The sequence below is a fragment of the Triticum dicoccoides genome, chromosome 1A (genome assembly GCF_002162155.2).
Source record: "Triticum dicoccoides isolate Atlit2015 ecotype Zavitan chromosome 1A, WEW_v2.0, whole genome shotgun sequence".
Lineage (NCBI taxonomy): Eukaryota > Viridiplantae > Streptophyta > Magnoliopsida > Poales > Poaceae > Triticum > Triticum dicoccoides.
This window is the reverse complement of record NC_041380.1, coordinates 168,154,591-168,226,679: the sequence shown is the minus strand read 5'-3', so window position 1 is coordinate 168,226,679 and position 72,089 is coordinate 168,154,591.

The window sequence follows — 72,089 nt, the reverse complement described above, 5'->3', positions numbered from 1 at the left end:
GTAGCATGCACGTATGGTGAACCGTTATGTGATGAATTCGGAGCATGATTTATTTATTGATTGTCTTCCTTATGAGTGGCGATCGGGGATGAGCGATGGTCTTTTCCTACCAATCTATCCCCCTAGGAGCATGCGCGTAGTACTTTGTTTCGATAACTAATAGATTTTTGCAATAAGTATGTGAGTTCTTTATGACTAATGTTGAGTCCATGGATTATATGCACTCTCACCCTTCCACCATTGCTAGCCTCTCTAGTACCGCACAACTTTCGCCGGTACCATAAACTCACCATATATCTTCCTCAAAACAACCACCATACCTACCTATTATGGCATTTCCATAGCCATTCCGAGATATATTGCCATGCAACTTTCCACCGTTCCGTTATTATGACATGCTTCATCATTGTCATATTGCTTTGCATGATCATGTAGTTGACATCGTATTTGTGGCAAAGCCACCGTTCATAATTCTTCCATACATGTCACTCTTGAGTCATTGCACATCCATGTACACCGCCGGAGGCATTCATATAGAGTCATATTTTGTTCTAAGTATCGAGTTGTAATTCTTGAGTTGTAAGAAAATAAAAGTGTGATGATCATCATTATTAGAGCATTGTCCCAGTGAGGAAAGGATGATGGAGACTATGATTCCCTGACAAGTCGGGATGAGACTCCGGACGAAAAAAAAGAGGCCAAAGAAGCCCAAATAAAAAAAGAGGCCATAAAAAAAGAGAAGGCCCAAATAAAAAAATAAAAAGAGAGAGAAAAAGAGAGAAGGGACAATGCTACTATCCTTTTACCACACTTGTGCTTCAAAGTAGCACCATAATCTTCATGATAGAGAGTCTCCTATGTTGTCACTTTAATATACTAGTGGGAATCTTTCATTATAGAATTTGGCTTGTATATTCCAACAATGGGCCTCCTCAAGTGCCCTAGGTCTTCGTGAGCAAGCAAGTTGGATGCACACCCACTTAGTTTCTTTTGTTGAGCTTTCATGCATTTATAGCTCTAGTGCATCCGTTGCATGGCAATCCCTACTCACTCACATTGGTATCTATTAATGGGCATCTCCATAGCCCATTGATACGCCTAGTTGATGTGAGACTATCTTCTCCCTTTTTGTCTTCTCTGCAACCACCATTCTATTCCACCTATAGTGTTATGTCCATGGCTCACGCTCATGTATTGCGTGAAGATTGAAAAAGTTTGAGAACATCAAAAGTATGAAACAATTGCTTGGCTTGTCATCGGGGTTGTGCATGATTTAAATATTTTGTGTGGTGAAGATGGAGCATAGCCAGACTATATGATTTTGTAGGGATAACTTTCTTTGGCCGTGTTATTTTGAAGAGGACATAATTGCTTAGTTAGTATGCTTGAAGTATTATTATTTTTATGTCAATATTAAACTTTTGTCTTGAATCTTATGGATCTGAATATTCTTGCTACAATAAAGAGAAATACGTGATGAATATGTTAGGGAGCATTCCACATCAAAAATTCTATTTTTATCATTTACCTACTCGAGGACGAGCAGGAATTAAGCTTGGGGATGATCATACGTCTCCAACGTATCTATAATTTTTGATTGTTCCATGCTATTATATTATCAACCTTGGATGTTTTATATGCATTTATATGCTATTTTATATGATTTTTAGGACTAACCTATTAACCCAGAGCCCAGTGCCAGTTTTTGTTTTTTCCTTGTTTTAGAGTATCGCAGAAAAGGAAAATCAAACGGAGTCCAATTGACGTGAAACTTCACGGAACTTATTTTTGGAACGGAAGCAATCCAGAAGAATTGGGGTCTACGTAAGGGAAGCAACAAGGAAGGCACGAGGTAGGGGGGCGCACCCACCCCCTGGGCACGCCCTCCACCCTCGTGGGCCCCTCGTGGCTCCCCTGATGTACTTCTTCTGCCTATATATATATCCATATACCCTAAAACTATCGGGGAGCACAATAGATCGGGAGTTCCGCCGCCAGAAGCCTCCGTAGCCACCGAAAACCAATCTATACCCGTTCTGGCACCCTACCGGAGGGGGAATCCCTCTCCGGTGGCTATCTTCATCATCCCGGTGCTCTCCATGACGAGGAGGGAGTAGTTATCCCTCGGGGCTGAGGGTACGTACCAGTAGCTATGTGTTTGATCTCTCTCTCTCTCTCTCTCTCTCTCTCTCTCTCTCTCTCTCTCTCTCTCGTGTTCTTGAGGTGGTACGATCTTGATGTATCGCGAGCTTTGCTATTATAGTTGGATCTTATGATGTTTCTCCCCCTCTACTCTCTTGTAATGGATTGAGTTTCCCCTTTGAATTTATCTTATTGGATTGAGTCTTTAAAGTTTGAGAACACTTGATGTATGTCTTGCCGTGCGTATCTGTGGTGACAATGGGATATCACGTGATTCACTTGATGTATGTTTTGGTGATCAACTTGCGGGTTCCGCCCATGAACCTATGCATAGGGGTTGGCACACGTTTTCATTGTGATTCTCTGGTAGAAACTTTGGGGCACTCTGTGAGGTTCTATGTGTTGGTTGAATAGATGAATCTGAGATTGTGTGATGCATATCGTATAATCATACCCACGAATACTTGAGGTGACATTGGAGTATCTAGCTGACATTAGGGTTTTGGTTGATTTGTGTCTTAAGGTGTTATTCTAGTACGAACTCTAGGGCTGTTTGTAACACTTATAGGAATAGCCCAACTGATTGATTGGAAAGAATAACTTTGAGGTGGTTTCGTACCCTACAATAATCTCTTCGTTCGTCCTCTGCTATTAGTGACTTTGGAGTGACTCTTTGTTGCATGTTGAGGGATAGTTATGTGATCCAATTATGTTATTATTGTTGAGAGAACTTGCACTAGTGAAAGTATGAACCCTAGGCCTTGTTTCCTAGCATTGCAATACCGTTTGTGCTCACTTTTATCATTAGTTACCTTGCTGTTTTTATATTTTCAGATTACAAAAAACCGTTATCTACTATCCATATACCACTTGTATCACCATCTCTTCGCCAAACTAGTGCACCTATACAATTTACCATTGTATTGGGTGTGTTGGGGACACAAGAGACTCTTTGTTATTTGGTTGCAGGGTTGCTTGAGAGAGACCATTTTCATCCTACGCCTCCTACGGATTGATAAACCTTAGGTCATCCACTTGAGGGAAATTTTCTACTGTCCTACAAACCTCTACACTTGGAGGCCCAACAACGTCTACAAGAAGAAGGTTGTGTAGTAGACATCATACAATATCATCTATCTCTGCAGTTGATAGATGCATACATATCCATGTGGATCACTAGATTCACATAGAGATGGTTCCCGATGGAATCTCACTTCTGAATCGAAATACAAAACACAACATACATTGTGTAAAATCAATAAGTCACCATATGGCTTATTATTGTCGGTACATTTGGTACAACTGACGTAGTGAGTTCCTTACACACAAGGATTACTCCTGCACTGATGATTACCTATACATGTTAAGCATGTGATCATCTAAATAACGGAATTTGAGATGAAGGATTTGGGTAATACCTCTAGAACCTTCGCTCATACATTATGGTACACCATGTTGTCTATATCCAGATTATATTGGAGAAATTTATTGTGGACAAGCCTTATCCATCCATAATTTGCATGGTTATTCGTTCTCTAGACGTAGAGAAAGATTCATCTAGACCATGAGGAGATGGAAATAAGATGTTGGGACCTAAGGTTCCATATCACAGTGCATGCATTGGATCCACCAAACACAATTGGTTGAGACTCAAGAATATATTTTGATACACTACAAAAAATACACTTTCGTGATGATACGTGTTTGTCATAGTAGGTCATGTTTTCTGTCATGCATGTACATCCATGACGATTTTATGACAGAATCAAGATAGTCATACCTGTGCTATCGTAGAAGTGTTCCATGACATTACCAAAATTATCATCACGGAAGTGTCCACTTCCATGACGATAAAGCGCGCGTCATAGAAGTGCTTTCGTCAAGGGTGACCAACACATGGCATCGACCGTAATGGCTCACTGTTAAGCTATCGGGGTCCAGTTTTGGATTTGATAACCCGTTAACAGCCCGGACCAATGGGGATTTTCCACGTGTAAAATTCTCATTGGCCGACGGAACCACGTGTCAGCTCCTCGTTGGGACAGATGTCATCCACTCATTAGAGAGGAGGCACCTATGATACGTCGACACGTGGCATGGCCCAATAGAGGCCCATTCCGGTGAAAAGGCCAGCCCAGCTAAAGGCCCGTCATGTTTTTTCAGACACTAGTGGGCTAGCCCGTTAACAACCTGCCATGTTTTGGGTCAAATTGAGGCCCATATCAGATCAGGCCCGTTCACAACCTGCTAAGTTTTCGGCCAAATTACGGCCCATATCGTATCAGGCCCCTTAACAGGCACTGTACCTTTGGCCCCGTTCTAAGACAGATTTGTATTTCAGCCTATTAAATGCCCGTTTACCAGTTCGGCCCGGTAATAGTTTCGGCCTGTTAGCGGCCTGTGGAGTATCTGGGACATTGTCGGCCCGGTTTAACTTTAGGCCATTTAACGGTCCACGCAGAAACTGGGCTATTTCTTGTCCGAAGTAACTTTAGGCCTCTTAATGGCCCATAGTCTTCGTGGATAAATTTCAGCCAACTGGCCTATCGGCCTGTTAATGGCCCGTGTAACAGTTGGGCCTAATTACAGCTCACATTGAATTCAGCCTGCTTAGAACCCATCCAATAATGGCCTGTGACACTTTTGGGCCTATGGCCGGCGTGGATACCGGCCTGCTTAAAGCCCATAATTTTATTGGGCCAAACATGCCCGAGATATATTTTGGCGTGTTAACTGATCGTCCTATTTGGGCCCAACATGGGCCTTAGGCAATTTCGGCCTATATTGGCCCGTGAATTTTTCGGCTCAATGCTAGCCCAGTCTAGGTTTTAGCCTGTTAAAAGCCCATGGTATTCTCTGGCCCAGGTGGCCAGAACTTTAATCGGCATGTTAAAGGCGGGAAACTACTATAGGTTTAGACCTGCTAATGGCCCAAGATGATTATAGGCCCACGTTTTGGCCCATATGAGTAACGGGCCGGCTTGAAGACCGACAACACTGAGATCCACTGAACCTTCCGCCCTAAATTATAGCATACCGACCAAAGAATAAACCTAGACTATACAATAAAGAAATTACGGCATATTACATCCACTAGGAATCAAAGTTCGCTACCGGTGATAATAAAGCGCAACATGACCGCGGATTACATACACTGGGCATAAAAGGTCGCCACTAGTGCATATAAACGTGCCGACAAAAGAATATACAAAACTAAGAGCACTTCAGAAGGCACTAGGCCTGGTGTAACGCCCTCGATGCGGCTATATCTCCCACGTGCCGAAGCATGACTTAGAGGCATAACTGCATTGAAAGCAATGTCGCAAGTGAGGTAATCTTCACACAACCCATGTAATACATAAGGGAAAATAATACATAGTTGGCTTACAATCGCCACTTCACACAATACATGAATAAAGCATTACATCATCCAAATACAATCAAGGTCCGACTACGGAACCAAAATAAAAGAAGAACCGCAAATGCGACAAGGTCCCAGATCAACCCCAACTGGGCTCCACTACTGATCAACTAAAACGAAACAACACAAAGGACAAGATCTTCATCGAGCTCCTCCTTGAGCTTGGTTGCGTCACCTGCTCGGTAACATCGGTACCTGCAAACTGGTTTTGGAAGTATCTGTGAGTCACTGGGACTCAGCAATCTCACACCCTCGCAATCAAGACTATTTAAGCTTATGGGTAAGGTAAATGTATGATGTGGAGCTGCAGCAAGTGACTAGCATATATGGTGGCTAACATACGCAAAAGAGAGCGAGAAGAGAAGGCAAAGCACGGTCGAGAAACTATGATCAAGAAGTGATCCTAGAACAGCCTACGTCAAACATTGCTCCAACACCATGTTCACTTCCCGGACTCCGCCGGAAAGAGACCATCACGGTAACACACGCGGTTGATGTATTTTAATTAAGGTCAACTTCAGGTTTTCTACAATCAGACATTAACAAATTCCCATCTGCCCATAACCGCGGGCATGGCTTTCGAAATTTCAAATCCCTGCAAGGGTGTCCCAACTTAGCCCATCACAAGCTCTCACGGTCAATGAAGGATATTCCTTCTAGCGGGAAGACCCGATCAGACTCGGAATCCCGGTTACAAGACATTTCGATAATGGTAAAACAAGACCAGCAAAGCCACCCAAATGTGCCGATAAATCCTGATAGGAGCTGCACATATCTCGTTCTCAGGGCACACCGAATTGTCCAAACTTCCAGTAGGCCAGCCCAGAGTTGCCCCTGGTGGCCACCGGCGGCTGACAAGGTGGACCAACACTCAGAGGAGCACTGGCCCGGGGGGGGGGGTTAAAATAATGATGACCCTCTAGAGCGTGACTCCCAAGGGAAAAGAAAAGGCTAGGTGGCGAATGGTAAAACCAAGGTTGGGCCTTGCTGGAGGAGTTTTATTCAAAGCGAACTGTCAAGGGGTTCCCATTATAACACAACCGCGTAAGGAACGCAAAATCCGGGAACATAACACCGATATGACAGAAACTAGGGCGGCAAGAGTGGACCAAAACACCAGGCATAAGGCCGAGCCTTCCACCCTTTACCAAGTATATAGATGCATTAATTAAATAAGAGATATTGTGATATCCTAACAAGTAAACATGTTCCAACAAGGAACAACATCTCCATGTTCCAACAAGGAACAAACTTCAATCTTCACCTGCAACTAACAACGCTATAAGAGGGGCTGAGCAAAGCGGTAACATAGCCAAACAACGGTTTGCTAGGACAAGGTGGGTTAGAGGCTTGGTTCAACAATATGGGAGGCATGATAAGCAAGTGGTAGGTATCGCAGCATAGGCATAGCAAAAGAGAGAGCAACTAGCAAGCAAAGATAGAAGTGATTTCGAGGGTATGGTCATCTTGCCTGAAATCCCGCAAGGAAGAAGAACGAGTCCATGAAGAAGACAAATGGACGTAGTCGAACGGTTCCTCATAGCGCGGCGTTAACGGAACCAACCCGAAGAAGCAACACCGGAAAGAAGCAAACAACATAGTAAACAACCAACACATCAACATGGCATGATGCACAATCGAGTATGATGCATGTCCGGTTTAATGAAGCATGGCATGGCAAGGGATGAAGCATAAAGAAACTATCTATCTAGGCAAGTTTAAATGAGGCCGGAAATAACAAACAACAATTCCGGAAAAACCTCATGTGCATATTTTACGGTTTGGTACTGTTCTGCTCTAAACCATATTTTAGAGTTATTAAACATGCAAAGTAAAGCCATCATGTTAAACTAGGCATTTTTCTACCCCATTTACATATAAAGTTTGTTAAGTTTGGAGCTACGGTTATTTAGTTATGAATTAAAGCATTTTAACATGACATAGAAGCAAATTTAATCAAACAGCATTTTAAACATTTCAAACATGGATGAAAGTTGCATATTATTAAACTAGACAAAATTCTAAGCAACTTTCATATATAATTTATTTAGATCCGGTGCACGGTTGTGAAGTTATTAAATGCATGAAGAATAGGGGCTTTTCTGCAAAACTGTCTTTCTCTGGAAATTAGACAAATTCGCAGCAGGAAAAAAAGACACCTCGGGCCGAAACTGTTGGCCCAACAAGAGGAAAAAAACAGAGGGGCTGCTCACTTTGGGCTGAGGCCCAGTTTGTGGAGGAGGAAGCTGGGCCGCGGGGCTTGCGGCTGGGCCGGTCGCTGCCAGGCTGAGGAGGCTCGCTGGCCTTGGAGGCGCGGGAGGGGTGGCCCAGGCGATCGACGGGGAGGGCACGATCGATCTGGAATCGGTCAACGAAGGGTAGGGACGCTTCACTCTGCTCGTTTCTGAAGAAAAACGGCAGCGACAGGTAAACAGCGGCGCGAGCGTTGCCTCCCGGAGATGGTGGTGGAGCAAGGATGAGGCGGCACTGGAAGCTCGCATGGGCTTCCATGGCGCGGGACGCGGGGTGGCGAAGGAGCAGGAGCCTGACGAGGTCCCGTACGGGCGGCTTCCCGGATCCATCGGAGACGAACGGGTGACGGCGCGCACGGCTGGACGACGACAAGGCACGCTCGGGGAAGGAGCACGGCTGCGACGACGCGGGTCTCAGGGAAGCAGGGGCGCGGGACTTGGCGACGAGGAGCTCCGAGTCGGTGGCCGGGGTCCATGGAGGTTCGCTGCTGCGGCTGTCGATGGCGGATCCCTTGCTCACAGAAAGAGAGAAAAGAAGGGTGATGAGAGATGGAAACAGAAGGAGCCCGGGAAGATGAAGAAGAAGCAGGCATCGGCGCTCATCCTCCTAGCTAATTCGGTCCCTGGCGGTGGCGCTAGACGACGAGGCAAGGAGGAGGAGCACGGGAAGGCTCGGGGCAGGGGCTTGAGGACGGGCGTGCTGCGGGAGGAGGTTACGGGATTGGGTGGATCCAACGGAGGAGGAGGTTGGCCCGATGCTGAAAACGAGGGAGTTGGTCGGGATCGGCTGGGAATGGGTGGATGGATCTGGGAGGATCCCGATGGGGATGGTGAGTGGGTGGCGGCGGAGAGGAGAGGGATTTGGTGGATGGGACAATGTCCCTAGATTTTAGGGTTTGCCCTGTATATATATAGCAAGCCGTTTAGGTTTAGGGGTAAAAGGTCCCTCCGATCTTAATCGGACGTTCCCGGATAAATAGGCTAGGGAGATCAAATAATAAAACGGAGATGTTTTCTAGACGTTTGGGGTTGATCCGGATCCAACGGTGACGACTGCCCGGGTCAGGTTCGGGAAAACTTTTGGACGCGTGCGAGGGGAGGTCCACGGGCTGACGAGAGGGGTTAGGTTGGGCCTGGCGGTAGGTAGTGGACTGTGCAGAAGGGCTCGAGCTGTGAGAAGAGAAGAGAGAGAGGCCCGGCGACTGTTTCCGGAGACCGAAAACATCCGACGTTAGACCGACTATAATGTCGCTATAGTTATCCGTTGGGCTATCAAACGAACTCCAAATGCGATGAAACTTGACAGGCGGTCTATCTACACTATAATAAGACCACACACCAACTTTCAACCCAATCCGAGAACATTTTCCGGCCACTTATAAAATAATAATTCGGACGTGCCGCGGGTGCGTGCAAGTGTGTCTGGGCTCAGAACGGACAACAGACGGAACTGGGGAAACCCGGACGGATGCAAGTTTCGAAAACATGATGATGCAATGCGGATGATGACATGGCAAGATGCAACACGCAAGCGAATGACATGGCAACAATGGGAAATAACTGGAAGACACCTGGCGCAACGGTCTCGGGGCGTTACACCTGGAAAGGTCGGGCCCCGCAAGCAGCCGAACAAGCTGATGAGACCTCAGTTGTGTCAACGATAGATGCTTCATCCCTAGCTGTATGGCACCATAGTGCGCACGGTAGTCGCCTGACATCTTCATTATATCTTTGACTTCAAGTCGGAGCTGAGCTGAAGCAAGCCTTTCCGCTTTAAGTTGAGACTGAAGAAGTCGAACTGATTGAGGCAGCGACTGCATAGAGGTTGTCTCACACCCGCTGGTGAGTAGCTTCAACTCACTGTCTTCATCAAGATAGGACCTTGGGGTCATCTCGCTGTCCTCAAGATGGTTTGGCTCACTATCTTCCCTAAAGTTCTGCCTGACATAAGAGATATGACTCTGGAAGAGAAATAAGGAGACACGTAATAGGTTTCACAATTATATAAGCAAATAAATGGATCTGTTCAGCATAAGGAACATGTTTTACAACTACAATTTAAAACTGGTAGTTGTTGCAAACATCCAATCACACGTAAAAAACAAAGTAAACAACAGTGGAGGAAATGTTGCCTATCCAAATCTATACTAGAACAAAGTTTGAAGGCTTGAGAAGGATGAACTTACATTACATGTTAACACGGGCTGGACAGAGCCCTTCTCCATGTTGATGGAAGGATAATTCAATAAATTCCCCAAAGAAAATTCTTTATAAGCGTTGCCATTATTCTACATTTTGCAAAGAGTAAATATAGATCAAATAATATTGGAAGATAATGAAGCTCAGGTGCAGACTGATGATACATAATCAAATAGCAATTAATTAAGTACAGCGTTACAAGGCAAAAGGTACCGACAAGAGGAATGCAGACATCAACGTGTGCAGTGGCATTGGCTTTATTCAACATTTTGGTAAGAGTAAATGTAGATATGATAATTTGGAGAAAGTGGAGGGCAGGGCAGATAAGATGCAGAGTAATGCTAGACAATCAACTATCTCGTGATGCATGTACAGTAATAGCACCACCGTCCGTTATTACTTGTCGCTCAAATGGATCTAGCACCATTAAGTTCTAAATACATCCAATTGATCAGCAATTAATTCGGGAGTACATGACAATAGGTACTTACATGAGCAATCCAAAACTTCATAACCATTGTGTTAGTTCTACATTTATCTAAGAGTAAATATAGATCTTATAATTTCAAGCAAAGGGAGGATAAAGAAGCGAACATTTACAATGATGCTACATAATCAAACAACAATGAGTGTAAGTATGCTGACAAAGGGCAAGAGGTACTGACAAGAGCAATGCAGAGCCCAGTATTGTCGTGAGATCCTATTATCCTTTGAGCAAGGAGATTCATCTGAAATTAGTTTTCATACAAGAGAGAAGGTGTAAGTGCATCTAGTGCCCCTTAGTGATTTTGGTGCATTGAAGACTTATAGGTTAAGGGACTAATGCGTTTGTGAGTGTACACAGGTCTATAAGTCTATGAGGAGTTTGATATTTACAGGAAAAGTTGGTCCCTAAAAATGAATATCTTCAACTGAAGATTTTGGTATCTCTGAAGACTTTCATGAAGACTTTGAAAGTGAAGAAATTGGTGTGTCCGTGAAGACTTGATATTCATGCGAGGAATATGAAGCTTGAAGACTTTCGTTTTCATAGTTTTGTTTTTCTCTTTCTTGAGTCATAGGAAACACCGTACTGTTAAAGGGGGTCGAGGAAATACTAAGGAAAAATTTCCATGTGATGCTCAACTCAAAATCCTACACCTACCAATCCCTTCGAGTGAAGCCATTGGAAATCTCATATAGTTCAGTCAATTTCTTCAGTGACAGAGATGAAGTTCTGCTGGTCTCTGAGGAATTAGTCCTGACTGAGGAGTTAGGAATTCGCCAGTGCGGATTACCTACACAGTGAGGAACATGATAGCCCTGAGGATTTTACTACTCAAAATTCCGACCGTTGCTGTGCTATGCGCCAGCTGTCCCAAAATATATATCCACCTAACAGTCATATCATTGAAGGGCATTTATGTCTTATCATGTCGGGCTGCTCCCTAGGCTATAAATAGCCGCCCCCTACAACCACTAGCTGGTTGGCTGCTCCGAGAGAAACTGACACTTGTCATTTGAGAGCAACCCATCCTCTGAGGACTTTGAGCGAAAATCATCAAGTGAGGAAAAACCAAAAACCCAAAACCCAAACACCTACAAACCCCAAGTGATTGTGCATCATTGAAGAGATTGATCCTGCGTGGATCTGACGCTTGTTACCTTTGAAGACTATGCTTCTTCCAGACGGTTAGGCGTCATGGTCTAGAGCATCCAAGAGGAATTGTGGATAGCCGAGTGACCAAGTTTGTGAAGGTTTGGAAGTCGTCTGAAGACTTACCACGAGTGATTGGACGAGGTCTGTGTGACCTTAGTTCAAGGAGAATACGGTGAGGACTGGGTGTCCTGAGCTGCGTGTTCAGGACTGGGTGTCCGGGACTGTGTGTCCTCGAGTTTAAATACTCAGCCGCTCCAACCAGACGTACAACTGAGACAACAGTTGGAACTGGTCTACCAAATCATTGTCTTCACCAAGCTTACTGGTTCTATTTCCTCAACTCTTTCATTTCCTCATAACTGTGTTGTGTGTTTGAAGACTTTGACTGAAGACTTTCTCAATTTCCTCAGTTCAATTTCTTCAGTATGTTTGTCTTCATCCTGTGTTATCCTGTGATTACGCTTCCTGTACTCTGTGCCTGTCTTCATTTCATCATGATGACTATGCTTGTATTCTGTTATGTTTACTTTTGAGTACTTATTCTGCTGCTAGTACTTTTTCGCTAAGGAATTTCCTCACCGGCAAATTCCTCAGTGAAGAATTTCATAAAAATCGCCTATTCACCCCCCTCTAGTCGATATAACGCACTTTCAATTGGTATCAGAGCAAGGTACTCCCTTGTTCTGTGTGATTTTGGTTTAACCGCCTGGAGTTTTGGTTATGTCGACCGCAGGTATGATGAAAGTGACATGCCCCATCTTTGACGGTCACGAGTATCCCAAGTGGAAGGCCATGATGAAGAAACGCCTCATGGCGATGAACAGCGAGCTGTGGACCGTCACTGAGATTGGTCTGACCGATCTGTGCAAGATGGCGGAAGCTGATGACATTCGCAAGTACACTCTTCTAAACCTCACGGCGAAGGATGTCATCTGCTCCAGTCTGTCACAAAATTAGTTCAGGAATATCATGCATCTTGATCATGCGAAGCTCATCTGGGACCGTCTCTCTGAGGTCTATGAAGGTCATCGAACCTGTCATGATCCTTGGTTTGAGGACTTCAAGGAATCTCTCAAAACGATGACATTCGAACCAGAATCATCATCTTCTGCATCATGCCTTATGGCAAAAGATGCTGAGGTAACTGAATGCTACCTATCCGAGTCTAGTGATGATGAATCTGGTGATGAATTTGGACCCAGCTATGTCAAACTTGCTTCCCTTGCCACTAAACAACAAAGAGCTTTGGAAAAAGTTCACTATATGCTAAACAAGAGCGATGATATGTTGGGTGAAGAAATGGATCAGTCAAAAGCTTTGGCTGAAAGTCTTCAGAGACTTCATACTAAGTATGACACCCTTCAAGATCAACATAACACTCTCTTATCTGACCATGAGAAGCTTTCTTATGAATTTCTTCAAAGAAAGCAAGATCTTGAGAAGCTAAGAGTGAGTTATGAAGATCTTCAGAAGGAGCGCGATTCATTACTTGCTCAACAAATCAGCGCATCTCAGGAAGAATTTGTTCCTCCATGCTTGAAGTGCATTGAACGTGAATCTGCTAATTCTTCACCTGAATGTTCAAATGCTGCTAATGTTTCAAATTCTTCACATGCCTCTTCTATCACTAAATCCTCATCTGAGGACATTGCTAGTATCACTGACGATGCAGGGCTGAAGGAATTGTACACGACAGGCATGTACAAAAGCCTCAAAGGGCATCAGGCTCTTTGTGATGTGCTTAAAAGGCAGATCCTCAACAGGAACCCTAGGAAAGAGGGTATCGCCTTTGAGAGGAAACTCAATGCCGATGGTACATATTGGAAGCCTGAGCAGTACCCCAAAACTACATGGGTTGATGCAAAGGGACCTCCAGTTGATCCATCTAACTTATCTGGATTTGCATGTGAAACTCCTCATTCTGATGATGAGTCAATTGACTCCAACTATAAACTGTTCAAAAATCAGAATGGTGAAGTATTTGCTAGATATGTTGGCACTAACTGCAGAAACGGCTCCCCTATGAAGAAAATTTGGGTTCCCAAAAGATGCCTTGAAAATCTTCAGGTGAATGTCATCATGACGCCACCTGTGAAGAATAGGAACCCCAGATCAAATTTTTCATATGGACCAAATTCTTCATATGGATTTAAGTCCTCATACGGACCAAATTCCTCATATGGATCAAAGTCCTCATATGAACATCATCGTGCTAACCCGTCTGTTTCGCAGGGAAGATCCAAGGATTATGGATATATGCATTATTCTTCAAATCATTATGTCCATAAGTCCTCGAAGAATTTCTCTGCATACGCTTATGCTTACTCTAACCCCTCTTATATGAAACGAAATGGACTGGCTTCTATGCCATCCTTCTCGTATGGAGCTCGCAGAATGATGAACTCTTTGCCACCCCTTCAGATGTGGGTGGTGAAGAAAAAGAACTAATCTCTTCTGCAGGGTCAGGTCTCCAGACGCACGTAATCGTCTGAAGAATTTGCTGGAGACCCGAGCATGCCTGATAGGACGCAGGCTAATCATGAAGAAATGAACTTTCATTTCTCACGTCCTCATACTGCTTTATCAATTCTTTTACTTGATGAAATTGATCTGATGAATTGATTTCATATTCTTCACTGATGAAGTATATGTTGGGGAATGTAGTAATTTCAAAAAAAATCCTACGCACATGTAAGATCATGGTGATGCATAGCAACGAGAGGGGAGAGTGTGATCTACGTACCCTTGTAGACCGACAGCGGAAGCGTTAGCACAACGCGGTTGATGTAGTTGTACGTCTTCACGGCCCGACCGATCAAGCACCGAAACTACAGCACCTCCGAGTTTTAGCACACGTTCAGCTCGATGACGATCCCCGGACTCCGATCCAGCAAAGTGTCGGGGAAGAGTTCCGTCAGCACGACGGCGTGGTGACGATCTTGATGTACTACCGTCGCAGGGCTTCGCCTAAGCACCGCTACAATATTATCGAGGATTATGGTGGAAGGGGGCACCGCACACGGCTAAGAATATGATCACGTGGATCAACATGTGTGTCTAGGGGTGCCCCCTGCCCCCGTATATAAAGGAGCAAGGGGAGGAGGCCGGCCGGCCCCTATTGGCGCGCCAGGAGGAGTCCTGCTCCTAGTAGGAGTAGCACTCCTACTAGGAGGGGGAAGGAAGTGGGGAGGGAGAAGGAAAGGGGGGCGCCGCCCCCCCCCCTCTCCTAGTCCAATTCGGACCAGGGGGGAGGAGGCGCGCGGCCCACCCTGGCTGCTCCTCTCTCTTTCCACTAAGGACCATATGGCCCATTACTTCTCCCGGTAGGGTTCCGGTAACCCTCCGGCTCTCCGGTTTTCTCCGAAATCACCCGGAACACTTCCGGTGTCTGAATATAGCCGTCCAATATATCAATCTTTATGTCTCGACCATTTCGAGACTCCTCGTTATGTCCGTGATCACATCTGGGACTCCGACCTAACTTCGGTACATCAAAACTCATAAACTCATAATATAACTGTCATCGAAACCTTAAGCGTGCGGACCCTACGGGTTCGAGAACAATGTAGACATGACCGAGACACGTCTCTGGTCAATAACCAATAGCGGAACCTGGATGCTCATATTGGCTCCTACATATTCTACGAAGATCTTTATCGGTCAGACTGCATAACAACATACGTTGTTCCCTTTGTCATCGGTATTTTACTTGCCCGAGATTCGATCGTCGGTATCTCAATACCTAGTTCAATCTCGTTACCGGCAAGTCTCTTTACTCGTTTCGTAATACATCATCTCGCAACTAACTCATTAGTTGCAATGCTTGCAAGGCTTATGCGATGTACATTACCGAGAGGGCCCAGAGATACCTCTCCGACAATCGGAGTGACAAATCCTAATCTCGAAATACGCCAACCCAACATGTACCTTTGGAGACACCTGTAGAGCTCCTTTATAATCACCCAGTTACGTTGTGACGTTTGGTAGCACATGAAGTGTTCCTCCGGCAAACGGGAGTTGCATAATCACATAGTCATAGGAACATGTATAAGTCATGAAGAAAGCAATAGCAACATACTAAACGATCGGGTGCTAAGCTAATGGAATGGGTCATGTCAATCACATCATTCTCCTAATAATGTGATCCCGTTAATCAAATGACAACACATGTCTATGGTTAGGAAACATAACCATCTTTGATTGATGAGCTAGTCAAGTACAGGCATACTGGTGACGTTTGGTTTGTCTATGTATTCACACAAGTATTATGTTTCCGGATAATACAATTCTAGCATGAATAATAAACATTTATCATGATATAAGGAAATAAAATAATAACATTATTATTGCCTCTAGGGCATATTTCCTTCAGTCTCCCACTTGCACTAGAGTCAATAATCTAGATTACACAGTAATGATTCTAACACCCATGGAGCTTTGGTGCTGATCATGTTTTGCTCGTGGAAGAGGCTTAGTCAATGGGTCTGCTACATTTAGATCCGTATGTATCTTGCAAATCTCTATGTCTCCCACCTGGACTAGATCCCGGATGGAATCGAAGCGTCTCTTGATGTGCTTGGTTCTCATGTGAAATCTGGATTCCTTTGCAAAGGCAATTGCACCAGTATTGTCACAAAAGATTTTCATTGGACCCGATGCACTAGGTATGACACCTAGATCGGATATGAACTCCTTCATCCAGACTCCTTCGTTTGCTGCTTCTGAAGCAGCTATGTACTCCGCTTCACATGTAGATCCCGCCACAACGCTTTGTTTAGAACTGCACCAACTGACAGCTCCATCGTTTAATGTAAACACGTATCCGGTTTGCGATTTAGAATCGTCCGGATCAGTGTCAAAGCTTGCATCAACGTAACCATTTACGGTGAGCTCTTTGTCACCTCCATATATGAGAAACATATCCTTAGTCCTTTTCAGGTATTTCAGGATGTTCTTGACCGTTGTCCAGTGATCCACTCCTGGATTACTTTGGTACCTGCCTGCTAGACTTATAGCAAGACACACATCAGGTCTGGTACACAGCATTGCATACATGATAGAGCCTATGGCTGAAGCATAGGGAACATCTTTCATTTTCTCTCTATCTTCTGCATTGGTCGGGCATTGAGTCTTACTCAATTTCACACCTTGTAACACAGGCAAGAATCCTTTCTTTGCTTGATCCATTTTGAACTTTTTCAAAACTCTGTCAAGGTATGTGCTTTGTGAAAGTCCAATTAAGCGTCTTGATCTGTCTCTATAGATCTTAATGCCCAATATGTAAGTAGCTTCACCGAGGTCTTTCATTGAAAAACTCTTATTCAAGTATCCCTTTATGCTATCCAGAAATTCTATATCATTTCCGATTAGTAATATGTCATCAACATATAATATCAGAAATGCTACAGAGCTCCCACTCACTTTCTTGTAAATACAGGCTTCTCCAAAAGTATGCACAAAATCAAATGCTTTGATCACACTATCAAAGCGTTTATTCCAACTCCGAGAGGCTTGCACCAGTCCATAAATGGATCGCTGGAGCTTGCACACTTTCTTAGCTCCCTTTGGATCGACAAAACCTTTCGGCTGCATCATATACAACTCTTCTTGCAGAAATCCATTCAGGAATGCAGTTTTGACATCCATCTACCAAATTTCATAAAAATAAAATGTGGCAACTGCTAACATGATTCGGACAGACTTAAGCATCGCTACGGGTGAGAAGGTCTCATCGTAGTCAATCCCTTGAACTTGTCGAAAACCTTTTGCGACAAGTCGAGCTTTGTAGACAGTAACATTACCGTCAGCGTCAGTCTTCTTCTTAAAGATCCATTTATTCTCAATTGCTTGCCGATCATTGGGCAAGTCAACCAAAGTCCATACTTTGTTCTCATACATGGATCCCATCTCAGATTTCATGGCTTCAAGCCATTTTGCAGAATCTGGGCTCACCATCGTTTCTCCATAGTTCATAGGTTCATCATGATCTAGTAGCATGACTTCCAGAACAGGATTACCGTACCACTCTGGTGCGGATCTTACTCTGGTTGATCTACGAGGTTCAGTAGTATCTTGTTCTGAAGCTTCATGATCATCATCATTAGCTTCCTCACTAATTGGTGTAGGTGTCACAGAAACTGGTTTCTGTGATGTACTACTTTCCAATAAGGGAGCAGGTACAGTTACCTCATCAAGTTCTACTTTCCTCCCACTCACTTCTTTCGAGAGAAACTCCTTCTCTATAAAGTTTCCGAATTTAGCAACAAAAGTTTTGCCATCGGAAATGTGATAGAAGGTGTATCCAATAGTTTCCTTTGGATATCCTATGAAGACACATTTCTCCGATTTGGGTTCGAGCTTATCAGGTTGAAGCTTTTTCACATAAACATCGCAACCCCAAACTTTTAGAAATGACAACTTTGGTTTCTTGCCAAACCATAATTCATAAGGCGTCGTCTCAATGGATTTTGATGGTGCCCTATTTAACGTGAATGCGGCCGTCTCTAGAGCATAACCCCAAAACGATAGCGGTAAATCAGTAAGAGACATCATAGATCGCACCATATCTAGTAAAGTACGATTACGACGTTCGGACACACCATTACGCTGTGGTGTTCCGGGTGGCGTGAGTTGCGAAACTATTCCGCATTGTTTCAAATGTACACCAAACTCGTAACTCAAATATTCTCCTCCACGATCAGATCGCAGGAATTTTATTTTCTTGTTACGATGATTTTCAACTTCACTCTGAAATTCTTTGAACTTTTCAAATGTTTCACACTTATGTTTCATTAAGTAGATATACCCATATCTACTTAAGTCATCTGTGAAGGTGAGAAAATAACGATATCCGCCACGAGCCTCAACATTCATCAGACCACATACATCTGTATGTATGATTTCCAACAAATCTGTTGCTCTCTCCATAGTACCGGAGAACGGTGTTTTTGTCATCTTACCCATAAGGCACGGTTCGCAAGTACCAAGTGATTCATAATCAAGTGGTTCCAAAAGCCCATCAGTATGGAGTTTCTTCATGCGCTTTACACCGATATGACCCAAACGGCAGTGCCACAAATAAGTTGCACTATCATTATCAACTCTGCATCTTTTGGCTTCAACATTATGAATATGTGTATCACTACTATCGAGATTTAATAAGAATAGACCACTCTTTAAGGGTGCATAACCATAAAAGATATTACTCATATAAATAGAACAACCATTATTCTCTGATTTAAATGAATAACCGTCTCGCATCAAACAAGATCCAGATATAATGTTCATGCTTAACGCTGGCACCAAATAACAATTATTTAGGTCTAATACTAATCCCGAAGGTAGATGTAGAGGTAGTGTGCCGACCGCGATCACATCGACTTTGGAACCATTTCCCACGCGCATCGTCACCTCGTCCTTAGCCAATCTTCGCTTAATCCGTAGTCCCTGTTTCGAGTTGCAAATGTTAGCAACAGAACCAGTATCAAATACCCAGGTGCTACTGCGAGCATTAGTAAGGTACACATCAATAACATGTATATCACATATACCTTTGTTCACCTTGCCATCCTCCTTATCCGCCAAATACTTGGGGCAGTTCCGCTTCCAGTGACCAGTCTGCTTGCAGTAGAAGCACTCAGTTTCAGGCTTAGGCCCAGGTTTGGGTTTCTTTTCTTGAGTAGCAACTTGCTTGCTGTTCTTTTTGAAGTTCCCCTTCTTCTTCCCTTTGCCCTTTTTCTTGAAACTAGTGGTCTTATTGACCATCAACACTTGATGCTCCTTCTTGATTTCTACCTCCGCAGCTTTCAGCATTGCGAAGAGCTCGGGAATAGTCTTATTCATCCCTTGCATATTATAGTTCATCATGAAGCTCTTGTAGCTTGGTGGCAGTGATTGGAGAATTCTGTCAATGATGCAATCATCTGGAAGATTAACTCCCAATTGAATCAAGTGATTATTATACCCAGACATTTTGAGTATATGCTCACTGACAGAACTGTTCTCCTCCATCTTGCAGCTATAGAACTTATTGGAGACTTCATATCTCTCAATCCGGGCATTTGCTTGAAATATTAACTTCAACTCCTGGAACATCTCATATGCTCCATGACATTCAAAACATCGTTGAAGTCCCGATTCTAAGCCGTAAAGCATGGCACACTGAACTATCGAGTAGTCATCAGCTTTGCTCTGCCAGACGTTCATAACATCTGGTGTTGCTCCAGCAGCAGGCCTGGCACCCAGCGGTGCTTCCAGGACGTAATTCTTCTGTGCAGCAATGAGGATAATCCTCAAGTTACGGACCCAGTCCGTGTAATTGCTACCATCATCTTTCAACTTTGCTTTCTCAAGGAACGCATTAAAATTCAACGGAACAACAACACGGGCCATCTATCTACAATCAAACATAAACAAGCAAGATACTATCAGGTACTAAGTTCATGATAAATTTAGGTTCAATTAATCATATTACTAAAGAACTCCCACTTAGATAGACATCCCTCTAATCCTCTAAGTGATTACGTGATCCAAATCAACTAAACCATGTCTGATCATCACGTGAGATGGAGTAGTTTCATTGGTGAACATTGCTATGTTGATCATATCTACTATATGATTCACGCTCGACCTTTCGGTCTCCGTGTTCCGAGGCCATATCTGTATATGCTTGGCTCGTCAAGTATAACCTGAGTATTCTGCGTGTGCAACTGTTTTGCACCCGTTGTATTTGAACGTAGAGCCTATCACACCCGATCATCACGTGGTGTCTCAGCACGAAGAACTTTCACAACAGTGCATACTCAGGGAGAACACTTCTTGATAATTAGTGAGAGATCATCTTAAAATGCTACCGTCAATCAAAGCAAGATACGATGCATAAAAGATAAACATCACATGCAATCAATATAAGTGATATGATATGGCCATCATCATCTTGTGCTTGTGATCTCCATCTTCGAAGCACCGTCGTGATCACCATCGTCACCGGCGCGACACCTTGATCACCATAGTAGCATCGTTGTCGTCTCGCCAATATTATGCTTCCACAACTATCGCTACCGCTTAGTGATAAAGTAAAGCATTACAATGCAATTGCATTGCATATAATAAAGCGACAACCATATGGCTCCTGCCAGTTGCCGATAACTTGGTTACAAAACATGATCATCTCATACAATAAAATTTAGCATCATGTCTTGACCATATCACATAACAACATGCCCTGCAAAAACAAGTTAGACGTCCTCTAATTTGTTGTTGCAAGTTTTACGTGGCTGCTACGGGCTTAAGCAGGAACCAATCTTACCTATGCATCAAAACCACAATGATAGTTTGTCAAGTTGGTGCTGTTTTAACCTTCGCAAGGACCGGGCGTAGCCACACTCGGTTCAACTAAAGTTGGAGAAACTGTCACCCGCTAGCCACCTTCGTGCAAAGCACGTTGGGAGAACCGGTCTCGCGTAAGCGTACGCGTAATGTCGGCCCGGGCCGCTTTGTCCAACAATACCGCCGAACCAAAGTATGACATGCTGGTAAGCAGTATGACTTATATCGCCCACAACTCACTTGTGTTCTACTCATGCATATAACATCAACACATAAAACCTAGGCTCGGATGCCACTGTTGGGGAACGTAGTAATTTCAAAAAAATTCCTACGGACACGCAAGATCATGGTGATGCATAGCAACGAGAGGGGAGAGTGTCATCTACGTACCCTTGTAGAGCGACAGCGGAAGCATTAGCACAACGCGGTTGATGTAGTCGTACGTCTTCACGGCCCGACCGATCAAGCACCGAAACTACGGCACCTCCGAGTTTTAGCACATGTTCAGCTCGATGACGATCCCCGGACTCCGATCCAGCAAAGTGTCGGGGAAGAGTTCCGTCAGCACGACGGCATGGTGACGATCTTGATGTACTACCGTCGCAGGGCTTCGCCTAAGCACTGCTACAATATTATCGAGGATTATGGTGGAAGGGGGCACCGCACACGGCTAAGAATATGATCACATGGATCAACTTGTTGGGGAACGTAGTAATTTCAAAAAAATTCCTACGCACACGCAAGATCATGGTGATGCATAGCAACAAGAGGGGAGAGTGTTGTCTACGTACCCTCGTAGACCGAAGCGGAAGCGTTGACGCAACATAGAGGAAGTAGTCGTACGTCTTCCCGGTCCAACTGATCCAAGCACCGTTACTCCGGCACCTCCGAGTTCTTGGCACACGTTCAGCTCGATGACGCTCCCCGGACTCCGATCCAGCAAAGCTTCGGGGAGGAGTTCCGTCAGCACGACGGCGTGGTGACGATCTTGATGTTCAACCGTTGCAGGGCTTCGCCTAAGCACCACTACAATATGACCGAGGTGGAATATGGTGGAGGGGGGCACCGCACACGGCTTAGGAACGATCACGAAGATCAACTTGTGTGTCTATGGGGTGCCCCCTGCCCCCGTATATAAAGGAGTGGAGGAGGGGAGGGCCGGCCCTCTCTATGGCGCGCCCTAGGGGAGTCCTACTCCCACCGGGAGTAGGATTCCCCCTTTCCTAGTCCAACTAGGAGTCCTTCCATGTAGTAGGAGTAGGAGACAAGGAAGGGGAAGGGAGAAGGGAAGGAAGGAGGGGGCGCAGCCCCTCCCCCTAGTTCAATTCGTACTAGGCCTTGGGGGAGGGGGCGGCCTGCCCTAGGCAGCCCCTCTCTCTTTCCCGTATGGCCCAATAAGGCCCAATACTTCTCCCCCATATTCCCGTAACTCCCCGGTACTCCGAAAAATACCCGAACCACTCGGAACCTTTCCGATGTCCAAATAGTCGTCCAATATATCAATCTTTATGTCTCGACCATTTCGAGACTCCTCGTCATGTCCCCGATCTCATCCGGGACTCCGAACTCCTTCGGTACATCAAAACTCATAAACTCATTATATAACTGTCATCGAAACCTTAAGCGTGCGGACCCTACGGTTCGAGAACAATGTAGACATGACCGAGACACATCTCCGGTCAATAACCAATAGCGGGACCTGGATGCCCATATTGGCTCCTACATATTCTATGAAGATCTTTATCGGTCAGATCGCATAACAACATGCATTGTTCCCTTTGTCATCGGTATGTTACTTGCCCGAGATTCGATCGTCGGTATCTCAATACCTAGTTCAATCTCGTTACCGGCAAGTCTCTTTACTCGTTCCGTAATACATCATCTCACAACTAACTCATTAGTTGCAATGCTTGCAAGGCTTATGTGATGTGCATTACCGAGAGGGCCCAAAGATACCTCTCTGACAATCGGAGTGACAAATCCTAATCTCGAAATACGCCAAACCAACATGTACCTTTGGAGACACCTGTAGAGCATCTTTATAATCACCCAGTTACGTTGTGACGTTTGGTAGCACACAAAGTGTTCCTCCGGCAAACGGGAGTTGCGTAATCTCATAGTCATAGGAACATGTATAAGTCATGAAGAAATCAATAGCAACATACTAAACGATCGGGTGCTAAGCTAATGGAATGGGTCATGTCAATCAGATCATTCACCTAATGATGTGATCCCGTTAATCAAATATCAACTCTTTTGTTTATGGTTAGGAAACATAACCATCTTCGATTAACGAGCTAGTCAAGTAGAGGCATACTAGTGACACTTTGTTTGTCTATGTATTCACACATGTATTATGTTTCCGGTTAATACAATTCTAGCATGAATAATAAACATTTATCATGATATAAGGAAATAAATAATAACTTTATTATTGCCTCTAGGGCATATTTCCTTCAGTCTCCCACTTGCACTAGAGTCAATAATCTAGTTCACATTGCCATGTGATTCAACACTAAGAGTTCACATCACCATGTGATTAACACCCATAGTTCACATCATCATGTGACCTATACCCTAAGGGTTTACTAGAGTCAATAATCTAGTTCACATCATTTATGTGATTAACACCCAAAGAGTACTAAGGTGTGATCATGTTTTGCTTGTGAGATAATTTTAGTCAACGGGTCTATCACATACAGATCCGTAAGTATTTTGCAAATTCTATGTCTACAATGCTCTGCACGGAGCTACTCTAGCTAATTGCTCCCACTTTCAATATGTATCTAGATCGAGACTTAGAGTCATCCAGATCTGTGTCAAAACTTGCATCGACGTAACTTTTTTACGATGAACCTTTTGTCACCTCCATAATCGAGAAATATTTCCTTACTCCAGTAAGGATAATTTTGACCAATGTCCAGTGATCTACTCTTAGATCACTATTGTACTCCCTTGCTTAACACAGTGTAGGGTATACAATAGATCTGGTACACATCATGGCATACTTTATAGAACCTATGGCTGAGGCATAGGGAATGACTTTCATTCTCTTTCTATCTTCTGTCGTGGTCAGGCTTTGAGTCTTACTCAATTTCATACCTTGTAACACAGCGAAGAACTCTTTCTTTGACTGTTCAATTTTTGAACTACTTCAAAATATTGTCAAGGTATGTACTCATTGAAAAAACTTATCAAGCGTCTTGATCTATCTCTATAGATTTTGATGCTTAATATGTAAGCAGCTTCACCGAGGTCTTTCTTTGAAAAACTTCTTTAAAAACACTCCTTTATGCTTTGCAGAATAATTCTACATTATTTCCGATCAACAATATGTCATTCACATATACTTATCAGAAATGATGTAGTGCTCCCACTCACTTTCTTGTAAATACAGGCTTCACCGCAAGTCTGTATAAAACTATATGCTTTGATCATACTATCAAAGTGTTTATTCCAACTCCGAGAGGCTTGCACCAGTCCATAAATGGATCGCTGGAGCTTGCACACTTTGTTAGCTCCTTTTGGATCGACAAAACCTTCTGGCTGCATCATATACAACTCTTCTTCCAGAAATCCATTCAGGAATGCAGTTTTGACATCCATTTGCTGGATTTCATAAAATGCGGCAATTGCTAACATGATTTGGACAGACTTAAGCATTGCTACGGGTGAGAAGGTCTCATCGTAGTCAATCCCTTGAACTTGCCGAAAACCTTTTGCGACAAGTCGAGCTTTGTAGATAGTAACACTGCTATCAGCGTCCGTCTTCCTCTTGAAGATCCATTTATTTTCTATGGCTTGCCGATCATCGGGCAAATCCATCAAAGTCCATACTTTGTTCTCATACATGGATCATATCTCAGATTTCATGGCCTCAAGCCATTTCACGGAATCTAGGCTCATCATCGCTTCCTCATAGTTTGTAGGCTCGTCATGGTCAAGTAACATGACCTCCAGAACTGGATTACCGTACCACTCTGGTACGGATCTCACTCTGGTTTACCTATGAGGTTCGGTAGTAACTTGATCTGAAGTTACATGATCATCATCATTAGCTTCCTCACTAATCGGTCTAGTAGTCACAGGAACAGATTTATGTGATGAACTACTTTCCAATAAGGGAGTAGGTACAGTTACCTCATCAAGTTCTACTTTCCTCCCACTCACTTCTTTTGAGAGAAACTCCTTCTCTGGAAAGGATCCATTATCAGCAACGAATATCTTGCCTTCGGATCTGTGATAGAAGGTGTACCCAACATTTTCTTTTGGGTATCCTATGAAGACGCACTTCACCGATTTGAGTTTGAGCTTATCAGGATGAAACTTTTTCATATAAGCATCGCAACCCCAAACTTTAAGAAACGACAACTTTGGTTTCTTGCCAAACCATAGTTCATACGGTGTCGTCTCAACAGATTTAGATGGTGCTCTTTTAACGTGAATGCAGCTGTCTCTAATGCATAACCCCAAAATGATAGTGGTAAATTGGTAAGAAACATCATAGATTGCACTATATCTAATAAAGTACGGTTACGACGTTCGGACACACCATTATGCTGTGGTATTCCAGGTGGCATGAGTTTGTGAAACTATTCCACATTATTTTAATTGAAGACCAAACTCGTAACTCAAATATTTGTCTCCGTGATCAGATCGTAGAAACTTTTATTTTCTTGCTACGATGATTCTCCACTTCACTCTGAAATTCTTTGAACTTTTCAAATATTTCAGACTTGTGTTTCATTAAGTAGATATACCCATATCTGCTCAAATCATCTGTGAAGGTCAGAAAATAATGATACCCGCCACGAGCCTTAACACTCATCGAATCTCATACATCAGTATGTATTATTTCCAATAAGTCAGTTGCTCGCTCCATAGTTCCGGAGAACGGCGTTTTAGTCATCTTGCCCATGAGGCATGGTTCGCAAGCATCAACTGATTCATAATCAAGTGATTCCAAAAACCCATCAGCATGGAGTTTCTTCATGCGCTTTACACCAATATGACCTAAATGGCAGTGCCACAAATAAGTTGCACTATCATTATTAACTTTGCATTTTTTTGTTTCAATATTATGATTATGTGTATCACTACGATCGAGATCCAGTGAACTATTTTCATTGGGTGTGTAACCATATAAGGTTTTATTCATGTAAACAGAACAACAATTTATTCTCTTACTTAAATGAATAACCGTATTACAATAAACATGATCAAATCATATTCATGCTCAATGCAAACACCAAATAACACTTATTGAGGTTCAACACTAATCCCGAACGTATAGGGAGTGTGCGATGATGATCATATCAATCTTGGAACCACTTCCAACACACATCGTCACTTCACCCTTAACTAGTCTCTGTTTATTCTGCAACTCCCGTTTCGAGTTACTAATCTTAGCAACTGAACTAGTATCAAATACTGAGGGGTTGCTATAAACACTAGTAAAGTACACATCAATAACATGTATATCAAATATACTTATGTTCACTTTGCCATCCTTCTTTATCTGCCAATCACTTGGGGTAGTTCCGCTTCCAGTGACCAGTCCCTTTGCAGTAGAAACACTTAGTCTCAGGCTTAGGACCAGACTTGGGCTTCTTCACTTGAGCAGCAACTTTCTTGCTGTTCTTCTTGAAGTTCCCCTTCTTCCCTCTGCCCTTTTCTTGAAACTAGTGGTCTTGTCTACCATCAACACTTGATGTTTTTCTCGATTTCTACCTTCGTCAATTTCTGCATTACGAAGAGCTTGGGAATCGTTTCCGTTATCCCTTGCATATCATAGTTCATCACGAAGTTCTACTAACTTGGTGATGGTGACTAGAGAATTCTGTCAATCACTATCTTATCTGGAAGATTAACTCCCACTTGATTCAAGCGATTGTAGTACTCAGACAATCTGAGCACATGCTCACTAGTTGAGCGATTCTCCTCCATCTTTTAGCTATAGAACTTGTTGGAGACTTCATATCTCTCAACTCGGGTATTTGCTTGAAATATTAACTTCAGCTCCTGGAACATATCATATGCTCCATGACATTCAAAACGTCTTTAAAGTCCTGATTCTAAGCCATTAAGCATGGTGCACTAAACTATCAAGTAGTCATCATATTGAGCTAGCCAAACGTTCATAATGTCTGCATCTGCTCCTGCAATAGGTCCGTCACCTAGCGGTGCATCAAGGACATAATTCTTCTGTGCAGCAATGAGGATAAACCTCAGATCACGGATCCAGTCCGCATCATTGCTACTAACATCTTTCAACACAATTTTCTCTAGGAACATATCAAAATAAACACAGGGAAGCAACAACGCGAGCTATTGATCTACAACATAATTTGCAAAATACTACCAGGACTAAGTTCATGATAAATTTAAGTTCAACTAATCATATTACTTAAGAACTCCCACTTAGATGGACATCCCTCTAATCCTCTAAGTGATTACGTGATCCAAATCAACTAAACCATGTCCGATCATCATGTGAGATGGAGTAGTTTCATTGGTGAACATCGCTATGTTGATCATATATGCTATATGATTCACGCTCAACCTTTTGATCTCCGTGTTCCGAGGCCATATATGTATATGCTTGGCTCGTCAAGTATAACCTGAGTATTCTGCGTGTGCAACTGTTTTGCACCCGTTGTATTTGAACATAGAGCCTATCACACCCGATCATCACGTGGTGTCTCAGCACGAAGAACTTTTGCAACAGTGCATACTCAGGGAGAACACTTCTTGATAATTAGTGAGAGATCATCTTATAATGCTACCGTTAATCAAAGCAAGATAAGATGCATAAAAGATAAACATCACATGCAATCAATATAAGTGATATGATATGGCCACCATCATCTTGTGCTTGTGATCTCCATCTTCGAAGCACCATCATGATCACCATCGTCACCGGCGCGACACCTTGATCTCCATCATAGCATCGTTGTCGTCTCGCCAATCTTATGCTTCCACGACTATCGCTACCGCTTAGTGATAAAGTAAAGCATTACAACGCGATTGCATTGCATACAATAAAGCGACAACCATATGGCTCCTGCCAGTTGCCGATAACTCGGTTACAAAACATGATCATCTCATACAATAAAATTTAGCATCATGTCTTGACCATATCACATCACAACATGCCCTGCAAAAACAAGTTAGACGTCCTCTACTTTGTTGTTGCAAGTTTTACGCTGCTGCTATAGGCTTAGGCAAGAACCAATCTTACCTATGCATCAAAACCACAACGATAGTTTGTCAAGTTGGTGCTGTTTTAACCTTCGCAAGGACTGGGCGTAGTCACACTCGGTTCAACTAAAGTAGGAGAAACTGTCACCCGCTAGCCACCTTTGTGCAAAGCACGTCGGGAGAACCGGTCTCGCGTAAGCGTACGTGTAATGTCGGTCCGGGCCGCTTCGTCCAACAATACCGCCGAACCAAAGTATGACATGCTGGTAAGCAGTATGACTTATATCGCCCACAACTCACTTGTGTTCTAATCGTGCATATAACATCAACACATAAAACCTAGCTCGGATGCCACTATTGGGGAACGTAGTAATTTCAAAAAATTTCCTACGCACACGCAAGATCATGGTGATGCATAGCAACGAGAGGGGAGAGTGTTGTCTACGTACCCTCGTAGACCAAAGCGGAAGCGTTGACGCAACGTAGAGGAAGTAGTCGTACGTCTTCCCGGTCCAACCGATCCAAGCACCGTTACTCCGGCACCTCCGAGTTCTTGGCACACGTTCAGCTCGATGACGCTCCCCGGGCTCCGATCCAGCAAAGCTTCGGGGAGGAGTTCCGTCAGCACGACGGCGTGGTGACGATCTTGATGTTCAACTGTTGCAGGGCTTCGCCTAAGCACTGCTACAATATGACCGAGGTGGAATATGGTGGAGGGGGGCACCGCACACGGCTAAGGAATGATCACGAAGATCAACTTGTGTGTCTATGGGGTGCCCCCTGCCCCCGTATATAAAGGAGTGGAGGAGGGGAGGGCCGGCCCTCTCTATGGCGCGCCCTAGGGGAGTCCTACTCCCACCGGGAGTAGGATTCCCCCTTTCCTAGTCCAACTAGGAGTCCTTCCATGTAGTAGGAGTAGGAGACAAGGAAGGGGAAGGGAGAAGGGAAGGAAGGAGGGGGCGCAGCCCCTCCCCCTAGTCCAATTCGGACTAGGCCTTGGGGGGCGCGCGTCCTGCCCTAGGCAGCCCCTCTCTCTTTCCAGTATGGCCCAATAAGGCCCAATACTTCTCTCCCGTATTCCCGTAACTCCCCGGTACTCCGAAAAATACCCGAACCACTCGGAACCTTTCCGATGTCCGAATATAGTCGTCCAATATATCGATCTTTATGTCTCGACCATTTAGAGACTCCTCGTCATTTTCCCGATCTCATCCGGGACTCCGAACTCCTTCGGTATATCAAAACTCATAAACTCATTATATAACTGTCATCGAAACCTTAAGCGTGCGGACCCTACGGTTCGAGAACAATGTAGACATGACCGAGACACGTCTCCGGTCAATAACCAATAGCGGGACCTGGATGCCCATATTGGCTCCTACATATTCTACGAAGATCTTTATCAGTCAGACCGCATAACAACATATGTTGTTCCCTTTGTCATTGGTATGTTACTTGCCCGAGATTCGATCGTCGGTATCTCAATACCTAGTTCAATCTCGTTACCGGCAAGTCTCTTTACTCATTCCATAATACATCATCTCGCAACTAACTCATTAGTTGCAATGCTTGCAAGGCTTATGTGATGTGCATTACCGAGAGGGCCCAGAGATACCTCTCCGACAATCGGAGTGACAAATCCTAATCTCGAAATACGCCAAACCAACATGTACCGTTGGAGACACCTGTAGAGCATCTTTATAATCACCCAGTTACGTTGTGACGTTTGGTAGCACACAAAGTGTTCCTCCGTCAAACGGGAGTTGCATAATCTCATAGTCATAGGAACATGTATAAGTCATGAAGAAAGCAATAGCAACATACTAAACGATCGGGTGCTAAGCTAATGGAATGGGTCATGTCAATCAGATCATTCACCTAATGATGTGATCCCGTTAATCAAATAACAACTCTTTTGTTTATGGTTAGGAAACATAACCATCTTTGATTAACGAGCTAGTCAAGTAGAGGCATACTAGTGACACTCTGTTTGTCTATGTATTCACACATGTATTATGTTTCCTGTTAATACAATTGTAGCATGAATAATAAACATTTATCATGATATAAGGAAATAAATAATAACTTTATTATTGCCTCTAGGGTATATTTCCTTCACAACTTGTGTGTCTAGGGGTGCCCCCTGCCCCCGTATATAAAGGAGCAAGGGGAGGAGGCCGCCCGGCCCCTATTGGCGCGCCAGGAGGAGTCCTCCTCCTAGTAGGAGTAGGACTCCTACTAGGAGGGGGAAGGAAGAGGGGAGGGAGAAGGAAAGGGGGGCGCCGCCCCTTCTCCTAGTCCAATTGGGACCAGGGGGAGGAGGCGCGCGGCCCACCCTGGCTGCTCCTCTCTCTTTCCACTAAGGCCCATATGGCCCATTACTTCTCCCGGTAGGGTTCCGGTAACCCTCCAATATATCAGTCTTTATGTCTCGACCATTTCGAGACTCCTCGTTATGTCCGTGATCACATCCGGGACTCCGAACTAACTTCGGTACATCAAAACTCATAAACTCATAATATAACTGTCATCGAAACCTTAAGCATGCGGACCCTACGGGTTCGAGAACAATGTAGACATGACCGAGACACGTCTCCGGTCAATTACCAATAGCGGAACCTGGATGCTCATATTGGCTCCTACATATTCTACGAAGATCTTTATTGGTCAGACCGCATAACAACATACGTTGTTCCCTTTGTCATCGGTATTTTACTTGCCCGAGATTCGATCGTCGGTATCTCAATACCTAGTTCAATCTCGTTACCGGCAAGTCTCTTTACTCGTTTCGTAATACATCATCTCGCAACTAACTCATTAGTTGCAATGCTTGCAAGGCTTATGTGATGTGCATTACCAAGAGGGCCCAGAGATACCTCTCCGACAATCGGAGTGACAAATCCTAATCTCGAAATACGCCAACCCAACATGTACCTTTGGAGACACCTGTAGAGCTCCTTTATAATCACCCAGTTACGTTGTGACGTTTGGTAGCACACAAAGTGTTCCTCCGGCAAACGGGAGTTGCATAATCTCATAGTCATAGGAACATGTATAAGTCATGAAGAAAGCAATAGCAACATACTAAATGATCGGGTGCTAAGCTAATGGAATGGGTCATGTCAATCACATCATTCTCCTAATAATGTGATCCCGTTAATCAAATGACAACACATGTCTATGGTTAGGAGACATAACCATCTTTGATTAATGAGCTAGTCAAGTAGAGGCATACTAGTGACGTTTGGTTTGTCTATGTATTCACACAAGTATTATGTTTCCGGATAATACAATTCTAGCATGAATAATAAACATATATCATGATATAAGGAAATAAAATAATAACATTATTATTGCCTCTAGGGCATATTTCCTTCAGTATATGAGTTTGTAAGCTGCACTAATTCATCTGCAGGATGATCAACCTAAAGCCACTGAGTGGGTCCTCGATAGTGGATGTCAAACCACATGACTGGTGACAAGAATCTATTGATGGATGCTCCATTATCTCCGTCGCATCTAAAGCATATCATCTTTGCTGACAAAGGCAAAAGTTAGGTATTGGGTCTAGGTAAGGTTGCGATTACAAAGGATCGACACATGGACAAGGTCATGCTTGTTGAGTCCTTAGGATACAATCTTATGTCTGTCTCAATGCTTTATGATCTTGATATGGTTGTTGTCTTTGGCAAGTACTGTTGTGTTGTGGTTATGGAAGCCGACAATTCCAAAGTCTCCGAAGTCTTTAGGAGAGGAGACCTGTATATTGTTGATTTCTCTACAGGACCACAACCAGCCATGTGCTTACTTGCAAAAGCTTCAGAAGGCTGGCTCTGGCATCGACGACTTGGTCATGCAGGCATGAGGAATTTGCACACGCTTGTGAAGAAGAAGCATGTCATTGGCATCGAGAATGTCAAATTCCTCAAGGATCACCTATGCGGAGCCTGTGAAGCTGGGAAGATGACGAAGGCCAAGCATCCAGCAAAGACTATCATGACCACCACTCGCCCGTTTGAATTGCTTCACATGGATCTCTTTGGTCCTAATCATTATTCTGCTATTTCAAATGAAGCATCTCAATATGGCTTTGTTATTGTTGATGATTATTCTCGCTATACATGGGTACACCTTGTTACTTACAAACATGAAGTGCAGGAAGTCTTCAAACGATTTTCCTCGAGGGCTTCAACGAACTTTGGTGTGAAGATCAAGCACATCAGAAGTGACAATGGCACTGAGTTCAAGAATTCTGGTCTCAATGACTATCTTGATGAACTTGGTATTACTCATGAGTTATCTGCTCCCTACACTCCTCAGCAGAATGGCATCGTGGAGCGGAAGAACAGGACTCTTGCTGAGATGGCTCGCACTATGCTTGATGAATACAAAACACCTCGTCGTTTTTGGACTGAGGCAATTGATACTGCGTGCCACATCATCAACAGAGTATATATTCACAAATTCTTCAAAAAGACTGCCTATGAACTCCTCACTGATAAGAAACCCAATGTAAGTTATTTCAAAGTCTTCGGTGCTAAATGTTGGATTAGAGATCCTCATCACAACTCAAAATTTGCACCGAAAGCACATGAAGGTTTTATGCTTGGTTACGGAAAGGACTCGCACACCTACAGAGTCTTCAACAACGTTCTTCACGAAGTTGTTGAAACTGTAGATGTGCGGTTCGATGAAACTAATGGCTCGCAAAGAGAGCACCTACCTACTGTGATAGATGAACCAACACCTGAGGAAACTATCAAGTTCAAGGCTACTGAGGATGTCATTCCTACTGAAGAATCTGCTGAAGAATTCATCCAGAACATGAAGAACGTCGAGCTAATGCACCTGAAGAAAATGCTGAAGAAAATGGTGCTGAAGAAAACGCTGATCAAATTCTTCAACGACAACCAGCTCATCCTCGCATTGCAAAAGAAGTGCAAGTTGAAAAGATCATCAATGACATCAAAGCGCGAGGTCCTCTCACACGCTCAAAAGCTTCACATTTGTATAAATTTTGTGGGCACTATGCTTTTGTCTCTATTACAGAGCCCACTAAGGAAGATGAAGCATTTCTGGAACCTGAGTGGATTCAGGCCATGCAAGAAGAATTACATCAGTTCGAGCTCAACAATGTCTAGGAACTGGTCAAACGTCCAGATCCTCGCAAGCACAATATCATCAGCACAAAGTGGATCTACCGCAACAAGCAAGATGAAAATGGCCTTGTGGTGAGGAATAAGGCACGGCTTGTAGCTCAAGGCTACACACAGGTGGAAGGAATTGATTTTGATGAAACTTTTGCACCTGTTGCTAGACTTGAGGCTATTCGCATATTACTTGCTTATGCTAACCATCATGATATCACTTTATATCAAATGGATGTAAAAAGTGCATTCCTCAATGGTAAGCTTGAGGAAGAAGTATATGTTGCTCAACCCCCAGGTTTTGAAGATCCAAAGAATCCTGACAAAGTCTTCAGACTCAACAATACCCTCTATGGCCTTAAGCAGGCCCCATGGGCTTGGTATGATACCTTGAAGGAACTCCTCATGAAGAAAGGCTTCAAACCCGGTTCACTCGACCCTACTCCTTTCACTAAATCTTATGATGGTGAATTGTTTGTGTGCCAAATATATGTTGATGATATTATCTTTGGCTATACTGACCAACGTTATAGTGATGAATTTGCCTATATGATGAGTGAAGAATATCAAATGTCTAGGATGGGAGAGTTGAAATTCTTCTTAGGTCTTCAAATTCATCAACAACGCAATGGCATATTCATATCTCAGGAGAAATACCTCAAGGATGTACTGAGGAAATTCGGCATGCAAGATTGCAAAGGCGTCAAAATTCCTATGCCCACAAATGGCCATCTGTGCACTGATGAAAATGGTATTGACTTCGATCATAAGGTATACCGCTCCATGATAGGTTCCTTATTGTACTTATGTGCATCTAGGCTAGATATAATGCTTAGTGGTTGCATGTGTGCCCGATTTCAAGCTACACCGAAGGAATCACACCATAAGGCTGTGAAGCATATTCTTCGATATCTAGCTCACACACCAACACTTGGATTATGGTACCCCAAGGGCTCGGCTTTTGATCTTGTTGGATATTCTGACTCTGACTATGCTGGTGATTGTGTGGATCGCAAGTCAACATCTGGTACATGTCATTTCCTCGGATGATCTTTGGTCTGTTGGTCCTCGAAGAAACAGAACTGCGTATCACTATCTACTGCTGAAGCTGAGTACATTGCCGCTGGTTCTTGCTGTGCCCAATTGCTATGGATGAAGTAAACTCTCAAGGACTACAATGTCAACATGAAGAATGTGCCTATCTTCTGTGACAATGAGAGTGCCATCAAGATTGCTCACAACCCAGTTCAGCACTCGAAGACAAAGCACATTCAGATTCGTCATCATTTTCTTCGTGATCATGTGTTGAAGGGCGACATTTCTATTGAGCATGTGAAGACTGAAGAACAGCTAGCCGATATCTTCACAAAGCCCTTGGATGAGAAGAGATTTAGCAAGTTGCGGTGTGAGCTAAATATCCTAGAATCTTCAAATGTTCTTTGAAAAGGACACTCATCCTAACACTTATGCAAAATTGATGACTTAGATGTGCAACACATGAAGAAACGTTTTTCTTCAATCAATGAAGAATAACACTCTTAGTGTGAAGAAATTAATGAAGAATTTGATTCTCAGAACCCTACGATAATTGTACGCGGTGTCTGAAATCATCATTCTTATACGGTGGGTCACGCCACCACCGAAAGTTGAAACTCCTCAAGTTATTCATATTCTTCAACTTTGCATAGTCTTCACTGGTCCCGACGTTTTTCTTCATTGGCTATATATATATGAGTTTATGTCCTCTACAGCATTCACTTATTGCTATTTCTTCAAGTTGGTTTTATGCTAAGTGAATGTGATCGGACCCTTCCCCCTCTATGCTATACTCAACCCAATCTGTTCACAAATTCTTCATGTGCGTTCTATTTGAAACTCGTTCAAAATCTTCACTTTGTCCTTGTCAGCTAAAGAAATTGCGAACGGAACTTTAAAACCTATCTTATCGAAATTTTCGGCTTTGCCGCTCAAACCATTCCGCATCCCACGATACACTTATCCACTCACCCACGATCTAACACGATCTCCACCTCTCACTACATGGGTGACACATGTCATGCGAACGAGAAGGGTCAGGGGCACGTTCGTCCAATTTCTTTGGGCGAGCAGTTTTTCACCGTGGCTATAAATACCCCTCCTTCCCTTCCTCACTTCTTTTACTCCGCTCGACCTCTCTCTCCAGCTCGAGCTTCTCAAACCCTAGCGCCGCCGCTACTTCATCGCCGCTGGTGAGGAAGAGCTTCACTGCCTCGACCTCGTCGCCGATGTACTCGCGCCGACCGCGGAAATCTTCACTCTGCCGCCGCCGTAGCCGTCTTCCTCCGCCGAGTTAGGGCGTGGAAGATCTGCACAGACGAACTTCACATCTCCTCACTCCAGTTCATCGTGTTCTTCATTCAGGGTAATTAAAAGTTACTTTTACTGCCCTTGTTGATTCGAATGATTATCTACAAAATCTTCAAAAGTGTTTTTCTTCATATCTTCACACACTGAAAACCTCACAAGTCATCTGTTCTTGATTCGTTTCTCTAAGCATCATTTTTCTTCAAGATCCCTCAATTGTGTGGATCTTCGATCTATACAACTCTAGAACCTAAGACAAAGAACGCTTAGTGAAAATCTTCAAGACTCATCTGGTCAAATTCCTCAAACTTGTTCTTTTTGAAAAACCTTTTGAGAACGCATATGACCTCTCCAAATTCCTCACAACTATACTCTGTTCACAGGTACACATGTCAGCTGCTGAATCACTAGGTTCTCATCAACTTAACTCATTTGCAGCGTTCCTCGAAGAAAAGTTGCATACTTCTTCAGAGAATTCGATTGTTCAAATTCCTCAATTGAAGAAAATGGCTGATGGTAAAAGGTCACAGAAAGGAGGAAAGAGGCCTGAGGTAAATACAGCGTTTGAGATCCCTGATGACATATATGATGGGTACTGCACACCTACTGAGGAAACCAAGAATGAGCGCAAAGTGCGCAAACGGAGGATAGAGAGGAGATGGGCAAGAGAATGGAGGGAGTACAGATATGTCACTCCTAAGTACATGAAGAAATTCGCACTCAATCCTCCATGCCAAAGATCTCCATTGGCACCTGGCCAAATAGCAGATCCCACCAGCCTCAAGCGCGGTGAGGACTATCCTGATGAATGGGCCAAGCGCCAAGCCAAGTTGGCTAAGCAAGCCAGAGAAGCAGTGAGGAAATTCAATGAAGACTCTGCTGCTGCTGCTGCCTCTGCTGTCAAGCCAAAGAAGGCTATGTCTAAGAAGCCTGCGCGCAGGCCAAGTTCCTCAGCAATGCCCTCACAGCCAGAATCATCAAAGCCCTCACGGCCAATTCCTCATGCTTCTCCTGTTCCTCCCAAGTCCTCAGCTCCTCCGCCAAAGCCTTCAGTTGTTCCGCCTAAATCCTCAGCACCTGTGCATCTCACCTCATGCCAAAGGACTGTCGGCATCTCCATTGCCTCGGGTGTCTCAGCTAGTTCCTCAGCTGCACCAAGTTCCTTAGTTGGCCCCTCACTGCTGAAGACAAAGGCCACTGCTGGACGAGGTCCTCGCCCAAGTCCTCAAAAGAAGCAAGTCGCTTTCCAAGTGCCGTCTGATGAAGACGAAGCTGATGATGATGAACTTGTAGAAATCATCAGAGACAGGCAAGTCAGGGCCGCTAGAGCCAAATGATCAGAAGTGCCACTGCTTTCAGATCCCAAGCTGATCCTCGACTACATTGATGATTGGCACAAGGACGCCAACACTCCCTTGCCTGACTTCAAGCTGATTCCTGGCCAGAGTCACATGCTGACCCACTTCATTCAAGAAGAAAAGTGGAAATTTGAGAAGGCCAGGCAGATCAAGAAAGCGCAGTATAAGAAAGAGTGCTATCTGAAGAAAAACGTTGTCTCTATGACAACTGAAGAACTTGTCACTATTCAGACTGGGATTAAGAAACTCAGTGATGACTTTGACGCATATCGTGCTGATTGGCTTGGAGCCAAGGTTCGTTTTGTGAAACTTGCGGATAACTTCACTTCCAATGTTGCAGCCCCAACGCAATAGGAAATTCCTCAGGCTGAAGCATCTGCTCAGCCTACTGAAGAAAATGCCAGCACCGCTGATGACAATTAGGCTGCTGAAGATAATGTGAGTTCCAGGGCTGATGACTGCATTCCAGCCGCTGAAGAAATTGCCAGGGCACCCACTAGTGGTGTGCTTGAAGAAACTGAAGAACTCAGGGCAACTGCATCAGTTGTGCCTGAAGAAAATCAACCAGATTCCTCAGCTACTCCTGCACCAACTTCAACTCCAATCCTTCCATCTACATTAGATGTGAAGAAGACTAAGGCTGTAGAGCATGCTGCAGTGAAGAAAAGGAAAGCATCAACTGCTTCAGATTCTTTAGCTCCGAAGAAAATGAAGCCTATGACAAGTTCATTTGCAAATCCGATCGATGCTGTTCCCATCTCAACCAGGCCATCAAAGGACCTTGTTCCTTTTGATGAAGAATATGTGATCCCCAGTGGATCTGATAAAGAAACTCCTTCTACTGCTTCGTCTGAACCATTGGATGAAGAAATTGAAGTGGATGCGATCCCTTCAACACCTATCATCTCCTCGCCTATGCCTCAGTTCACAGCTGAAGAGGCTGGCGCTGAAGAAATGGAAGATGAAGATGTGGACATTGGTTGTTCCACACCCGTAACCAGTGATGAATTCTGGGAAAGTCAGCATCCAAACTCTCCAATGTTCACCCCTCTACAGCAAATTCCTCAGTCCCCCACACAAACTATTCACATGGGCTCTGAAGAAACTCATCCCACTACATCTGTCCATGAGGAAATTCCAGCCAGTAGCGCTGAAGAAACTGCTGCTGCTGAATAACCAACGACGCAGACTGCCACTGAGGAGGAACCAAAAATTCCTCAGCCTGAAGAACCTGCGATTGAGATTCCTGAGGTCGTGATGCAACTCACTGACACTCCTCTGCCGAAGCCAAAGGATCCTTTCTCACGCAAGCAAAAGTTCAAGGCTGATGATTTCTTCGACGAGCACGTATTCTTCGAAGATTACAACCCATATGACTCTGCTCGCATTAGGAAGAGGCGTTTCTGGACTGCCAGTCAAGCAAATTTCTATTCCTCGGTGCTGTTCAACAAGGAGAAAATCTTCTACCATGAGCATATTCCTCACGTGGATATGGAATCTCTGCCGTGCTTCGCACCAGTCCTCAGTGTTCTTCACAACGCTGGACTGCTAAACTTTTGCTCTGACATCTGCGATTGGAATGAAGAACTGATTCTTCAATTCTATGCAACGCTGCACATCACCGGAGATGCTGAAGATGTGAATTCATGGGTGCTGGACTGGATGTCTGAAAACACTCACTACACTGCACCAGCCTCTGAATTGCTTCGTGCTCTACCACTCAGTCCTCCCCTTGAAGAAGCTCGCTACATCTACAGTGAACCTGAGCTCACACATCATTACATGCAGGTGCTGATGAAACCTTTGAAGCTAGGTCAAGCACCAATAACCAAATTCCTCGTGAAGGAATTGCTGTACGTGCCCAGAACTGTCTATCGTATTCTTACGAGGACAATCAGTCCATCAAAGGCCACGACTCATCTGATGAGGAAATTGTTGGCATCATGAAGAATCTGGTATTCAACATCGTTCATGTCATTCCTGTCAATTATCACGATTTCTTCATGAGGACTATGGCAAATGTTGCACTGTCACCATTTGAGCTGAAGCCTTATGCACCTTGGATTATGAGATTCCTCAAAACAAGGTCTTCACTCAACTACAAAGCTGATTTCCAGAATCACCTCGGCTACTTGCCCCCAATTGAAGTCCTCAAGCAGACATATTCCTCAGTTGATGGAAAGGGCAAAGCACCAGCTGTAATAGATGAAGGCATTCGTCCATTGGATGGTCAGTTTCGCAATGCTGCATCTTATTCCACCAATGATGACTCTGCCACACATGACTCTGCCAATGCACCTAAGTCCACTCCTCAAGCCACTGCTCCGCGCGTGATGACTGACCATGAACTTCTGCTTAGTCTTCACCAGAAGATGGATCAAAACCACAAATTGGTTAAGCATCAGTTTGGTTCACTTCTTCACAACATGACTGCCACACACAATGCAGTGAAGAAAAACCACTACTACCTCCATCAAGTCTTCGGTCGCACCTGGGCAATCCTGTCACATCTGTATGGTGAAGAAGATCTGAAGAACATGGGTCTCAAAGAAAATTTTGACGGGTCTGCACCTCCACCGAAGAAATTCAAGAAGGTCCAGGTTCCTTCTTTGGTGGCCAGCTCATATTCTTCATCGCGCGACACTGATGAACATGAAGATTTGGACGACACTGCGGCAGGCCCTACATCAACAAATGACCCCAACAACGCTGGCGCTCCTTCATCAACATGATTATCTTCAGGGGCATTAGTCCTCATTTTCGATCCTTTTGGTCATTCGATGACAAAGGGGGAGAAATATGAGTTAGTCTTCAAGCGGGTCTACTATATGGGCGTTGTTTTGCTAAGTTACAACTCTCGTTCTTCTGAAACTTTATTGGATCGAGTTGTAATCTTAAACCCGATGGTGCTCTGATACTTTTGATGCACTGTGCTCTGATACTTTTGATGCACTATTCTGCATGCTTATTCCTTGTTAATATTATTGCACGCATGCTGAATTTCATCAGGCACCATATTTCATCATGCATTTCAAATTCTTCATATTATATGTTAAATGCGTGTATGAATTACAAGATATAGGGGGAGATCTCCATGATTCAACTCTTCAAGTGTGCATTGCTTCAAAGGCAAATTCCTCACTATGCACATCTTCAGGGGGAGTTCTTCTATATCTTGCAATCAAATTCCTCAATATCAGTAGTTACACTTCATATGTTTATCCCCGTTGAAAACTTAACCTATATTGTCATCAATCACCAAAAAGGGGGAGATTGTAAGTGCATCTAGTGCCCCTTAGTGATTTTGGTGTATTGAAGACTTATAGGTTAAGGGACTAATGCATTTGTGAGTGTACACAGGTCTATAAGTCTATGAGGAGTTTGATATTTACAGGAAAAGTCGACCCCTAAAAATGAATATCTTCAACTGAAGATTTTGGTATCTCTGAAGACTTTCATGAAGACTTTGAAAGTGAAGACTTTCATGATTACCTACACAGTGAGGAACATGATAGCCCTGAGGATTTTACTACTCAAAATTCCGACCGTTGTTGTGCTATGCGCCAGTTGTCCCAAAATATCTATCCACCTAACGGTCATATCATTGAAGGGCATTTATGTCTTATCATGTCGGGCTGCTCCCTAGGCTATAAATAGCCGCCCCCTACAACCACTAGCTGGTTGGCTGCTCCGAGAGAAACTGACACTTGTCATTTGAGAGCAACCCATCCTCTAAGGACTTTAAGCGAAAATCATCAAGTGAGGAAAAACCAAAAACCAAAAACCCAAAACCCAAACACCTACAAACCCCAAGTGATTGAGCATCACTGAAGAGATTGATCCCGCGTGGATCCGACGCTTGTTACCTTTGAAGACTGTGCTTCTTCCAGATGGTTAGGCGTCATGGTCTAGAGCATCCAAGAGGAATTGTGGATCGCCGAGTGACCAAGTTTGTGAAGATTTGGAAGTCGCCTGAAGACTTACCACGAGTGATTGGACAAGGTCTGTGTGACCTTAGTTCAAGGAGAATACGGTGAGGACTAGGTGTCCTGAGCTGCGTGTTCAGGACTGGGTGTCCGTGACTGTGTGTCCTCGAGTTTATATACTCAACTGCTCCAACCAGACGTACAACTGAGACAACAGTTGGAACTGGTCTACCAAATCATTGTCTTCACCCAGCTTACTGGTTCTATTTCCTTAACTCTTTCATTTCCTCATAATTGTGTTGTGTGCTTGTTCATATCTGTGTTTGAAGACTTTGACTGAAGACTTTCTCAATTTCCTTAGTTCAATTTCTTCAGTCTGTTTGTCTTCATCCTGTGTTATCCTGTGATTACGCTTCCTGTACTCTGTGCCTGTCTTCATTTCATCATGATGACTATGCTTGTATTCTGTTATGTTTACTTTTGAGTACTTATTCCGCTGCTAGTAGTTCTTCGCTAAGGAATTTCCTCACCGGCAAATTCCTCAGTGAAGAATTTCATAAAAATCGCCTATTCACCCCCCTCTAGTCGATATAACGCACTTTCAGAAGGTAAGGCACATGCAGAAATTTAGGAGTTCAAATTTTGAATTGATATCATAGATAGTACCTGACGTTGGGCTCTCAGCAGTTCTAATAGGGGTTTGGCCACTGGAGTAGGGGTAAAGTGTGGTACAGTTGGGCCTGTGTTTTCTGTGGCTGCTGATCTATCTGATTTAAAAGGTATCACTACCTTTTCCAAATACCTAGTTTGTACTCCTTGAGGATCTGCACTCACCCTCTTCCTTTTGGACATCTATTAAGAAAGAACAACATTTGAATGGAAAAACATAGTATGACGACACATGGAATAGGTACAGAAAATGGATAGGTATGGCATATACTCATATATGATGCTTAAACTAAGCAGATGGTGTAACAAAGTAGAAGTAATGCAAGAGGTCAGATGCAAAATATGTGCGACCAATACAACCTTGCCAAGTTAGAGCAAGCACCTTGATGGGTGAATAAGATAGGCCATCCTCCACCATGCCAAGTTTGTTAGCTAGTAGATAGTTCTGCAATATTCCTCTCGTGCGCCTCATATTCATTTTGATAATGTTCAATTCGTGACATGCATGAAAACATAAAAACAAGTGAGATTATCTTTGTAATGCAGAAGTGATTCTAATCCAATACTTCCTCCCTGTAAACCACTTTGTGCTATCTCTGCAATTCTTCTAAGAGGTGCCATGCATGTTGTAATTTGGTGTGTGCATTAATATAATGTGGCCTACTACTGAAAATGTGGTAGCTCCAGAAGTGATGATACTTCGCAGATGACAGCTTCAACATATAGTAAAGAAAAACAAGTTGACCTAACCTGATAGATTCAAAATATACTAAGGGAGAATAACTCGACCTGACCAGTCAAACGCAAGAGAAGAGGATCATCTTAAAGAAGAGCAAAAGAGCAAGCAGATTGAAGATATTACAAGTCTTTCTATACATTGTCGGTTGGCCACCCATGATGAACGAGAGCGCACAGAGAAATACTATTCCTTCCGGTCTCTCCATATGTGGCTCACATGCATTTCGAAACTTAAGTAGGAACATTTAGCTGACCAATTAAACATCTCTCAGTTTTACTAATATCAGATTTGAATTTGTACAACTAAGCTTGTTTAGCTCGATGGGTGGAGTAGTGCTATTACGACACGAACCATGTAGGCTGATCATGGTCATCATAAAATGGGGAAACCGTAAGCATGATGAGTATAGTGTTGATCGTGGCAGTGGGATGGCAGATCTGAAGCTACAAACCGCGCAAAGGGTAGTGAGCAACCGATGTTTGCTTTGAAATAACAACTAAGATTTGGTATGGACAAGAAAGTACAGTCAACATGTGACAAAGAAATGCAATTCTGTTGTCTCTCTATATGTTGCGACATGCATTTGGAAACTGAAGTTGGATCTTTAGCTAACCAATTAAATGTGTCTGTTAACTAATATCAGTATCATATCGCAATCATATTTGAACAACTAAGCTTTGGAATTTTGAGTGATGTGTTGTTTAGCTTGAAGGGTGGAGTAATGGTAGTACGACAGAAAGCACCTACGCAGATCATAGTAGATTAGATAAAAGGGGAAACCCCTAAGCATCAAGAGTAAAATCAGGAAAGTGGAACTAGCTCGACCAGTGGGTGGCGCACATGCTTTTCGAAATGAATATAGGAACATTAGGTGACCAATTAAACGTTGTCTGTTTTAGTAATATGAGCATCATATCAGATTCGTATTTCAACACGTAAGCTTTGGAATCATGAGTGGCATGTTGTTTCCTCTTGATGGGTTGAGGTCTCGAGGAGCACTGCTAGCATGACACGAAGCAGCGAAGCACCTACGATGATGGTAGTGAATACAAAGTGGGGAAAACCATAAGCTTTACGAGTATAGTGACCGTGCCATGGCGGATCTGAAGGTGCAAACCGGACAAACCTATTTTGCAACCAATGTTTGCTTTCAACTAGCCACTACGATTTGGTACGGACAAGAAAAGTACAGTAAACAATTTATGATCTATTTTCCTGGTGAGATCAATAACTTAAGCACATATGGAAGAGTACCACCTCTCTTGCGACGCCGTGTAGGACCCTGCTGATTCATTGAGGGTGCTGCGGGTGTGATGGCTGTCAGTGGCGGGGAAGAAGACTTTAGATGGCAGATGGCTGGGTCGGGGGATAAATCCTGTTGCCGTGGATGAGGCTGTCGTAGGAGCAGCAACGGTAAGGTGGACGACGGTACCGATGAAGTGAGACGACGTGATGAAAGGATCCTGGTTCGGCGTCGTGGATGAGAGATGTCCATCTCTTGCAGTGGACGACGGGGTAAGGGTAGCGGCTCCGGTAAGGTGGAGGATGGGGTGGCGGACTGAGGAGGCTAGCCGCAGTGGGGAGGTTGTCGTGGCGCCGACGGTGTATGAATGGGGAAATGGAGGGGGAGGGGGGATCTCAAACTTTGGGACGCTCTTGTCTGAAATGTGGGAAAGTTACAAACTTATCCCTCGTTTAAAATTTTGGACATCATGTCGGTTGGGGATAGGACGGTAATCTCGCATCTCCCAAATATTTGTCGGTAACAATTTTGGGCGAGGAGAGGGTGTTTTGCCGCCCACGGTTGGCGCCCATGGTGTATGAACGGGGCTGACTAGTAGGGCAGTTGTGTCACGTCTAAGGGAAGTTACACATCTGCCCCTACTTAAAATATTAGCCTACATTGATTTCGAACGAGGAGAGTTTGCTTTGCCGCCCACCGTGGATGAATGGGGAAATGGAGGGAGAGACACATGTCTTTCGGACGAGCTTGAATCAAATGTGTATTGCCGCCCATGTTTGGCGCCCACAGTGTCTGAATGGGCTCAGAGGCCGTCGTGTCATGTCTGATTGAAGTTACTAGTCTACCCCTATCGACAACAGTGTAAATCCGGTCGATAAGGATCTCAAGTGTCAGGGGTACACAATAATTTCCATCTCGCGAACACTTGCCTCGGGCAGCCCACAAATGATAGTGGGTGTTTAGCCGCTTCGTTCAAAACTTGGGAGAATTAGCATTCACGTTTGCCCTGGGCCCTGGCAACTAAATCCAAATCCAATTTTTATTCGATTATGAATATCCATAGATAATTCTACTTTTGTTATTTATTTCTTAAAAACCACAACAAAGATTTATTCCACCTTTATATATGATTATGATTTAGAAATGCCATGATCTTCGAATTCAGTAGGTTGGATACACTTTGAGTCAAACAGTTATTTCATCCAATACAATATGCTCACACGAAAAACAGTTCACCTTATGTCAATCATACAAGTACTGAGGATTACCTCACCTACAAAATTTGGATCGTTACAACTCATGGAAAACATAGGGGGTCTTACAACATAATCCATTCAGAGACATGACACAACATGCAAGTACAATAATCTAATGACAATTTCAACTGGTATCTAAAGAAGAACTGGGATTACCTTGGGCTTCAGATAGCAGAAGCAGCAGGACCTCCTCCATCTTCAAATGCAACATTCTTACTTCCTCCAATTCTTGGGTTGCTTGTATAATACGTGCAACTAATTGCATGATTTCCAGCTTTAAGATCGAGATTACCTCATTCATGGCAGCCACACCATCTATTTCTGCCTCTAGTAGAGCCTCAAGAACTATAATATCTGTGCTGAGACCGCTCTCCGGCGGCGTTGCCTCTAAACTGCTACCATCTGTTAACATGGATGGTGCACTGCTTCCATAAATAGATTCTAGGGTTGTACATTGTGTCCTAGTGTAAACGGCATCCTGAAAGGTTTCCGCTGGACATAAGTAAGAGATGGTTATCGCATGATCCAGGCAGTAAGCTTACATGGTAAACGACATATGAATTATTGTCGAGCATGGCAAGCTATATTTAAATGGTTCAAAGCAGCATCAGCCGATTAAAATGGTAAGATGAAACTAAGGATGTAAGTGGCAAATAAACGATATCCGCCAATCCCACCTAGTTAGTTTTTGCTAGCTCTCTAGTTCATTTTCCTCAAAAAACAAAAACTCTTTTGAACTATCATACCACTAGTGGACTTGAATCGGGATTAAATGGGACCCAGTTGACATCCCTAGTTGAAAGGGAGTGTACCACCGCTATATTTAAGTTGCCAAGGCATCTAAGCAGTTGAAATAATCTGAGAAAGCACTTAACAGTGTGGCCTCATATAAACTACGAAGACAGTCTTGTGATGAAGTTCAGAGGAAAAGTTAAGGACTCAAATGAACTAGGCATGCATTTCTTTACGATAGTACAGCAGGCACTGCTAACATATTGGCTAACTCAGGTATAGCGGAACAAGTAACAAACAAGCATTCGAATCAAGCAATACAGCAAAGCATACAACTGAACTATTTGTAATTTTGTAGCATTACAGGTTGAGGGCACAAGCCAAGAAAGCAGCCCACACGCATTACAATTCACATGTACTAAAACACACTGGCTTACCATATGTTGTTGTGAAGCCTCGCTGCTGTTGCAATGTTCTTTGAAGATATCGTCAGCATCCCATGGTTGCAAATTTAGTTGTTGTAGTTTATTCTGCACCCTCTATTTAGGTAAAATCAATTTTAATTTCATGCACTGGTTCTAATTGATCATCAATGGTTCATCTAAACTAATGAAAGAAGGGTGTGTGCATAAGCGACAATATATTTGCTTCCCCTATTTTTATGCTTGTTCGAGGTGCCAGTCCCAAAAGAACAAATATTTTGCTTGATGGGGTTGGTGGCTCCATAATTAATAGAAGCATCAAATTAGTCATGCAACTTGGGAAGATCAAGAACACACAAAAAAGTAATGAACGGAGGCTCGGAGCAGTGATGTAATAGCTTGCATCAGAAAATGTAGGGTAAAACGAACAAAAAGCAGCGGAACCACATGCTAGTTTGCTGATGTGTAATTAAGCATGGAGAACACGAAGCAGTCTGATGGAACCAATAGGTGGCATCAGAACAGCACCATTATCATAAATATAGCATGCAAGAAGTAAAATAGTAGGCAGTGATATCTAGGAAGTACAGTAATACTTAGGACAAAACTAAAGCATATTAACTATATGTGCACTGGTATGTAATTTAGCACATGTAACATGTTCACTGCCAGAAGTATGGCCCTACAGGGGCAAGCAGAATAACGCGTATCAAGGGAAATTGAATGATGTCCTGAAGAAATTCAAAAGTGAACGTAGGCGCCGGCCGTTGGATAATATTACCTGATTCTCGGCGGCGTATGGGTATCGTTGTCATACTTCAGAGCTAAGGATCGTCGATGGTGCTCGTGTTGCGGTTGAGTTTGGGCCGGCTGTCGCCGTCGCTCAAGCGGCTCCGGTGCTTCGGTTGCGGCGTATGTCGACATGCAAGAAAGCTCATCTGTGGTAAGTGAACAGTTGCACGATCAAGAAGAGAAAAACCTAAGAAGTACAAATCAAAATAACCTGATGAGGCTGCGACATCAGTAAAGCAGGGCCGGTGGAGTTGAATATGGCATTCGTGGAGCGGGTCCAGTGCAGTGAACGAAGGCTTTGGCGGGCGCGGTGTACAGTGCTTTCGATGAGGCGGATCTATTACGGCGGACGAGGGCTTGTATGAAGGGCCAGCGATGGGGCGGACGAGGGAGTCATTGAAGGGCCTACATTGTGGTGGACGAGGGGGCCGATTAAGAAGATCCGGTGCGGTGGACCATGATGCGGTCAAGGAGATCTGGAGCGGTGGACAAGCCAGTCGCTGAAGCGGCTCCGGTGAAGTGGTGAGTTGGCTGTTGGGGGTTCCAAGGTGCGAAAGGTAGATTCAGCAGTGTGTGAGGTCCACCGCTGCGGCGGAGGACTAGATTCGGCAGCTTGCCGGGGTTGGTGGGGGTCGGGGAGGGGAAGGGGAGGGGCTCTGGGGAAGAATGTGGAGGGAAAAGAGGGGAAAACAATGGAGTTACCAAAGCAGCCCTTTTCGGTTCATGTGGCAAGGGTAAAATAGGAGTATCGCAGGGCTAAACTTTCGGGCGCGAGATATTTTGATGTGAGCTGGAAGTTTCAAAGCTTTTAGTGCCTGAAATTATAAGTGTTCTGCTCTTGTACGACTGACTATGATATCATGGCCTAGAATTTATTTGTTTTGCACGCAAAAAAGTGCAAGTTTTGAAAATCAATGTATCCAACTCGAAACTTAGATTTTCCATTCAATTCAAATATGGATCATTGAGCTAGTACAAGCAAATACCATCATACGGTCCAATTCAAATGAAATTCCAAATGTGTTTATCCTAAATATGATGACAAAAGCAAAATTGTGTATGTGTATGAATAAAGTGGATGATTATAAAGTTTGAACATGCCCGTATGTGTATATCTCTAGGTTTGATATATGAATTTGAAATCACGAAATCCCAGCTTAAAAGATGTACCTCCGTTTAAATGAATTACAAAATCTAATGATGGAGTCGAATTCCAAAATTAGAATCTTAGGTTTGTAATTCTGGTACATCAAGGTATATCACGCATGTTCAAAAGTATCGTTATCTCATAGTCCAAACTGTGAAACAAATTGATCAACCAAGAGTGCACACACTATTGACCATATATATCTCAATTACACAAGTCGTTCTCCCCCCCAGACACAAACACACAAGCACATTAACACCCCCTCTCTTCTAAAGTCCAGACCCCAATATAGGTCTCTATCTTGTCTCTCGAGCATGCACACATCTCTTCCCCCACTCTCTAGGTCTCCCGGCATCTCTCTCTGCAAAGCACAAACACTATGTAGAGTGTATCTTTCCCATACACACAAAACATCGCCCCCAAATGTCTATCTCCCTGGTTATGTGGTTCTCGCACACTCACCTCACACACCACCCCCACTGCAAACAAGCACACATTGTCTCCTTGTGCACCACTCTCCTCTTTCTATCTCTCCCACATGCGGGCCCGCCCCAGCTCCTTCCATGTATACATATATGTCGTGACTCTTTCCATAGCTCCCTAATGTATCATCGTTCTCAATCTCGCACGTTTTTCTCTACACCGTCTATTCTAGATCTCTCATGAAGTCCCAATCACACACACGATGACTCGATTCCCTTGCGTCTCCGTACATAGGCCAATTTCGAACAACATCAACATTGTCTCCCTATCTATACACCATTTATGGACACAAACGACCCCTCTCCCCCTCTCTTCCTCTCTCTCTCTCTCTCTCCGTCGCTCTCCCTCTCTCTCTCTCTCTCTCTCTCTCTCTCGCTCTCACACCCCCCCTCCCACACACACTTGATGTCTCTTCCAAATAGTCTGCTCCCCGCCCGCACCCACGCTATCCCGCTACTACACATGCCTTTGTCTCTCTGTGACACACATGTCACACCATTCCCCCTTCCCTTATACTAGGTTTACATCATTAGTGGTCTCTCTACTCCAGATACACACACTCCCTCTCACACGCAAACGCGCACACAAACACACACAGGACACACAAACACCCATTTATCTGGATCCTCATCTCTCCCCATGTCCGCATGTGTATCTCACACACTCACTCTCCGATTATGTCTATGTGTCTCCACGTTACACAACACAAAGCCCCATGTACATGTCTCTCTCTATCCTCCACACACATAGACACAAAGAATCTCTTATCATTGCCTCAGTCTCTAGACATATCACACACGCAAACTATCTCTCTCTCTCGCAAACATGCCCAACAAGGGTTTCCCCGTGAATAACTTACCGACTATTCATCAACAGTCGTGGCAGTACGGCGACCATTGATACCTCTCCAACGTATCTACAATTTTTGATTGTTCCATGCTATTATATTATCAACTTTGGATGTTTTATATGCATTAATATGCTATTTTATATGATTTTTGGGACTAACCTATTAACCTAGAGCCCAGTGCCAGTTTCTATTTTCCCCTTGTTTTTCAGTATCGCAGAAAAGGAAAATCAAATGGAGTCCAATTGACCTAAAACTTCACGGAGATCATTTTTGGACCAGAAGAAGCCCACAGAGTACCGGAGGTGGGCCAGAAGCGTCCCGAGGCCACCAAGAGGGTGGGGGCACGCCCCCTGCCTCGTGGCCACCTTGTGGCCCCCCTGACCGACTTCTTTCGCCTATATATATCAACATACCCTAGAAACATCGCACAACAGAATAGATCGGGAGTTTCGCCGCCAGAAGCCTCCATAGCCACCGAAAACCAATCTAGACCCGTTCCGGCACCCTGCCGGAGGGGGGAATCCCTCTCCTGTGGCCATCTTCATCATCCCGGCGCTCTCCGTGACGAGGAGGGAGTAGTTCTCCCTCGGGGCTGAGGGTATGTACCAGTAGCTATGTGTTTGATCTCTCTCTCTCTCTCGTGTTCTTGAGGTGGCACGATCTTGATGTATCGCGAGCTTTGCTATTATAGTTGGATCCTATGATGTTTCTCCCCCTCTACTCTCTTGTAATGAATTGAGTTTTCCCTTTGAAGTTATCTTATCGGATTGAGTCTTTAAGGATTTGAGAACACTTGATGTATGTCTTGCATGTGCTTATCTGTGGTGACAATGCGATATCACGTGATCCACTTGAGTATGTTTTGGTGATCAACTTGCGAGTTCCGTGACCTCGTGAACTTATGCATAGGGGTTGGCACACGTTTTCGTCTTAATTCTCTGGTAGAAACTTTGGGGCACTCTTTGAAGTTCTTTGTGTTGGTTGGATAGATGAATATGAGATTGTGTGATGCATATCATATAATCATACCCACGGATACTTGAGGTGACATTGGAGTATCTAGGTGACATTATGGTTTTAGTTGATTTGTGTCTTAAGGTGTTATTCTGGTATGAACTCTATGATAGATTGAACGGAAAGAATAGCTTCGTGTTATTTTACTACGGACTCTTGAATAGATCGATCAGAAAGGATAACTTTGAGGTGGTTTCGTACCCTACCATAATCTCTTCGTTTGTTCTCCGCTATTAGTGACTTTGGAGTGACTCTTTGTTGCATGTTGAGGGATAGTTATATGATCCAATTATTTTATTATTGTTGAGAGAACTTGCACTAGTGAAAGTATGAACCCTAGGCCTTGTTTCAACGCATTGCAATACCGTTTGTGCTCACTTTTATCATTAGTTACCTTGCTGTTTTTATATTTTCAGATTACAAAAACCATTATCTACTATCCATATTGCACTTGTATCACCATCTCTTTGCCGAACTAGTGCACCTATACAATTTACCGTTGTATCGGGTGTGTTAGGGACACAAGAGACTCTTTGTTATTTGGTTGCAAGGTAGCTTGAGAGAGACCATCTTCATCCTACGCCTCCCACGGATTGATAAACGTTAGGTCATCCACTTGAGGGAAATTTGCTACTGTCCTACAAACCTCTGCACATGGAGGCCCAACAACGTATACAAGAAGAAGGTTGTGTAGGAGACATCAACCACCTAGTATGACTACTAGGACTAGAGCAAGCCGAAAACGCGCCACCGTCACCCCCTCCTTATCGGTGACGGGAAAACATTTGTTTTACATAGTTGAGAAGTCATTGTGCTAAGGCCCCACATGCTGAGGCGTTGAATAGAATGTAGATCCAAGTTTACGGTAACAAGTATCGATAATTCTTTTGTATCTCCATATTTATATTTCTTCTCTTATAAAAAATCCAATTGGTGATGATGGTACGCGTGCCATCTTACAATATAGACCGTCTGATCTATATCTTACAGATGGAAATTAAACTAAAAGATACCCGCACCTCTCTCCACACTTGCACACAAGGCCTTCCCTCCTTCATACTTATCTCCAACAACCTCATTGTTGAGCAATTAAAAAAGGAAGCCTTTGGAACAAACTGGCCTGGTGGCAGCTACCGGCGTCGTCCATCCCCATGCCTCCGCTCAGTCCGACCACCAATCACCACCACGCCCCACTCCTCTTCACCTTATCTCCTATTTCTCGATATATCATTAGTTTTTACACATGGGATTACTCCTGCATGGGTCAATCACAACAAGTGTTTTATAAAAAAAATGCATCTTGATGTTCCATGCAATGCACGGACATCTTGTTGTTACTCCTATAGAAGACTAAGTTGGTGATGATGGTGTGCCTGCCATCCATCATTTCTGATCATTAGATCTACATCTAACGACTGTGAGGTAAATTGTTGCCTTTTCTCACCAACATCCCACTTCTCTACCAATTTGCAGAAAAGCCCATAATTAGTATCTTAAAACTAACCACATCCCTCCCTCACCTCACCAAAACAGCCCAAGGAATATATTCTGATTGAAACATAATATATCTCTAGTGATGTATGTATATCAAAATTAGAGTGTTTGTATCATGTTTGTGAATAAGTATTCTTCTAATTATGATCTGTTGCCACGCACGTGAACATTGCTAGTATTTCCAACCATGCAAAAAATGCTAGTATTTCCATAGTTTCGAGTTTTCCATCAAGATATTAGTCACTCATGGTTGATATTTACTTTCAATCACGTATAAATATGCACTATGTAACTAGCCTTGCTTATTGGCTTCCAAAGCTTAACTTTCACTCCTACTTACAATATGTAGTGTATTTAACAAAAAACTACCAGTTTCAACCAGCCCTAGGAAGAAACTATTGTACAAAATATAGCAAAAACATACCCAAAATTTCTTAATCCGCACAAAAAACTACTACCTAGTGCCAATTAGGCTCGTTTAAACCCGTTTATGACAGGGTTGGCCCACACGTCCGTGCTGATGAGGCAGCTTAAACCAACACATTTTGTTTGACCGTTCACACAAGGGACCTGTCGTGGTTTTGTCACGGCAGATGTCCTCGTGAAAGGACTTAGTCGTGGAGCCATCGCCACGGGTTAGCTTAAAGGGGCTAAACCGGACAAGGGACACGGGAGTTTTATACTAGTTCGGCCCCTTCGATGAAGGTAAAAGCCTACGTCTAGTTGTGTTGGTATTGCTAGGGTTTCGATGACCAAGGAGAGAATCCGCTTTGCCTGGCTCTTGAGTTGTTGTCTGTCGTCCCTCAACCGCGGCCGGTCGTCCCTTTATATATATAGGTTGACGCCCGCCGGTTTACAGAGTCCCGAGGCTCGGTCTCTATCCTTCCTATCTTACAATACAAGTTACATGAGAAAGTCGGTTTACATCTACAGGCCTTAACTCGCCTTTGGGCCTTGGGCCTTCGTAAAGCACCACCATACTTACGTATTCATGGGCTTCTAATCTTCATAGAGTTAACCCAGCTATTCCTGGCCGGTTTACGTCCGGTAGTAATATCCCCAACATTAGGCCTCAGATTGATTTGAACTTGTTCATGTCAATCTTCAACACTTAGATAAATTCCTCCTTTGCATCTTCACCTTGATCTTGTAAACCGCCGTGACGCCATACTCCAGGATCATGATAAATCGCCATGACGTCACTTTGTTATTAAAAATGATACATCTCACCTTCTGTTAATGAACTTCCAACAATCGAGGCGGCCGCTCCGTTAGGTATCCAATATTCAGGCTCCTCCATTCTCGCACCTGTCACCTCTCCACTTACCTTATAAATAGGACCAAGGGTCATCCTCTTTTCCCCCTTCGTCTCTTCGCTTCTTCTTCCTCCTCGCAGCGCCCCTGCACCCGAGCGCCGCCGCCGCCGTTGAACTTCACCTCTGCATCACCAACGGCCGCTGCATCGACCTGGTCGCACCAGAGATACGCGGCGCGCCTCCGCTACCTCAATAGCTGTTGTAAGCCCTTCCTCTTTCCTCTGTAGATCCATTAGGGTTCATGTTGGTTCATGTTGCTCCCCTTGTGTTCTTCGTCCACCCATAGATAGCAGAGCTCAATCTTGACGTGTTCCACACTATAGTTATGGAACTCCTTATCTCAGCCCTTTGACCCAAACCTTAAATACATCATACCTTGATCTGGACCTTTTGTGAACTGCTCCGGGACCAAACTTTTAAGTCTCAATATTTTTCCTTTTCCTGACTTATGGTAGATCCAAAATTTCAATGCAATCTTGCGAAACCTGTTTTACCTTACTTAGTCGTTCTTGCCTTAGATCGGTACCTTTTTTATCACATAGGCGTTTTACCTTTGTAGAGAGTAATCTATTATATACCATTAGTCCCCTTGTAAACCGGCAATCCCTTTATCTCCATTGTCATACTCCGGTTTAATAATATATGTATATCTCTGTTTCCGCTTATCGATTTGTCATTCATAATTGTATCAGCCTCCGGTTTACCAAATTTACATACTTGGATTCCTTTGTCCCGTTGCACCTTATGCATCACTATGAATGAATTGTAAACCGGCATTTCTTTCCAGCTTTTCACTTGCAATGGCCAAGCAGATTTATTCCTGCAACTGGGCTCCCTCCCGGGTTACAGAGGAGCAACTGAATGGAATGGTCAAGATCGGTACTTTACCAAAGAAGAATGAGATCCGGTGGCAAGCTCCTGGGCTAGAAAATCCTCCTACTCCCAAGCAGGGTGAAGTAGTGGTGTTTGTTGATCACATAGGCTGTGGCTTTAAACCGCCCGGATCGAAGTTTTTCCAGGATGTGCTTGCCAGCTTTCAACTCCATCCTCAAGATATTGGACCCAACTCGGTATCCAATATATGCAACTTTCAAGTTTTTTGCGAAGTGTATCTACAAGAAGAACCAACTGTCGAGCTGTTCCAGGATTTCTTCCATCTGAACCGGCGCACTGAATTTGTAGACGGACCCAATACTGAACTTGGTGGCATCTCCATTCAGAAAAGAAAAGAGGTTGAATTTCCTCATGCCAAGCTGCACAGTCACCCCAAAGAGTGGAATCAAACTTGGTTCTACTGTAGAGACACCTCCCCTGAAGATGAGAACCCTCTGTTGGGTTACCGTGCCCACCGGCTTGCCAATACTCATCCACTTCCACAACGACCGAGTGCCCAGGAACGGGCCCCGTACGCACCTCAACTCGCCAAGCTGAGAGCCTTCTTGGCCAATGGTTTAACAGGTGTAGACTTCGTCTGTTGCTGGATATCCTGGAGTATCTTGCCGTTAGGTCGCTGCTCCCATTTAATGTGCAAGTATACTGGTGAAGTAGAAGACTCCCAACGTCATATCAATATTCAGCTAACATATGAAGAATTCACTGAGGTTGTGAAGAAAATATTGAACGAATCGGAAGCTGTCTATCGCCAAACCGGATTAAACCCCTTTTACACACAAAACAAACCGCCTATTGTAAGTATTGTTCTTCCGCTTTACACTTGATATCCTTAGACTGTACAATCTTTAAATACCCTCTGCTTATTTTTAAACAGGGTGATGATCCGTTCTGAAGAAGAAACCTCAAGAAAAAGCGGCAAAGCCTTCCCGTCCTAAAACAAAAGCCGTCAAGAAAACCACAAAGAGGAAGGCACCTGAACGCATCAGTATGGAACTGGATGACGACCCGGATGAACCGGAAGTTGAGGTAGAACTTGATTCACTTGGTTCACTTTTCATGCATCTCATTGACAATGATACTTATTAGGAGGACGTTGAGGGCAGCCAAGATGATGATGCAGAGGTAATTATCCTTTCCTTCGGTTCAGACTCTCTGCCAACAAAAAAATCCGTCAAGCGGTCCGGAAAGTAAGCTTTTCTCATCCTCTAGCTCACTTGGACCCAACATTTATTTTGAAGAAACAGCAACACGAGGCTCGCTGCACAACCCGTTGCAGCGGTCAAAAGGTCACTTCGACCGGTTTACCGGACACCCCGGTTCGAAAACGCCGATCTGAGGTCTCACCCACTTCTGACACTTCTTATCCCACGGCAGGCTATTTTTGACAACCTCTTAATCCGCCCAATTCGAATTATCAGGTGACACCTCCTTCATCCTCTAGCGAATCAACAGCGACCCAACTCCCTCCTCTCAAAACCGTAGTTGGGTAAGTACTTCACCCCCTTCTTTTGATGTTTCATATTGTATATGTTATGCTAACCTTTGCATCTTGGTCTGTTTAGAGCCAAAGCCAGACTCAGTAAAAAGGCTCAGGTGAATAATCCGCCCGAAGACCAGGTGGTTATTGAGTCGGAGCAAACTGCTGAACCGGAGGGTCTGAACACTGAGGCCACATTTGATGAACTACCCCCTCAAGATCATAACACTGATGAGAAAGCAGAAGTTGATACTGCTGTGCCAGATGATGAGCTGGCAAATCCAATCCGGACTGATGACAAACCTTCTAGTCCAGTGAAAACTACTGACACTCCATCAACTCCAGAAAAGGCTGCAGGAGACAAAGAAGGCAAGGTTATCATTACTGGTATTGGTCACACTTCTCCTGGCCATCCTGTTATTTTGGCAAAACATAGTGCCAAGGAAGAGCGTGCTGCTATGGAGAAAGGCAAATGGAGCACTGATTTATCCAGCTATGCCCATCTTAGTGCTCAAGAACTCCACTCTGGTTTCCTAAACCGTCTGCACTCAAACCGTGATTATGAAGCCGGTTTGGTAAATCTAATGAAGGAACGCTATGAGGTATTTTCATCACTTTTCCTTTCGTAAATCCAATTTGTAAATACCAACTCAAGTAGCCCCCAAGGGCCGGTTTATGATAGCAATCATAAATTGGGACTTTGTAATATCTCAATCCTTGCATGCTTGTCCTCCATGTGTCAGGTGATCCTTGGAAATAAACCGGTACTTTATCATTGTATTCCTGTAGTTTTCATCTGTGTAGCCCCCAAGGGCCGGTTTATCTTTCCAAGGTAAACTGGGTCTTGAATCAATGCTTCAACTCTGAACAGATGTACATTAGCCCCCAAGTGTCAAAGATAATGCTTGCATTGTACTTGAGACTTGCAAAAAATATTTTGATGATAGAGCAAATAGGCATTAGCCCCCAAGTACAAAGTGCATAACTTGTTATACGCTTGGTACTTCATAGCCCATTGATGATATATCTTGCCTTTGTAGGCCGAGCTGAGTAAGAAGGATGCTCAAAGCGCTGACCTTCAGGAGAATGTTAAATCTCAGCAAGCAGAGGCTTAAGGCCAAGGAAGAGCTGACAAATTCCTTAGCAGCCATGGAGAAGCTGAAAGAAACCTTTAACAAAGAGTGTGCAGACTGGGAGACAGAAAAGGCCGGTTTAACAAAGAAGGCCGAAGACACAGAAGCAGCCCTAAAGCCGGTGGTTGAAGAACTGACCGGCTTAAAGCGGCAGATTAATGCTATGACTTCTGCTGTGTTTGGTAAGTATCCTCTCATGAAGTTTTTCGAATTCATAATATCTTATCAATGACCGGTTTACTGAATTTTTACCATGACAGGGACCCGCATTACTCATCTGGGCTCCGACATGCGGATGAAGCTTAAAGCGGCATATACTTTGATAGAACAGTTGTATTCTGGATCCCAGCGAGCGATTTGCACGGCAGCTTATAACAAGCCTCCTCCAACGCTGACAAAAGAAACCATCGAAAAGCTGGCCAAGCTACCTGCCCGGTTGGATGAACTGAAGAGATCAGCTGCAAGGTCCGGTGCACTGACCGCACTAATCTGGGCTAAGGCGTGGATTCTTGATCTTGAACCGGCAGATATCGTCAAAGGCTATCCTGGTGTGAAGGAAGACGGTTCAGATTTCAATAATGACGATATCCGATGGCTGACAAAGGAGATGCGACGTATAGCAAGCAAATTGGCGGATGACACAGATCTATCTCATTTCCAACCGGTTTACGATTTTGAGCGGAAAAGACAGCCCGCGTTGATTCATAATGTAGAAGATCTTGTTCCGCCAATCCGTTAGCATACTTACGCTCCTGACATTGACCCTTCCAACCTTATTCATGAAGAAGCCGTTTTTCAAGCCTTAACTGGAACTCATTGGTCAACGGTTTGATTTCCAGCGACTGGGTAGGGATGAGGAGAATGCGACCGCTCAAGATGACCCTCAATCTTCAAGCCGTCCAGAGGAGGAATCATAAACCGGAGGCCGGTTTATTAGTTGCAATCTGTCACTCTTATTAAAACAATTGTTAAATTTGGGCTATTTAAAGCGCCTTGTAATAGGATAGCGTGAACACTTTATCTGTCATGCCATCGAGCATGTTTGCCTCGCTTGATACTGAGAACTTGTCATGCCTTTGGGATTTATATGCATAGTTCATTATGGCTTTTATTTAACTTGCTCTTGCAGATAAGAACTTGAAAGTGTCCTAGTGGTTTACCACTGGACGGGTCATGATGCCCAAAATATATACATAACTTGGATGGATAACCAAGATTGTAATAACCAGATATAAAATAGATGATACTTGTGATATATCTTGTTGGCTGTCCAACCGTTGGTATAGTAAGGGTGAAAACACCAATCTGGAGTATTGATGACTCCTTTCCCTCTTGCCGGTTATGATAACCGCCGGTTTGTTCATATAATGCTGGTGACATCTAGTCAAAACCAGACCGGAGCAACATATTGCCGGTTTAAAACTGATCATGTAATGACAACTGAGCTTTGAAAGCCACACCGGGTTGTGATAAACACCGCTTTATCAGATAATATTCATAAATCCCTTATCAAAAGATGTGTAAAAATAGCAAATCCAAAAGAAATATGCAAGGCTTTTCATGGGCTGCCAGGCCGCTGAGCTAAACCATTTTGCAAAGCCTTTTAAGATGGACCTGAATCTTTAACCAATCACCATTTTAACTTTGACAAGTTCAGGGTCTATGAGATTGACTTGTCAAACGTTCGATGGGTCATACCAGGTTTACCTGGACAGAGTGGCTTACTTAAAGAGGCAGGATAACCTGGGGTTTTAGGTGAATACACCTGGCTTCCAAGCCTGGCTTGATAGCCTATTACAAGGGTGCAAGCTCGTTGTTCTTTGAGAAGCAAGGATCCCCCAGGTAATATTTGAGCTATGCTCAGTGGTTACCTATGTTTGAGTTGTGCTTTATGCACCAGACTCTCTTTGGTTCCACATAATGTCCTTTTGGTTGTAAGCCTATCAAAAGGTGTAGCTATGGTATAAATACAACCAAGCCCCGTAGCGATTTCCCATTTTGGTTTTAAACCGATCAAGAGGTGCAGCTATGGTTCGGATACGACCAAGCCCCCTAGTGATTTCCTTCATATCTGTGTGACTTTATAGGTCGGGTTAATAGAACTCCGCTTTGTAAATAGAAGCCCCCATGGAACCACACATGATGTAAAAAAGAACAGAGACCCCACTTTAGATTAGGCTCCGGTTTATTATATAATATATACATTGTCATAAGTATGTACATAAGAAGAGCATGTGGCTCAAGTATAGTAAGGCCAAAGAAGAGCTATATTCCATGGCCGTCGGGTCTCCTCCTCCAATTTGCGTGAGTCTTTGTGCTCTCGAACATCGATAAGGTAGTATGACCCGTTGTGCAAGCTTTTGCTGACCACAAAAGGTCCTTCCCAAGGTGGGGATAACTTGTGCATATCATTCTGATCCTGGATGAGCCGGAGCACCAGATCACCTTCTTGAAAAGTTCTGGTCTTAACCCGGCGGCTGTGATAACGTCGGAGATCTTGCTGATAAATCTCTGAACATGCTGCTGCTAAATCACGCTGCTCATCTAACAGGTCCAGTGAGTCCTGACGTGCTTTCTCATTCTCAGCTTCAATGTAAGTCGCCACCCGGGGTGAGTCATGACGGATGTCACTAGGAAGAACCGCCTCTGCTCCGTAAACCATGAAGAAAGGTGTGTAACCCGTTGATATGTTTGGTGTGGTGTTGATACTCCATAACACAGAAGGTAACTCCTCCACCCAACAACCTGGCGTCCGATTTAAAGGAACCATAAGACGGGGTTTGATACCTCTCAAAATTTCTTGATTTGCCCTGTCTGCTTGACCATTAGACTGAGGGTGAGCCACTGATGCTACATCAAGCCGGATGTGCTCACGTTGACAAAATTCCTCCATATCACCTTTGGACAGATTAGTACCATTATCAGTTATAATGCTGTGTGGAAAACTAAACCGGAATATCACCTTTTTGATGAATTGAACCGCCGTGGCTGCATCACACTTACTGACTGGCTCTGCCTCTACCCACTTGGTAAACTTGTCAACTGCTACCAACAGGTGGGTCTGTTTGTCCTTGGATCTCTTAAAGGGTCCAACCATATCGAGCCCCCAAGTTGCAAACGGCCAAGTGATTGGAATCATTTTCAACTCCTGAGACGGAACATGAGCGCGGCGTGCAAATTTCTGACAACCGTCACACCTTTTTACTAAATCCTCAGCATCAGCATGAGCCGTCAACCAGTAGAAGCCGTGACAAAAAGCCTTAGCCACTAATGATTTTGAACCGGCGTGGTAACCACAATCTCCTTCGTGGATTTCTCGTAAAATCTCACAACCTTCTTGAGGAGATACACAATGTTGAATTGCTCCTGTGACGTTGTAATGATGTAGCTCCCCATTGATAATGGTCATTGACTTGGATCGCCGGATTATCTGCTGGGCCAAGGTTTCATCATCTGGTAACTCGCCTCGGTTCATGTAAGCCAGGTACGGGACTGTCCAATCCGGTATAACATGCAAAGCTGCCACCAACTGGGCCTCTGGGTCAGGAATAGCCAACTGCTCCTCTGTGGGTATCTTGACCGACGGATTATGAAGTACGTCGAGGAACACATTAGGTGGCACCGGTTTATGCTGAGAGCCTAGACGACTTAAAGCGTTCGCTGCTTCATTCTTTCGCCGGTCTATATGGTCAACTTGATAACCCTTGAAATGATCAGCCACTATGTCCACCTCCCGTCGATATGCAGCCATGAGTGGATCCTTAGAATCCCAAGTGCCAGATACCTGCTGAGCCACCAGGTCCGAGTCACCGAAGCACTTAACCCGGCTTAAGTTCATCTCCTTAGCCATCCGCAAACCATGGAGTAAGGCCTCATACTCAGCTACATTGTTAGTACAAGGGAACATTAAGCGGAGAACATAACAAAACTTGTCACCTCATGGGGAAGTTAATATGACTCCAGCCCCCGAGCCCTCCAATTGCCTGGACCCATCAAAGTGAATAGTCCAATAAGTGTTGTCTGGATTTTCCTCTGGTGTCTACAACTCTGTCCAATCATTGATGAAGTCCATGAGTGCTTGAGATTTGATCGCTGTGCGAGGTGTATATTTGAGCCCGTGAGGTCCAAGCTCAATAGCCCACTTGGCAATCTGGCCAGTCGCCTCTCTGTTTTGGATGATATCTCCTAAAGGGGCTGAACTAACCACTGTGATAGGATGACCTTGAAAATAATATTTGAGCTTCTGGCTTGCCATAGACACCCCATACACTAGCTTCTGCCAATGTGGATACCTCTGCTTCGATTCGATAAGTACCTCACTGATATAATAAACTGGTCGTTGAACCGGCTGCTTTTCGGCCTCCTTGTGCTCCACAACAATAGCCACACTAACAGCCCGGGCATTAGCAGCCACATATAGCAATAAGGGCTCTTTATAGACCGGAGCCGCAAGGACTGTTGGTTCAGCTAACTGTCTCTTCAAATCCTCAAACGCTTTATCAGTCGCGTTGCTCCAGACAAAGTCATCCGTTTTCCTTAACATCTGAAATAAAGGGACAGCTTTCTCCCCAAGACGACTGATACACCGGCTCAAAGTCGCAATCCGGCCTGCTAAACGTTGAACGTCATTGATACACGCCGGTTTAGCCAAGGACGTGATAGCTGATTTTTTTTTCCGGATTAGCCTCAATGCCCCTGTTAGACACCAGAAAACCCAAGAGCTTGCCTGCCGGAACACCAAAGACACATTTTTCTGGATTAAGCATCATCTTACAAACCCGGAGGTTGTCAAAAGTCTCTCTCAAGTCATCTATCAATGTTTCCTCCTCCCCGGACTTCACCACAATATCATCCACATATGCATGAACATTGCGCCCAATCTGCTTATGAAGACAATTCTGAACACAGCGTTGATAAGTCGCCTGGCCACTCTTGAGCCCAAAGGGCATGGAGACATAGCAGAAGGCTCCAAAGGGAGTTATAAAGGTTGTCTTCTCCCGGTCCTTAACTGCCATTTTGATCTGATGATAACCAGAGTAAGCATCCAGAAAGCACAAACGGTCACAACTCGCCGTAGCATCAATAATCTGATCAATACGAGGGAGGCCAAAGCGATCTGCTGGACAAGCCTTGTTCAAATCTGTGTAGTCCACACACATACGCCAAGTGCCGTTTTTCTTAAGAACCAGCACCGGATTAGCCATCCATTCCGGGTGAAAGACCTCCACAATAAACCCTGTGGCCAACAGCCGAGCTACCTCCTCACCAATAGCCTTACGCCTTTCTTTGTTGAAGCGGCGGAGAAACTGCCTGACCGGTTTAAACTTAGGATCTATATTAAGTGTGTGCTCAGCGAGTTCCCTCGGTACACCTGGCATGTCAGAAGGCTTCCATGCAAAGATGTCCCGGTTCTCACGGATGAAGTCCATGAGCGCGCTTTCCTATTTGGGATCCAGGTTAGCGCTGATGCTGAACTGCTTGGATGAATCGCCAGGAACAAAATCAACCATCTTAGTGTTTGTAGCCGATTTAAACTTCAACACCGGATCATGCTCCATAGTTGGTTTTTTCAAAGAAGTCATGTCTGCTGGATCAACCTTGTCTTTAGAGAACTTCAGCTCCTCTGTGGCACAAACCGACTCGGCATAAGTTGCATCACCCTCTTCACATTCCAAAGAAATCTTCCTGCTCCGATGTACTGTGATGGTCCCCTTATGACCCGGCATCTTAAGCTGTGGATACACGTAACACGGCCTCTCCATGAACTTGGCATAAGCCGGTCGTCCGAACAGGGCATGATACGGACTTTTGATTTTCACCACCTCAAAAGACAATGTTTCTGACCTTGAATCATGATCATCTCCAAAAGCCACCTCTAGGGCTATCTTGCCTACTGGATACACCGATTTGCCAGGCACCACACCATGGAAAACGGTGTTCGACGGTTTAAGATTCTTATCTGTCAACCCCATACAGCAGAAAGTATCATAGTAAAGTATATTGATATTACTTCCTCCATCCATAAGCACCTTGGTGAACTTATACCCCCCAACTTGAGGTGCCACCACTAAGGCTAGATGACCCGAATTATCAACCCGGGGTGGGTGATCCTCTCGACTCCATAAAATCGGTTGTTCAGACTAGCGCAAATACTGAGGCACTGCTAGTTCAACAGAGTTCACGACCCTCTTGTGAAGCTTCTGATCACGCTTACACAAGCTAGTGGTGAAGACATGATACTGCCCACTATTCAACTACTTCGGATTGCTCTGATAACCCGACTGCTGCTGCTGCCGATTCCCCGGTTTGATGGCCTTGGAATCCTGAACCGGAGCTGCCGCCTTCGTAACCCGGCCCATGAAAACCACCTCCTGAACCGCCGGGCGGGACATTGTCATATTGAAACATATTGGAATTTTGGAATTCCCGCATGATGAAACAATCCTTCCAAAGATGTGAAGCTGGCTTCTCCTTCGATTCGTGCTTTGGACAAGATTGATTTAACAAGCGCTCCAGATTGGGGCCTGACCCTCCGCCCCTCTGAGGCGGTTTGCCCTTACGACGCTGACCGTTATCCTGGGCGTTGGTGTTAGCCACAAAGTCCAGGCTATTGTCTGCCTTGCACTTACCATTATTCCCGTGGCCTGCCGGGTTGTGCTGCTGCCCTTTGGTATTGTCGTTCTTTTTCCCCTTCACCGTTTTGTCATCCTCTGACTCAGGGTCTTTGGTACTATCTGAATCGGCATATTTCACAAAGGCAGCCATAAGGGTTGACATGTCATTGCAGTGACGTTTGAGCCTCCCTAACTTCAGTTTTAACGGCATAAACCGGCAATTGCCCTCCAACGTCAAAACTGCTGTATCCGCGTTGATGCATCCAACGAATGCAAAATAGCTGAGACTCGCTTCACCCAATGGGTTGTAGACTCCCCATACTCTTGAACACAAGCGGCCAGGTCCACAATCGACATAGGTTGCTTACAAGTATCTTTAAAATTCTGGATAAACCGGTGTTTTAACTCAGCCCATGACCCGACGGAGTTAGCCGATAAGCTCTTTAACCAAGTACGAGTTGTCCCCTCCAACATCATGGTGAAGTACTTAGCACACACCGCTTCATCCACATCCAGCATCTCCATCGCCATCTCATAATTCTCAACCCATGACTCAGGGGGTAAATCGGCAGTGTAATTGGGCACCTTACAAGGGCCTTTAAAATCTTTGGGCAGTCATACATTACGCAAAGCAGGGGTGAGACACGGCACCCCTAAAGAACTGAAGACCACGCCTGGATCCACTGAAGCGGTAGGACGAACCGGAGTAAGATGACGAGTCGCATGATGTGCTGCTAACTCGGCTTCTCGATGTGCACGACCATGATCCACCACATCCTGCGCATTAGCACCACCACCTGCCGGGTTATGCCCCCGTGACGAGTTACGGTGACGTGCACTGCTTGACACGGCTGGTTCATCCTCAACATGCCTGTTGTAGCTTTGACTCGGACGGGGGGTGGAATGAATCCTCTCGCGACTATGCGAATAAGCCTGCTGCTGGTTTAAAGCTGTTTGAAAGGAGCTCTCTGGCCCGTCATGTCTCAATCGCCACTGGTGACTCGCCGTCCATTGGGAGGGTTGCCAACCGTGAAGCGGCGGCCACAATGTTATCCAACGGGTTGGAGTAATGCCCCAGGGGCGTCGGAACGTACTGTGGCACAATGTTGTTCTGACGAGGCGGGTTCATCGTGCGCGGCTGAACCGGCGCTCCTGTTCCCGGTGCCTCAGTCTGGTTTACCACCGGCTGGTTACTGGTTCCTTTTCCTGGCGTGTTGAAGAGACTTCTTGGTTCATAGCCCGGCGGGAGGTGCGACCGGTATCTCCTCCTCATGACGTCGTCTGAGGCACTCTGATCCCGCCTAAGCCGGTAGGCCTGAGCTTCCAACTCGGCCCGTTCTGTAGCCATCCTGGCGTTCTCTGCTGCCAGGTCTCCTTTAGCTTGAGTTATCTGATCTTTTACCTTTGCAATCTCCGCATTGTGCTAATCTCGAGTTGCTGCATCCACTTCTGCCGCCAGCAATGTTGCCAAGGCATCGAACAGGTTAGACAAAACCTGAGCCAGAGGCGGCGGAGAGCCCCCTGCTCCTGCTGGCGTTGCTGTTGCCGAACCGGAGAGCATTACCGCAGCGGTAGAAGAGTGTTGCGCTGGTTGTGTACCGGCCATGAAGACCGCGACCCGGCTTGGTAGATCGAGGGGGTCCGGAATACTGTTGCCATCGGAACCTCCACTAATCCGGCCGTCCTGCAGCTGATACAATGACTCGGTCTCTCCAGTTGAAGACTGGTCATCAGAACAGACAACGGTTTCCCCATCAGATGCCGGTCCATCATCGTATTTCGCTCCATGGACGACACCTATGAAAACATGCCTTGCTGCGGGCTGAACCTGGGTAGGGCGTGCACGCTGAGCCGTCTCGATGGTGTTGGTGCAGGTGTCCGGCTCAGGGCCCAGTTCACCGATCTTGCCGATGAAGACGTGAAACCCGCCAAAGGGGACCCAGTACCCGTATTCAATTGAACCGGTCTTGGTACCCCATCCTGCGTTATCGATGTAGAGCCTGCCGCGACGACTCTTAGTCATCCGGCCCGCAGTGTATCCCTTGAGCCCTTCAAAGCTGCCCTTCAAGAACGCGAAACCATCGTGTGATAGCCCCACGGTGGGCGTCAACTGTCGTGGTTTTGTCACAGCAGATGTCCTCATGAAAGGACTTAGTCATGGAGCCATCGCTACGGGTTAGCTTAAAGGGGTTAAACCGGACAAGGGACGTGAGAGTTTTATACTAGTTCGGCCCCTTCGATGAAGGTAAAAGCCTACGTCTAGTTGTGTTGGTATTGCTAGGGTTTCGATGACCAGGGAGCGAATCCGCTTTGCCTGGCTCTCGAGTTGTTGTTTGTCGTCCCTGAACCACGGTCGGGTCATCCCTTTATATATACAGGTTGACGCCCGCCGGTTTACAGAGTCCGGAGGCCGGATCATAAACGTGTCCGGCTCGGTCTCTATCCTTCCTATCTTACAATACAACTTACATGAGAAAGTCGGTTTACATCTATAGGCCTTAACTTGCCTTTGGGCCTTGGGCCTTTGTAAAGCGCCACCATCCTTACATCTTCATGGGCTTCTAATCTTCATAGAGTTAACCCGGCTATTCCTGGCCGGTTTACGTCCAGTAGTAATATCCCCAACAGGACCCACATCTGACCTTCTATCCTGTTATTCCCCCTCAAATCATTATTTTTCCTGAACATTACTTCAAATAGTACTGATGCGTGTTCGTCGGTGGTGCCGGTGATGAGCGAGTTGGCCGCCGCTCCGCCGGATGGGCCTGACGCCACGCTGGCCTCCGCATGGGTTGGCAGGCTGGCCGGAGCATGACTCACGAGCGAGCAAGCCGCCGCGATGGCCTTCATTCGACCCAGATGGCCGGCCTTAGCGCGGCGCGCGCGAGCAAGCCGCTGTGCCGCCGTGCCAATCTGGCTAGCAAACCTTGCAGACAAGCAGCTGGACGGAGCTATCTTGGCTAGCTAGCGGCCGCGAGCACCGGACGGAGCTGGCATCCGGGCTGCTACAAGATGGGCTCCGCACCGCCGGTGGTTTTGACCTCGCCTTCTGTCGGCGACGGTAGCTGCGTCCCATGGCCGAGGATGACTAGGTGGACGGGCCGGAGATAGGAGGTCACTCGGGGATTTCTGTGCAGACTGACATGTAGGTCCCACAAGTCATAACACCAAACTTGTCGGTCAAATAGAAGGCGTTGACTTAAGGGGAGACATGGGTTGAAACATGCCTATAACGGCACTTTTAGAGTATTCATTTCTTGGTAGGGCTGGTTGGTAAGGGCATGTACAATGGTTGATAAGGTAGTCTTATCTTAAGTCTGCCACGTATGCAAGTGGTAGTAGTTTCTTGGCGTTATTAGTGATTTCTTGTAAGGAACAATGTACTACTAGCGACAAAAGGCGATTCTAGGTTGCGTTGTACTCCAACGAGTACTACTAGTGGTCGTGGGAGTGCATACCTCGTTTTGTGGGTTCGATCCTGGCCGAACGCACGGTGGTCTTTCTTTTAAATAGTAACTTCGCTGTGAGCCAATATTCTACACGGGTAGTTTGAGTTTTGAAGTCGAGCGGACGTGTCGCACCACAATCTGGGTGCACTGGATATCCCAGCCACGCGAACGGGTTTTCCTTCCCATCATCTTGTGGCTCGCGTGCTCGCCCTAGCCACTCCTCGCTTGCACCTTCCTCGTCAGCTAGTAGCATATTTAAACTAGAGCCTCCCAATTAAGCCCGAGGAGTCAGAAAAGCCTGGTGCGGCATTGGGAACTGTGCAATATGGCTCTGTACATAAAGTGCAAGTACTCTACTAGTACTCTGTAGCTTGTGGCGTTGCACGCATGGACTTCACTCCATTATCGGCTCTATAAAAGAAATTTCTCTTGACGTGATTTTTTTAAAACGGAGGCAAAAGCTTTGCCTCATCTCATTCATAAAGAAGGAACTACTAACAAAGTTCAACAAGATCCATTACACCTCCACAAATGGAAGCAAAAAGCCCAGTCTCGCTGTATCAAATAACTCAAATGTTCTCCCCCGCAGTAACCGTCGCTGATAAACAGGCTGCTAGTGTGTGTGTGAGAAGAGCGGCTGAGTAGGCCAGCTACACGCTTAAATAGAGCACCGAGAGTACCCACTACGCAGGTGTACTTTCCCTGCATTGATAGTACAGCGATGGTACTAGAGAACAATACTACCCTCCACTTCCAACTGTTGCTCCTTGCCCCTGAGATTAAGAGTTCAAAACTGGTGCACTACACTAGAAGCACAGTACATCGCACTACTAGTTGAGAAAGTAGTACTAGTACTGCTACATTATGAGTATGTAGTAAATAATAGCCTCACCCCTTCGCTAAGGAACTATTGAGGAGCTATAGTTGGAAGGGACGAGGCCCTGCGTTACTATGCTCTTATCTCCTCCTCGCCAGTTCCCCTCCCCCCGAAGAGAAGGCAGTTCATCGCTGCTCCCATGGATTCGCCAGGTGGTTCTCCTCCTCGTCGGGGCTGGGAGACCTTAGACGACGATCCTCTGGGAGAAATCGCACGCCGCTCCGACGTCCTCACCGCCGCAAGACTCGGTGCTTCCTGCACCAACTTTTTCAAGACGGTGCTTAAACAGGCTTGGGAAAAGGCCATTCTTGTTGGTCTTCCATGTGTCCTCGAGGAGAAGGTTCTTCTGTGGGACAATCCTTTGAACAGTCCACCACTCCCTGGCCATGGTTGCACATTGACTCCGCTAGAGTTGCCGACGTTGAGAGGTAGTCGTATTTTGTCCAATGAGCAGGTCAGTCATGGAGTTTGATCATGTAGTACTTAGTTATTCCATTTCCATCCCGTAATTTGTCCGCAGTGCACCGTCTTATATATAGGTCTAGGTCGGTGCCAACAAAGATTGGCTTGCATACCTCCGGCCAGATACCACCATCATTTTGCACAACATCCACAGAAGTGCGGCCGTTCCCGTATACCCCTTCTCAACCATTGGGGTCGGCCTTCCGGATTGGCTGGGCTTGAATACGTATGATGATGCCTACATGAGATTGAAGAAGATAGAAATTGCGGACCCACGACAAAGCGACGCGGCTACGATGATTACTATCTCGTCGCGGTGTTCGACATAAGGATTGCCAATGCTAGAGGCAGTAATGGCAGAGGCTGGTGCATGTTGGCCGCGGCAGATTTGTACCCCTACACGTTCGAAGATGAAGTGCGCCATCTAGGCCGCATCTTCGCGGTGACAAGCCAGGGGACTTGTTTCATCTGGTTGCCATCCTATGGTACGGGAGATTACAAATGGAATGCACAAACCATCATTTGCATCCCTAGCGGTACTCCACAATTTTGCAGGGACCAGTCATCCCCCGATCAAAATAAGATTGCCGATCCTGGATGTGCATTTGCATCCGCGATTCGGTCTAACCTGGAACCTTGTAGCTGACTTTGGCATATTGGGATCAACTATCTTAGCAGTCGTTACCCATGGTACCACTTATGTGCAACATGGTCACACAATCTACCACGATTGGACCGTCACTATCTACCCAGGTATTCCATTTAGTATTATATTTTTAACCCTCTCGCCTTCTCTTTCGTTGTTGTACTACTTGCAAGTAGGCTGGTTGTAATGGGGAGTATCATATACTAGTATCATGCATATGATACCATTGTATGATACTACCTTCCTAATGCATAGTATCATATATTAGTATCATGTAGTACTTTATTTATTGCCATGCATGACACATAGTAGCATAGCATTTATTATGATACGGTATCATGATATGATACTCAATCCTCTCTGTCTTCATTTAATTCTATGAGACCTCATCAAAATTGCCTAGTTGGCATGCATGATACTACCTGTGATACTACCATTACGACCAGCCGTAGGAGTACTTTTTACCTTGGAGGACGTGTATAGCTAGCTAGGCCCTTGAAGACTTGAACCCACTAGCGGCCACCATTTTTGTTTTTCCATGTCTTACTATCTCATCCATGAAGCCAAGAGTGGCTATATATAATAAACCGGTTATTTTACTTCCTGTATACTGGAGTAGTACTATTTGCAGCACAGTATTACTGACCACCATATTTGAGCACAATATTATTATGCATGGACCTTGGATGTGTACGTCGCCATGTGTTTAGATCTGAGATGCCACGTGTACCAGATGAACGGCGTCGAGTTCGACCCCCGTGATGCTACGTGGGTGCCGAGGAACACTCTTGGTGTCGTGGTATTCTCACGGGGGGTGCAAGACGATAGATGCCACAGGGTGGCTTAGTGTGAGGGCAAGATTACTGCTTGAATATCCAGGGACAGTATGCGAGTAGCACACGCTAGTTTACCCAGGTTCGGGGCTCTTCGGAGAGATAATACCCCTACTCTTGCATGTCTGAGTATATATGTGGGGTGTACATCAGGCAGAACAAAGTGCTCCTAGAGCTGTTGTCGGTGTCAAAACCGGCGGATCTCGGGTAGGGGGTCCCGAACTATGCGTCTAAGGCTGATGGTAATAGGAGGCGAGGGACACAATGTTTACCCAGGTTCGGGCCCTCTCGATGGAGGTAATACCCTACTTCCTTCTTGATTGATCTTGATGATATGAGTATTACAAGGGTTGATCTACCACGAGATCATAGAGGCTAAACCCTAGAAGCTAGCCTGTGATTATGATTGTTCTTGTCCTACGGACTAAACCCTCCGGTTTATATTGACACCGGAGGGGGCTAGGGTTACACAGAGTCGGTTACAAAGAAGGAGATCTACATATCCGAATTGCCAAGCTTGCCTTCCACGCAAAGGAGAGTCCCACCCGGACATGGGACGAAGCCTTCAATCTTGTATCTTCATAGTCCAACAGTCCGGCCAAAGTATATAGTCCGGCTGTCCGAGGACCCCCTAATCCAGGACTCCATCAGTAGCCCTTGAACCAAGCTTCAATGACGATGAGTCCGGCACGCAGATTGTCTTCGGCATTGCAAGGCGGCTTCCTTCTCCAAATACTCCATAGAAGATTTTGAACACAAGGATTGTGTCCGGCTCTGTAAAATAAATTACACATACCACTGTAGAGAGTATAATATTCCACAAATCTAATCTGCTGACAACTTTTCATAACGTGACATCTTGCCGTGGTCCGGTCATTACGAACCGTTTTCCTAGCCTGCCACTGCACGTGTTGCGAGGCGGTTTTATTGGCACGTCTTATCGAAGCAGAGATCGTGTTCCCCTTATCACGGGATTCTCATCAATACGGGTGTGGGTAACCCAATTGTGCTTGTTAGTATGACTCCAAGATTTTAGGCAACTTCCAAACGGCCACGCAGAGGACGCTTGATATTCACCCTCTTTATAAAGGGGCCAAGGCCTGTCCTTTTCTTCTCGCGCTCGATCCTTCCCGTCCCCCACCTCGAGTTCCAACACCCAAGGCTCAGGCTAAGTGCTTTGGACCTCCAACTATGTCCGGATCCAACCTTCAAGGTCGGTGGATGGACCCCTCTGTCACAGAGGAGGACATCAAGAAGCTAAGGGAAGCCAGGTATCTAACCGCCGAAATCTCGCACAGGCTGCCTGCTCAAGGGCAGGTCATCCCCACTCCCGAACCCAACGAGAGTGTCGTATTTGTTTCCCACTTCCTCCGAGTTCTAGGCTTTAGTCTTGATCCCTTTGTAAGAGGGCTTACATTCTATTACGGGCTCGATTTCCATGATCTAGCTCCAGATTCCATCCTTCACATCTCGTCGTTTATCGTCATGTGTGAGGCCTTCCTCCGCATCACCCCACACTTCGGCTTATGGCTCAAGACCTTCAATGTGAAGCCGAAGACGATCGATGGGCGACACGCAGAATGCGGAGGTGCCATAATAAGCAAAGGCGCCGATGCTCTATGGCCAAAGGGTCCCATCCTGGAGGTGTCCAACTTATGGCAGCGGGAGTGGTTTTACATCACAGCTCCCCGAGGTACAAAGTGGGCAGCTGCCCCCGCCTTCCGCTCGGGTCCCTCGCCGCAATTGGTTTCATGGGTCAACAAGGGGCTGGACTGGGGGCCAGTTAATGACGTGCTGACATTGCAAAGTCGCATCTGAGATCTCCTCAAGAGGGATGTCAGTCTTGTCAAGGTAATGCAAGTTATGCTAGTTCGTCGGGTCCTGCCATGCCAACGTCGATCTCTCTGTATGTGGGAGTTCAATCCGGAAGGACCGCGAACTATTCAACAATTCTTTGGCGTGATGCTCGAAGAGATGTATGGATTGTTCTTTGGATCACGAATAAAGTGTCCGGACACCACCGAGGATGCAGGTCTCAATTGCAAACTTTTAGATACCCATGTAAGTAATTCTGCGGCTGAACATGCTGTCTTTTTATTTGTCATAACACCATTCTGAAAAAATCGCTCTCGGCCAGGACTGGATAAGAAAGGCGGAGAGGATCAGGTGTTCGGCCCCCCTTCCCGAAGGCTCACCGGATCCTGTACTAGCCAGGATGCTTGAGCATGCACCTTATCAAGTGCCATCAGGGGAAGATAAAGGGAGGAATAAAGAAGCCGAAAGCGAGTCCAAACTAGGGGAATTAGTGTCTCCGCGAGGGAGGATAATCGGGGAGAAGAATCTAGAATCCCCTCTCCCCAAGGAAGGAAAAGGACCGCCTCTGAAGACTTGGAAACGAAGGTTTCCAAACGAGGGAAGAGACCTTTGCCAGGGGGCCCTGCCCCAAAGGGCGTCCTTACCGCACAGTGCCCGCAAGGGGGCCATCCCTCCACCGAGCTGTAAGTGAACAAGAGTACTTTGGTAAGTATATCCTGCTTTATCTCTGAGGAAAATAACCGAGACATATATCTTACAGTCCGGCTTGTAGCCCTTC